Below are 58,614 nucleotides of genomic sequence, written 5' to 3' on the forward strand. Positions count from 1 at the left end.
AAGTGCTTGTTTTGAAACATTCGCGGTCACATAGTGCTTCTCACTGCGATCTGTTAGTGGTGCTTTTCGAAACAATGTAGCACCCATCTCAAACAAGCATTGGGAGGATGGGAGGGAGGGAAGGGGAGGGAGGGAGGAGAGAGGTGTGGAGGGAGGGGGGAAGGGGAGGGGGGAACGGGGGAAGGGGGAGGGAGAGGGGAGGGAGGGGGGATGGGATGGGGGAAGGGGGAGGGAGGGGGACCTCCCCTTTTCCCAGTACCCCTCTTTCCCCGTTGGGCCCGTCCTCGTAGGGTTTCCATTGTAACCGGGAGGAGGGGAGGGAGGGAGGAGGGAGGTGTGGAGGGAGGAGGGGAGGGGGGGAGGGGAGGGGGGAAGGGGGAGGGAGAGGGTTAGGGGGGAGGGGGAGGGGGGAAGGGGAGGGAGGGGGACCTCCCCTTTTCCCAGTACCCCTCTTTCCCCGTTGGGCCCGTCCCCGTAGGGTTTCCTTTGTAACCAGAAGGGGGGGAGGGAGGGTGGAAGGAGGGGGGAGGGGGAGAGGGATGGAAGGGTGGAGGGAGGGGGGGGAGGATGGAGGGAAGGAGGGAGGGGGGGGAGTTAGGGGAGGAGGGGTGAGGGAGGTGGGGAGGGAGTTGGGGAGGAGGGGGGAGGGAGTGGGGATGGAGGTGGGAAGGAGTGGGGAGGAAGGGGTTGAGGGGGGAAGGGGGGGAGGGAGGGAATAGGGGCCCCATGCTGACCTGTGTATGTTAAGTGACTTGCACAACTTTAAAAAACTGGCAGTTGCTTTTCGCAACAATGTTGCAACAATCTCACACAAGCATTGTGACGTCACAAGCTGAAGATGTAAATTTAAAACCGAGCTGATCTCTCATTGGTGCACGGGTGCCATTGTGACATCACGCGCTGAAGCCCCTTCAAGAAAAGGGTTAGAAATGAAAATTTAAACTTTAATATCTCTCTAGCTTTAAAAAGGTAGCTTCAATTTGAACGAAAGTACTTACAATAGTTGCCCACGTTAATGGTGAATATGGCGGTACAAAAATCGTAGCGCTTTGGTGTAACTTCAGGGAGGAGTAGGGTTTGTAAGTTATGGACAGAAATTCTTCGGAATCTTCCGTACATATACATACATACATACGGAATGTTGGACCGCAGAGTTTTAGTAGTATATAGACTAGACCGAGTGGGCCCGTTGGGCCCGTCCTCGTAGGGTTTCCATTGTAACCGGGAGGATGGGAGGGAGGGAAGTGGGAGGGAGGGGGGGAGGGGAGGGTGGAGTGGAGGGGGGAGGGGAGGGGGAAGGAGGGGAGGGGGATGGGGAGGGAGAGGGGAGGGAGGGGGGTGGGGGGAGGGTCTATTTTACTTTAAAATAAACAGCGTTCTTTGTTGAAAAGGAAATAAACTTATCTATAGAGCATCAGCTTTTTTAAAATAAATAAAATCAAACTTAATGAAAATCACATTCCTCATTTTAAATAAATGTCTTTGTTATAAATGAAATCAAACAGCGGGAGAGGCGACGGCGACTACACCTCCCGGCGGTCAGCGCTGCTGGGACGGGAGGGAGGGAGGGATGAGGGAGGGAGGAGAGTGGGGAGGGAGGGGTACCTCCCCTTTTCCCAGTACTCTTCTTTCCCAAACCACCAAGCCCCCTGTTGTCCCCCTCCCCAGTCCCCATTCTCAGACCCCCCCATTCTCTCTCCCCCAGATACACTCTTACTCTCCCCCCCCCTTTCCCCAGCACACCCCTTTCCCCGTTGGGCCCGTCCTCGTAGGGTTTCCATTGTAACCATGAGGCAGGGAGGGAGGGGGGAGGGAGGGAAGAGGGAGGTGTGGAGGGAGGAGGGGAGGGGGAGGGAGGGGGAGGGGGGAAGGGGGGGAGGTGGAGGGAGGGGGGAGGGGTGGGGGGAAGGGGTGAGGGTGGAAGGGGGAGGGAGGGGGACCTCCCCTTTTCCCAGTACCCCTCTTTCCCCGTTGTGCCCGTCCTCGTAAGGTTTCCATTGTAACCGGGAGGGGAGTGGGGGGGAGGGAAGGGAGGAGGGAGGTGTGGAGGGGGGAGGGGAGGGGGAGGGGGGAAGGGGCAAGGGGGAGGGAGAGGGGAGGGAGGGGGTAGGGAGGGGGAAGGGGGGAGGGAGGGGGACCACCCGTTTTCCCAGTACCCCTCTTTCCCCGTTGGGCCCGTCGTCGTAGGGTTTCCATTGTAACCGGGAGGAGGGGAGGTAGGGAAGGGGGAGGGAGGGAGGAGGGAGGTGTGGAGGGAGGAGGGGAGGGGGAGGGAGGAGGGGAGGGGGAGGGAGGGGGAAGGGGGAGGAGGGAGAGGGGAGGGAGGGGGGTAGGGGGGAGGGAGGAGGGAGGTGTGGAGGGAGGAGGGGAGGGGGAGGGAGGGGGGAGGGGAGGGGGGAGGGAGAGGGGGAGGGGGAGGGAGGGAGCGTGTAAGGGGGAGGGAGGGGGACCTCCCCTTTTCCCAGTACCCCTCTTTCCCCGTTGGGCCCGTCCTCGTAGGGTTTCCATTGTAACCGGGAGGAGGGGAGGGAGGGAGGAGGGAGGTGTGGAGGGAGGAGGGGAGGGGGGAAGGGGGAGGGAGAGGGTTAGGGGGGAGGGGGAGGGGGGAGGGGAGGGGAGGGAGGGGGACCTCCCCTTTTCCCAGTACCCCTCTTTCCCCGTTGGGCCCGTCCCCGTAGGGTTTCCTTTGTAACCAGAAGGGGGGGAGGGAGGGTGGAAGGAGGGGGTAGGGGGAGAGGGATGGAAGGGTGGAGGGAGGGGGGGAGGATGGAGGGAAGGAGGGAGGGGGGGGAGTTAGGGGAGGAGGGGTGAGGGAGGTGGGGAGGGAGTTGGGGAGGAGGGGGGGAGGGAGTGGGGATGGAGGTGGGAAGGAGTGGGGAGGAAGGGGTTGAGGGGGGAAGGGGGGGAGCGAGGGAATAGGGGCCCCATGCTGATCTGTGTATGTTAAGTGACTTGCACAACTTTAAAAAACTGGCAGTTGCTTTTCGCAACAATGTTGCAACAATCTCACACAAGCATTGTGACGTCACAAGCTGAAGATGTAAATTTAAAACCGAGCTGATCTCTCATTGGTGCACGGGTGCCATTGTGACATCACGCACTGAAGCCCCTTCAAGAAAAGGGTTAGAAATGAAAATTTATACTTTAATATCTCTCTAGCTTTAAAAAGGTAGCTTCAATTTGAACGAAAGTACTTACAATAGTTGCCCATGTTAATGGTGAATACGGCGGTACAAAAATCGTAGCGCTTTGGTGTACCGTCTGGGAGGAGTAGGGTTTGGACCCTTCAAGAAAAGTGTTAGAAATGAAAATTTAAACTTTAATATCTCTCTAGCTTTAAAAAGGTAGCTTCAATTTGAACGAAAGTACTTACAACAGTTGCCCACGTCAATGGTGAATACGGCGGTACAAAAATCGTAGCGCTTTGGTGTACCGTCTGGGAGGAGCAGGGTTTGTAAGTTATGGACAGAAATCTTCGGAATCTTCCGTATATACATACGGAATCTTCCGTATATACATACGGAATGTTGGACCGCAGAGTTTTAGTATTATACTAGACCGAGTGGGCCCGTTGGGCCCGTCCTCGTAGGGTTTCCATTGTAACCGGGAGGGGAAGAAAGGGGGAGGGTTGGGGGAGGGAAGGGGGAGGGAGGGGGAGGGGAGGGGGGAGGGAGAGGGGGAGGGAGGGGGTTAGGGGGAGGGAGGGGGGAGAGGGGGGGATGGGAGGGGGGAGGGGAGGGGGGAAGGGAGGAGGGAAGGGGGGGAGGGAGAGGGGAGGGAGGGAGGGGGACCTCCCCTTTTCCCAGTACCCCTCTTTCCCCGTTGGGCCCGTCCTCGTAGGGTTTCCATTGTAACCGGGAGGAGGGGAGGGAGGGAAGGGGGAGGGAGGGAGGAGTTAGGGGAGGAGGGGTGAGGGAGGTGGGGAGGGAGTTGGGGAGGAGGGGGGGAGGGAGTGGGGATGGAGGTGGGAAGGAGTGGGGAGGAAGGGGTTGAGGGGGAAGGGGGGAGGGAGGGAATAGGGGGGGAGGGAGTGGGGATGGAGGTGGGAAGGAGTGGGGAGGAAGGGGTTGAGGGGGGAAGGGGGGGAGAGAGGGAATAGGGGCCCCATGCTGATCTGTGTATGTTAAGTGACTTGCACAACTTTAAAAAACTGGCAGTTGCCTTTCGCAACAATGTTGCAACAATCTCACACAAGCATTGTGACGTCACAAGCTGAAGATGTAAATTTAAAACCGAGCTGATCTCTCATTGGTGCACGGGTGCCATTGTGACATCACGCGCTGAAGCCCCTTCAAGAAAAGGGTTAGAAATGAAAATTTAAACTTTAATATCTCTCTAGCTTTAAAAAGGTAGCTTCAATTTGAACGAAAGTACTTACAATAGTTGCCCATGTTAATGGTGAATATGGCGGTACAAAAATCGTAGCGCTTTGGTGTACCGTCAGGGAGGAGTAGGGTTTGTAAGTTATATGGACAGAAACTCTTCGGAATCTTCCGTACATACACATATACATACATACATACGGAATGTTGGACCGCAGAGTTTTAGTATTATATAGAATAGATAGATAGATAGATAGAAGATAGATGGGCCAAATGTGGGCATGTGGAATTATTGCTGTTCTTGATTGTGGGGAGGGGAAATAAAGACCAGCAAGTAATAGGTGGACAAAGATTGAGGGAGGTGGGTGTTGATAGGGAGATGGTTGGACAAAAGCCAGAGATCAAAAGACAAAAGGTGTAAGATAAGGATAGAAGAGGTAAGAATTGTGAAGCCAGAGGATGGAATATCAATGGGAAGAGGTGTTAAAATGGTTAGCCACAGGGAGATCCAGTGGACAGAGTGTAAATGTTTGGCGAAACGGTCGCCAAGTCTGCACACGGTCTCGCCAATGTAGAGGAGGCCACTTTGGGAACGCCAGATGCAGTAGATGAGATTGGGAAATGGGGTGTTGCCCAGATATCTGTTGAGTTGGTGGGTTTCTAGTAGACATCAGTCAATAGTCTATCCCCTGTGATGGAGATGATGCGATCAGGAAAGGGGAGCGAGGTGTCGGAGATGGTCCAGGTGAATTTGAGGGCAGGGTGGAAGTTAGTGTTGAAGTTGTAGTAGAATTATATTGATTACCTTTCTGTCGGGAGCTGGAACAAAGGACATGAACTCATCGACATGACCAACAGTCAACCAGTCTGAGTATAGTATTATAGGAGACTGCACAGACTGAGCCATCAAAAGGTCCTTGATGACCTTTGCCATCTTTCTCCCATCGGGGTGGCTGGAAAATAAGTTTAAAAATGTAAATTCCACTTCCTTCTGCCTTTAAGGTCACAAATTTAGTTTAGTGTAGAAACACAGCCACGAGTCCACGCCAACCAGCGATCACCCCGCAAACAAGCACCATCCTACTTACTAGGCACAATTTACAATTTTTACCAACACCAATTAACCGACAAATCCGCACGTCTTTGGAGCGTGGGAGAAAAAATGAGCATCCGGAGACTACCCATACAGGTCACAGGGAGAACATACAAACTCCATACAGACAGCATCCGTAGGCAGGATTTAGACAGCACCAGTAGGCTGAAGCTTTATAAGGCGCTGGTAAGGCTGCATTTGGAATATTGTGAGCAATTTTGGGCACCATATCTGAGGATGTGCTGGCTCCAGAGAGGGTCCAGAGGAGGTTTACAAGAATGATCCCAGGAATGAGTAGGTTAACAAATGATGAGTGTTTGTCGGCACTGGGCCTGTACTCGCTGGAGTTTAGAAGAATGAGGGGGGACCTCATTGAAACGTACAGAATAGTGAAAGGCGCGGCTAGAGCGGATGTGGAGAGGATGATTCCATTAGTGGGAGAGTCTAGGACTAGAGCCTCAGAAATAAATGATGTTATTTTCGGAAGGAGATGAGGAATTTCTATAGTCAGAGGGTGGTGAATCTGCAGAATTCTTTGCCACAGAAGGCTGTGGAGGCCACGTCAGTGGATATATTTAAGGCAGAGATAGATAGATTCTCAATTAGTTCGGGCGTCAGAGGTTATGGGGAGAAGGCAGGAAAATGGGGTTGAGAGCGGAAAGATAAATCAGCCATGATTGAATGGTGGAGTAGACTTGATGGGCTGAAAGACCTATTTCTGCTCCTATCACTATTGATCCTATGATAGAACCTAGGTCTCTGGTGCTGTGAGGCAGTAGCTCTACCTGCTGCGCCGCCGTGGCGCCCCGCTGTACTTTTGAAAGATTATTGTAATTTAGTAATTAGAGTAAAGCTCTAAGCAGACAGTTAACACCTGAGAAAGGTTTCTGGAGAGATGAAGCAAGAAGACTTCACCTCCGCCTCCCAGCAAAACAGATGCAGTAACATTACATGGGTAGGTGGCTTCCGATGACAATCCTGCCCAGCGGATATTCCTTGCCATTCACTGTCACAGGAGGGCTGACCTCCAGATTTCCAAAGGAGTTCAGAGAGCTGTGAGTGTTACTTGTCAGGTCGATACGTCCAAAATCTGGGCCCTGACAATTATACAATAAAGGCAGCAATGTCAAATATTTGTAGATGTTAGCTTTTGATGAGGTGCAGTGTACGTCAAGCAGAGAAATAAAAAAAATTCCCTTAACTTTTGCCTCGGTGCTAACATAATTAAGAGCCCAAACATTGGCTGATGTTTGTGTATAGCCGTTTTGCAGATGGCATGGTGGCACAGCTGGTAGAGCTGTTGCCTCATGCTTCCAGAGTCCTGGGTTCGATCCTGACCACAGGACCTGGACTTTGCATGCCTGCACAGACCATCAATAGGGCTACCAGAACTAAATGGCTGTTAGTACCTGGCTGACAAATCATGGGCATTTTGAAAACAATGTTTTTCATTTACATGCTCTACTTCTGTTATAAAATATGGAATATGAAGAAAAGAAAATTATTAAAAGTTATATAGCGCAGAAACAAGCACTTCGGCCCACCGTGAACACACCCAGCAGCAATTCCCGCATATTAACACTATCCTACACACACTAGGGACAATTTACATTTGTACCAAGCCAATTAACCTACAAACCTCTGTAGTGTGGGAGAAAACCAAAGATCTCGGAGAAAGCCCACGCAGGTCATGGGGAGAATGTACAAACTCCACACAGTCAGCACCCGTAGTCAGGATCGAATCCCATGATCTTCAGCAACTTCATCCATATCCATTAGGGTGGCACGGTGGCGCAGCGGTAAAGTCGCTTTACAGCTCCAGAGATCCGGGTTCGATCCTGATTACGGGCGCTGTCTGTACTGGGTTTGTACGTTCTCCACGTGACCTGCGTGGGTTCTCTCCGGGTGCTCTGGTTTCCTCCCACACTCCAAAGACACACAGTAGCTTAATTGGCTTGGTAAAATTGTTTTTAAAAATTGTGCCTGGTGTGTATAGGATAGTGTTAGTGAGCGGCCGATCGCAGGTTGGTGCGGACTCGGAGGGATGTAGGGCCTGTTTCCGCGCTGTATCTCTAAACTAAACTAAACTCTGGTTTTGGATCTAAACAAAGCTCATGCAAGGAACTGAATTCTCTTTACAGTCTGAATCAGGTACTAAAGCAGACAAATGAAATTGAAGTATCATGCATAATTCCAACAAAAATTAGTACTTTCGGAGAGTGAGCATATTGAAGTAATAAATTGGCAAGTCACAGAAATATTATCCCTTACCAAGAGAAAATTGTAGGCAAAATTCTTAAGGCCCCTATTTCGAGGAGAATCCAGCACTATATTCATGAACTTGTGTGGAGCATCTGTGTAACCAAACTCGATTTCATCCTGAGAGAGAGAGAGAATACATTCAGCATGACTATTCCACAGAAAGGTGAAGCAGAATAACACAACGCGCAGTGAAAGGGAAGCCTAACAGTGACACTCCATGTGCAGGCAACAAAGATAGATTCCACTGATGGAGTGAAGGATGAATGTGTCACACAAGTTAGTGGGTAAAGAGACAGGGCACACTTGGACAGATGCCACCGACATCTGGAGAATGGAGTGTGTGCACAATCCCACACACTCGGGACAATTTACAATCTTTACTAAAGTCAATTAATCTACAAATCTGTACGTCTTTGGAATGTGGGAGGAAACCGGAGCACCCGGCGAAAGCCCACAAGGTCATTGGGAGAATATACATTTACTCGCCTAATGATGGCTCTTTCATTACTAAATTGAAAGCTAATTTAGCTTGTATTGAAAGCATAATTGAAATGGAAAGCTTAATTATGCATTGCCTTGTACAGATGAGGATTGCAGTCACTTTGTGGGTGCTGCTTATTGTATAGACTGAAAATCATTGTTTTACCTGCATCCAGACATCATCTAAATTCACGTCTTCTGGGCAGATTGTTAACTTGCAATGTGCTTTGTTCACAAACTTCTTGAATTCTATCAGGAACTTCTTATTGTCGGTCACGCTAAGAGAGGGGGGCAAAAGAGATTCTGTAGAGGGGAACTGCCAAATTAGGTTACCCTGAAACCAACCATGCTAAAGTGGAAACAAGGGAATAGAAACCATTTCATTGCAACCAGTTCATGTGTTAACCTTTCCAATCAAAGTATCATCCTGATTATTCAAAGGCTGAAGAGAGACAAAATGCTGGAGTAACTCAGCGGGGAAGGAATGGGTGACGTTTCGGGTCGAGACCCTTCTTTTGTCTGAGAGTCAGGGAAGAGGGTCTGTAGATCTGTGGAGTGGATAGCCATTCAATGCAAACCCAATATCTCAGGTTATGGGAAGTTTTGTGGGCTGAAGGACCAGTTCCTGTACAGCACTGCACTGTTCTATGTTTAGATGAGGTGCTCAAAAAGACCACAATACTTCAGAACAGATCCGATCAAGGGTGGCACGGTGGCGCAGCAGTAGAGTCCCTAGTGTGTGTAGGATAGTGTTAGTGTATGGGGGTTGCTGGACGGCACGGATTCAATCGTGCCGTATTTCAAAACTAAATTAAACTAAGCTGGTGAAAAATTGCACTCCAGCTTTTTATTCAGAAAAGAGTTTGTAACCTTTCTGAAGCCTTATAGTGACGGCTAAACATAGATTATTTAAATGTTCAGCTCTCCAGCTACCAATGTCTATCAACCTGTGGCCACAAATTCTCAAACAACTCCATCTCACTCATTTATTCTACATCACTCTATATTTCTCTGGCGCAGCCGTAGGGTTGCTGTTTACAGGGCCAGAGAACCGGCTTTGATCCTGACTACGGTTGCTGTTTGTACGGAGTTTATACGCTCTCCCTTTTTCTCCGGGTGTTCCGGTTTCCTCCCACTCTCCAAAGATGTGCAGGTTTGTCGGCTATGTGGCTTGGTAAAATTGTAATTTGTCTCTAGTGTGTGTAGGATAATGTTAGTGTGCGGGGATCACTGATCGTGGGACACAGTGGGCCGAAAGACCTGTTTCCATGCTGTATCTCCAACCTCAGCCACAGAATAAAAGGATGTTCCTTCAGGAAGGAGATGTGTAGGAATTTCTTTAGTCAGTGGGTGGTGAATCTGCGGAATTCTATGTCACAGAAGGCTGTGGAGGCCGTCAATGGGTATTTTTAAGGCAGAGATAGATTCTTGATTAGTACGGGTGTCAGGGGTTATGGGGGGGGGGGGGGGGAGGCAGGAGAATGGGATGAGGAGGGAGAGATAGATCAGCCATGATTGAATGGCAGAGTAGACTTGATGGGCCGAATGGCCTAATTCTGCGCTGATCATGAACTTCTGAATAAACTAAAAGAAATATTGTGGCGATGTTGGTGCAGTGCTTGGAAAATCAGTTCATACTTTAAACGATATCCCCTTACCTACAAACAAACACCTCCTCGGGAGCCTGAGTATTAGGAGTCATAATCCATGGAGCAAAATGAAATACAACTTGATCAGCGAAAATAGGAAGCTCTTGGTGAACCTGAAATGAAAGAAGTAATGTGATGTGCTGAATGAAATGTATCTTTATTGAGATTTCAATTTCCATGTAATTCCTGTTGCTTTTTTCTGTCCATGTCCCTTCCAAAAGCTTTACAAATGCCACAATCGTATCTGCCTCACCTCCCCAGTGGTTCCAGGACCTTGCCACCCTCTGTGCAAAATAAAAACTCGCCCCACACATCTCCTTTAAATGTTGCCTCTCTCAACTTAAAGCTATGCCCGTATAAGAAAATAACTGCAGATGCTGGTACAAATCGATTTATTCACAAAATGCTGGAGTAACTCAGCAGGTCAGGCAGCATCTCGGGAGAGAAGGAATGGGTGACGTTTCGGGTCGAGACCCTTCTTCAGACTGATGTCACTGGGACGGGACAAAGGAAGGATATAGGTGGAGACAGGAAGATAGAGGGAGATCTGGGAAGGAGGAGGGGAAGGGAGGGACAGAGGAGCTATCTGAAGTTGGAGAAGTCGACGTTCATACCACCGGGCTGCAAACTGCCCAGGCGAAATATGAGGTGCTGATCCTCCAATTTCCGGCGGGCCTCACTATGGCACTGGAGGGGGCCCATGACAGAAAGGTCAGACTGGGAATGGGAGGGGGAGTTAAAGTGCTCGGCCACCGGGAGATCAGTTTTGTTAATGCGGACCGAGCGCAGGTGTTCAGCGAAGCAATCGCCGAGCCTGCGCTTGGTTTCGCCGATATAAATAAGTTGATATCTAGAGCAGCGGATGCAATAGATGAGGTTGGAGGAGGTGCAGGTGAACCTTTGTCTCACCTGGAAAGACTGTTTGGGTCCTTGGATGGAGTTGAGGGGGGAGGTAAAGGGACAGTTGTTGCATCTCGTGCGGTTGCAGGGGAAAGTGCCCGGGGTTGGGGTGGTTTGGGTAGGAAGGGACGAGTGGACCAGGGAGTTACGGAGGGAACGGTCTCTGCGGAATGCAGAGAGGGGAGGGGATGGGAAGATATGGCCAGAGGTGGGGTCCCGTTGTAGGTAACGGAAATGTTGGTGGATGATATGTTGGATCCGTTGGCTGGTGGGGTGGAAGGTGAGAACGAGGGGGATTCTGTCCTTGTTGCGAGTGGGGGGAGGGGGAGCAAGAGCGGAGCTGCGGGATGTAGAAGAGACCCTAGTGAGAGCCTCATCTATAATGGAGGAGGGGAAGCCCCGTTTTCTGAAGAACGAGGACATCTCGGAAGCCCTAGTGTGAAACACCTTATCCCGGGCGCAGATGCGGTGTAGACGGAGGAATTGGGAGTAGGGGATAGACTTTTTGCAGGGGACCGGGTGGGAAGAAGTGTAGTCCAGATAGCTGTGCGAGTCGGTGGGTTTGTAGTAAATGTCCGTCACTAGTCTGTCTCCTGTAATGGAGATGGTGAGGTCCAGAAACGGGAGGGAGATGTCAGAGATAGTCCAGGTATATTTAAGGGCAGGATGGAAATTGGAGGAGAAGTGTATGAAGTCAGTGAGTTCTGCACGGGTGCAAGAGGTAGCACCAATGCAGTCATCGATGTAGCGGAGGTAGAGTTCGGGGATGGGGCCAGTGTACGTTTGGAACAGGGATTGTTCGACGTACCCGACAAAGAGGCAGGCGTAGCTAGGGCCCATGCGAGTGCCCATAGCTACGCCTCTGGTTTGGAGGAAGTGGGAGGAGTCAAAGGAGAAGTTGTTGAGGGTAAGAACCAGCTCTGCTAGGCGGAGGAGAGTGTTGGTCGATGGGGATTGGCTGGTTCTACGGTCGAGGAAGAAACGGAGGGCTTCGAGACCATCCTTGTGGGGGATGGAAGTGTGGAGTGACTGGACATCCATGGTGAAGATGAGGGAGTGGGGGCCTGGGAACTGGAAGTTATCCAGGAGATGGAGGGCGTGTGAGGTGTCTTGGACGTAGGTGGGGAGGGATTTAACCAGGGGGGATAGGATGGAGTCGAGGTAGGTAGAGATAAGTTCGGTGGGGCATGAGCAGGCAGAGACAGTGGGTCTGCCGGGACAGTTGTGTTTGTGGATTTTGGGTAGGAGGTAGAATCGGGCCGTGCGGGGCTGGGGAACTATGAGATTGGAGGCACTGGGGGGTAGATCGCCGGAGATGATGAGGTCAGTGATGGTGCTGCTGATAAAGGTCTGGTGTTTATCGGTGGGGTCATGGTCCAGGGATAGGTAGGAAGAGGTGTCTGATAGTTGTCGTCTGGCCTCGGTCCGGTAGAGGTCAGCACGCCAGACTACCACAGCCCCTCCCTTGTCAGCGGGTTTAATGATTAAGTCCGGGTTGTTGCGGAGTGAGTTGAGGGCTGCACGTTCACGAGGGGAGAGGTTGGAGTTAGTCAGGGGGGTGGAAAATTTGAGGCGGCTGATGTCACGCCGGCAGTTTGAGATAAAAAGTTCTAGTGAGGGTAGTTGGCCACAAGGGGGGGTCCAAGAGGAGGGGGTCCATTGGAGACGGGAGAAGGGGTCATCAGTGGGGGGTCGGGACTCCTTACCATGGTAAAAGGCTCGGAGGCGGAGGCGGCGGAAGAAGAGCTCCACGTCATGGCGGACGCGGAACTCGTTGATGTGGGGGCGGAGGGGAACAAAGGTAAGGCCTCTGCTGAGGACCGACCGTTCGGTGTCTGAAAGGGGGAGGTCAGGGGGGGTGGTGAACACCCGGCAATGGTGGGGGTTGGGGTCGGATGGAGGCAGGGGGGCAGGTGGAGGGGATGTATGGTGGGGGGGTGGTGGGTTAGCTGGGCAGAGGGGGGCATGAGGACCGATGTGGGGAGTACTGGGGGTCACCTGGCTGGAGGGGGAAGTGGGAGACCCAGTGGAACCCCTGCTGCAGTTACCTGTAGTAGAGGGTGGGCAGTAGGACGCAGCAGTGCTGAAGGGCTCTGCCTGGTGGGGGCTGTGGGCCCAGCGCGGTGTGCGTGGGCCGGGTGGAGCTGCAGCCTGTTGTTGGTCCCGGGGGTCGGGTACAGCGACGGCTCTCCATCTCCTGGATAACTTCCAGTTCCCAGGCCCCCACTCCCTCATTTTCACCATGGATGTCCAGTCACTCTACACTTCCATCCCCCACAAGGATGGTCTCGAAGCCCTCCGTTTCTTCCTCGACCGTAGAACCAGCCAATCCCCATCGACCAACACTCTCCTCCGCCTAGCAGAGCTGGTTCTTACCATCAACAACTTCTCCTTTGACTCCTCCCACTTCCTCCAAACCAGAGGCGTAGCTATGGGCACTCGCATGGGCCCTAGCTACGCCTGCCTCTTTGTCGGGTACGTCGAACAATCCCTGTTCCAGACGTACACTGGCCCCATCCCCGAACTCTACCTCCGCTACATCGACGACTGCATTGGTGCTACCTCTTGCACCCATGCAGAACTCACTGACTTCATACACTTCACCTCCAATTTCCATCCTGCCCTTAAATATACCTGGACTATCTCTGACATCTCCCTCCCGTTTCTGGACCTCACCATCTCCATCACAGGAGACAGACTAGTGACGGACATTTACTATAAACCCACTGACTCGCACAGCTATTTGGACTACACTTCTTCCCACCCGGTCCCCTGCAAAAAGTCTATCCCCTGCTCCCAATTCCTCCGTCTACGCCGCCCGCATCTGCGCCCGGGATGAGGTGTTTCACACTAGGGCTTCCGAGATGTCCTCGTTCTTCAGAAAACGGGGCTTCCCCTCCTCCATTATAGATGAGGCTCTCACTAGGGTCTCTTCTACATCCCGCAGCTCCGCTCTTGCTCCCCCTCCCCCCACTTGCAATAAGGACAGAATCCCCCTCGTTCTCACCTTCCACCCCACCAACCAGCGGATCCAACATATCATCCACCAACATTTCCGTCACCTACAACGGGACCCCACCACTGGCCATATCTTCCCATCCCCTCCCCTCTCTGCGTTCCGCAGAGACCGTTCCCTCCGTAACTCCCTGGTCCACTCGTCCCTTCCTACCCAAACCACCCCAACCCCGGGCACTTTACCCTGCAACCGCACGAGATGCAACACCTGTCCCTTTACCTCCCCCCTCAACTCCATCCAAGGACCCAAACAGTCTTTCCAGGTGAGACAAAGGTTCACCTGCACCTCCTCCAACCTCATCTATTGCATCCGCTGCTCTAGATGTCAACTTATTTATATCGGCGAAACCAAGCGCAGGCTCGGCGATCGCTTCGCTGAACACCTGCGCTCGGTCCGCATTAACAAAACTGATCTCCCGGTGGCCGAGCACTTTAACTCCCCCTCCCATTCCCAGTCTGACCTTTCTGTCATGGGCCTCCTCCAGTGCCATAGTGAGGCCCGCCGGAAATTGGAGGAGCAGCACCTCATATTTCGCCTGGGCAGTTTGCAGCCCGGTGGTATGAACGTCGACTTCTCCAACTTCAGATAGCTCCTCTGTCCCTCCCTTCCCCTCCTCCTTCCCAGATCTCCCTCTATCTTCCTGTCTCCACCTATATCCTTCCTTTGTCCCGCCCCCGACATCAGTCTGAAGAAGGGTCTCGACCCGAAACGTCACCCATTCCTTCTCTCCCGAGATGCTGCCTGACCTGCTGAGTTACTCCAGCATTTTGTGATTAAAGCTATGCCCTCTAGTATGTGAGTTTTTAATGCTGGGGAAAAGGTTCTGTCTACTCTCTCCATACCTCTCACAATTTTATGTACTTCTACCAGGTCTTCTCGCAACCTTCGGCATTCCAGAGAAAACAATTCAGGTCTTGGAGCTAATACCCCCTAATTTAGGCATCTGGTAAACCATCTTTGCACCCTCTCCAAAACCTCCACATCCTTCTTATAATGGGGTGACCAGAACTGCACACGATAATTCAAATGTGGCTTAACCAAAGTCCTATAAAGCTGCATGACTTCCTGACTCTTATCCTCAAAGCCCCAACCTCTGAAAGCAAGCATTATGGACATTAATCCCAAGTGTAAAGTTGCAACATAATGTTCAAACTGTTGTATTCTATTCCCCAACTTACGAAGGAAAGCATGCCACATGCTTCCTTCAAGTCAAGGCAGCGAGAAAATAACAGTCTGCACTGGATTCACTGTTTTGTGTTAATGACTCTTTTGTGTTTATGTCTGTTGGCAGATCAATTTCCTCCTGGGATGAATAAACTTCTATCGTATCGTATCGTATAGTAAACCTCCACATACGACATTGATTCAAAACTTGTTTCCAATTATGTGTAAGAACTGCAGGTGCTTGTTTACACCGAAGATAGACGCTTCTTCACACAATTACATTTTTCACCGGACACATTTTAAATTGGATCAAAATTTATCAATTTCTCCTACCACGCTGAGGTTGAAGGTCACCAAAGTAGCATTCTTATTATCAGGAAACGCAAGCCCTTCAGCAGAGAAATTAATCTCTTTGCTGCCTTTGGTAAAATCCATAACAGTTGATTCCTTGGTTCTGCCCAACACACAGGTCATCTTTGCTGCAAATGAAAAAATAAAGGAAAGTAAATCAAATGATATCTTAAATACAAATAAAGTCAAAACTGAGAGAGTGGATTGAACTTCAACTTAGACTTGAAGTTCAAAAGATTTTCTTGTGTAAGATTTTTATAAATCTGAGAAGCCTGAATGAAAGATTTAGTTTTGTTTAAAGATACAGTATGGAAACAGGCCCTTCAGCCCACTGACTCCATGCCAACCGCCAATCACCTGTTCACATTAGTTCTGCGTTATCCCACTTCCTAATCCACATCCTACACACTAGGGACAATTTACAGAGGCCAATTAACTTACAAATCCACACAACTTTGGGATGCGGGAGAAATCGGACCAACCAGAGGAAATTCACTCAGTCACAAAGAGAACGTGCAAACTCCATATAGAAAACAGCTAAGGGCAGATTCAAACCAGGGTCTCTGGCGCTGTGAGGCAGCGGCCCTACCCGCTGCACCACTGCATTGCCCTTGTGATAGCCGATTAGAACTAGAGTGACCAGAAAAAGAAGCAAATATAAAAAGTAGGTCAGTTGCTCAACTTGAATGTTAACATTTGGAAATTTGATAGAAGCAATCAAGGAAATTATTGAAATCCAACTACTCGTGATGAAAAACACAAGGTGCTGGAGGAAGTCAGCAGGACATGCAGCATCTGGGGAGGGAATGGACAGGTGATGTTTCGGGTCGGGAACCTTCTTCAAAGTCCCCCTTTTAATCTCCATTCCTTCCACAGATGCTCCCTGACCTGCTGAGTTCCTCCAGCACTTTGTGATTGGCTCAAGATTCCAGCATCTACACCATTAATTTTACACACTTCTACCAGGTCTCCGCTTGCAACCTCTGGCGCTCCAGACAAAACAATCCCAGTCTATCCAACCTCTCAATGTAGCTAATACTCCCTAATCTAGGCATCCAGGATTGGGTAAATCTCTGCATCCTCTCCAAAACCTCCACATCCTTCCTATAATGGTGTGATCAGAACTGTAGGCAACACTCCAACACTTGGGCAGCACGGTGGCGCAGCGGTAGAGTTGCTGCCTTACAGCGCCAGAGACCCGGGTTCAATCCTGACTGGGTGCTGTCTGTACAGAGTACATTCTCACTGCAAGCTGCATTGGTTTTCTCCGGGATCTTAGGTTTCCTCCCACACTCCAAGTACGTACAGGTTTGTAGGTTAATTGGCTTGGTATAATAGTAAATTGTCCCTAGTTTGTAGGATAGTGTTAGTGTGCGGGGATCGCTGTTTGGCGAGAACTCAGTGGGCAGAAGGGCCTGTTTCCACACTGTTTCTCCAAACTAAACTACAAAACTAAACTTGTGTCTCTGCTCAGGGAGAATGTCAACCAAACATACTCACCAACATCATGCCGAAAGAGTTGGACTTTCTCTTTATCAGAAGGTGAAATGTGCAGATTCAGTGTGTACCCAGCTGGCATACTTTTTGGTCCTTCAGTTCTTATGATGACACGTGACATGTCAGCTAGGTCTGAAAGAAAGAAGTATTCACATTTGTTCATAAGTTCTAGGAGCAGAATAAGGCCATTCAGCCCATCAAGCCAGCCTGTTAGTTTGAGTAACATTTAACTTTGAGTGAAAATCTGTCAACCTCCGCATTATAAATATCCATTAACTTGGCCTCCACAGCCTTCTGGGGCAATGAATTCTGCAGATTCACCACCTTCTGACTAAAGAAATTCCTCCTCAACTTTCTAAAGGTACGTCTTTTTATTCTGTGGCTATGACATTGTATTATCTTATTATTCATTAGAAATTATTTTACCTTAATATTGTTGTCCTTGCAGCTGTGGATCAAAGGCCTCATGATTTACAGGTTCCTCTAAGTTCCTCCAGTTATGTTCCCAAGCACCTATTTGTTTTTCTAAGTGAGCATCCTTGTTTGCCATGTGTTGCTGTTAACAGACACCTCCACCTTAGCTGCAGAATCTGTTTAACTCTTACATTGTACTGTAGGGGGATGGGGGGGAGAACCTGGTGCTTTGTAACTTTTTAAGCGCCGTTTATGGATGACTATTTGCATACCTTGGGAATGCAAGCAAATAATTTGCAACGAATGGCAATAAAGTATTCATATTTATATCCACACTTAAAAATGTCACAAGCTGATGTGCTCTACCAACATATTTCCATCAAGACACAACTTGCGGCAGTGTAACTACACCTTGACACTGCCAAGACATCGTCTATGGTGATAAACATCGCCTGTTACCTGCAAATGAGTGAACTTTATCATCCATGTTGTCATCCAATTCTCTGGATGGTTTCAAGAGAGAGTTAGATAGAGCTCTTAATGATAGCGGACTCAGGGGGTATGGGGAGAGGGCAGGAACGGGGTACTGATTGTGGATGATCGGCCATGATCACATTGAATAGCGGTGCTAGCTCAAAGGGCCAAATGGCCTCCTCCTGCACCAATTGTCTATCAAGACACAACTTGCGGCAGTGTAACTACACCTTGACACTTCCAAGACATCGTCTATGGTGATAAACATCGCCTGTTACCTGCAAATGAGTGAACTTTATCATCCATGTTGTCAGTTCCAGAACGAGTTGACCGTTCCTTGTCGCAGTTCACAAGAAGAACAGCTCCGTGTCCTTTCGGACCCCACATCCAAGAACTCTGGCAAAGCAATGAAAACAAGAGGCATTCTTGTATATATCTTTAGCATATTTGTGTATAAAAATCAAACTCCAAGAATCAAAAGGGCACGATGGCGTAAATTAAAATAAAAACTGCAGATGCTGAAAATCTGAGGCTGGAAACACTCAGAGGCAGGAAACACTCAAAACATCAGGCAGCATCAATTGTGAGAGAAACAGAGTTATTGGGGTGGCAAGAAACAAGTTTGGAATGGTGACATAAGAGTGAGGGGCCAATGGTCCATTTCTGCTTCAAGTTCTTGCATTCTTTTAATGCAAATTATTGTAGTTTTTAGTATTTATGCACCAAAAATAAAACAGTACATTGCAATCTGTCTCATCAAAGGACCTTTCAGCCATCATAAAGAAGTAGAAATGACTGCCGATGATTGTACAATGTTTAGTTACATTGGCAACTCCTCAAAGAATGAAGCAGTCCAGGCCTGCACACAATGAAACCTAGAGCCGTGGGCTGATTAAAAGCAAGTGACATTCATGTTACAAAGGTTCCAGGAATTGCTATCTCTATGAACATTACACTAATAATCTACCCTCGACTTTCAATGCATTGACAGGTCCTCACCATCAACATCCTGGGGTCATCATTGACCAGAAACTCATCCTGAACGGCCACATACATGATAAGCTACAAGATTAGATCAATGTCTGGGTGTCCTACAACTAGTGAATGACTTCCCAACATCCCAAGGTCTCCCCATCATCTACAATGAGCAAATCGAGTTTGATGGAAAACACTCAGTTTGCTCAGGTGAGTTCAGCAAATGATCCTGCCGAAAGTAACTTTCTAGTCTAAGGCGGCACAGTGGCACAGCAGTAGAGTTGCTGCCTTACAGTACCAGAGACCTGGGTTTGATCCTGACTACCGGTGCCGTCTGTATGGAGTTTGCACGTTCTCCCCATGACCACATGGTATTTTTCCAGGTGCTCCGGTTTCCTCCCACACACCAAAAATGTACAGGTTTGTAGGTTAATTGGCCACTGTAAATTGTAAATTGTCCCTAGTGTGTAGGATGGTGCTCGTGTACAGAGTGATTATCAGTCAGTGCTTTGGGAGGAGACAGGTGAATGGGGTTGGGAGGGAAATATAGATCAGCCATGATTGAATGGCGGAGTAGATTTGATGGGCCGAATGGCCTATTTCTGCTCCAATGACTTATGAACGTATGGTGAATCTAGGGAGATGGGCAAAAATGACCACCTTCCCCCCAAAATGAATACAATGTTTAAAAAAAAGTGGGAAAAATTCACCTCAGACGTGTTATAAAACATGAATTATAGTCATAGAATCATACAGTGTGGAAACAGGCCCTTCGGACCAACTTGCCCACACCGGCCAACGTGTCCCAGCTACACTAGTCCCACCTGCCTGCGTTTGACCCATATCCCTCCAAATCTGTCCTATCCATGTACATGTTTAGATACGACTATCTAAACATTGGGATAGTCCCTGGCTCAACTACCTCCTCTGGCAGCTCATTCCATTCACCCACCACCCTTCTTTCCAGCGCTGTGTTACCACCACAATTCTTAAGTTTCCATTTCTAATCACCTTATTAGGATTATTCTGTTCAACTACTCCATCGCGATCGGCATCCACATCCAGAGACACATCTGCAAATGAAGAGAAATGATGAGAACCAGCAGTTAGGGAGTGTATGTTCAGTGAAGTGGGAAAATAAACCAAGTGATTATCACCTTGTCATTGTGATAAAAAGTGGCTTGAAATTGCTAATATTGTATGCATTAGATGAATTCACTTCTGGGAAGAAATTCGATAAACATTTTTTTTCCCCCTGGAGCAAAATATGTGGATGTGTAATATGATAGAGATATATGTAAAATTATAACATGCTACGTAGGGTATAGAGTCATAATCCTATTCCCATGATAGGAGTGTCAAAAACATGAGGATTTAATGGTTTAATGCTTCAATGGGGCATTATTTGTCACATGTGCAACTGCACTATGAAATTCCTTTTGCATATTTACACATGGGCGCCGCCATGTTTTGGCGCCATTTCCAAATTCCAGTCCACCCATGTGCTCGATCTACTGGAGCAGCTCCTGATCCAGGTAAGCCCCAGGCTCCTGTAGGGCCTTCCTCCGTTGCCTCCACCAGATCGGCTTAAGATTTAAGATCAGCTTTAGGTTTAAGATGAGAACAAAGAATTTTTATATATATATATATCCTGCTTAACCTTAGACAATCTTCATTGTTATCCACAGTACCACCAACTTTATTGGTCATACCTTCTACACGCACATACATGTTTTTAAATATTGGGTCAATCTGTCCATGCTGACCAAGTTGTCCCATCTAGGCGACTTTGCCTGCGTTTGGCGCACAAGAATGTAATAAACAAGGATTCTAGCAACAATCCCAGCGAGATACAGCTCATGTAAGATTTCCAATCAGTAGACCACCCTTCCACCACCACTCTTTGCCTCAAATCATCGAGACAATTTTGGATCCAAGTAATCAGCTCGGCTCAGATCCCATGTGTTTTTAGATTGTTGGACCAGCGCTGTGTTACCATACCTGTCCTGGTTCAACAAATATACCTTTTGTAATGTTGAACAACAGGTCTTGTATGTGAAATAGTGGCATTCATTTCTAGTCTCACTTGTATCCAAGTTGCATGACTGATCTGTTTAATTTTTCTCTCAACAATGAAGAAGGCTATGCCAGCACACAAAACATCTCATCAATCCCATTCCCCTACTTGTTTCCCTCATCAACTGAGAACGATTGGTGGCACGATGGCACAGCGGAAGAGCTACTGCCTTACAGCGCCAGAGACCTGGGTTTGATCATGACTACGGATGCTGTCTGTACGGAGTTTGTACATTTTCCCCGTGACCTGCGTAAGTTTTCTCTGAGATCTTCGGTTTCCTCCCACACTCTAAAGACATACAGATTTGTAGGTTAATTGGCTTGATATAAATGTTAAATTGTCTCTAGCGTATGTAGGGTAGTGTTAATGTGTGGGGATCGCTGGTCGGTGTGGACTCGGTGGTCCAAAGGGCCAGTTTCCGCGCTGTATCTCAAAACTAAACTAAACCACTCACTACATGAAGCCTGTTCTCAAGATTCCACATACTCAAATAATATTCCCATTTACCATGATACGGAGGTATCCTGACTGACTCAATTCTGATGTTAGGATGTCCCCAGAAACAGAGCCTAGCACCACTCTAGTGAAAGCACTGAATCTCACCAGATGGAAAGACTGGACCTATCTGGTTTTATCAGAGTGCAATTTACTCACAGACTGCCGTCAGCTCCAGGGTCATCTTGTCAACCGGTTTATCCAAATCGTCTCCATAAAATGTAACCTTAACCTAGAAAAGAATGCAGAATAAAACAGTCACAACAATACTGGGGCTGAGATGGTCTTGGCTCTTTCTAATTTTCAGCAGTTGGGTCAAACTGAACTTTTCAATCAGTCACATAATGTATATTGGCCTCCGTTTTTAGTTGGGAGATGCAGCACGGAAACAGGCCCCTGAAAGTGAGTCCCCGCTGACCATCAATCACCTGTTCACACTGGTTCTATATTATCCCAACTTCTCACCCACTCCTTACACGTCTGGGGCAATTTTAGAGGCCAATTAACCTACAAACCCACATATCTTTGGGATGTCGGAAGAAACTAGAGCACCCACTGGAGAACCTAAACTAAACTAAACTACCTGCACTGTGCCGCCCTAAACAATTCTAACAACTTTTGTCTTCCACATAAAGATCCATTTTGATATAATTCTACTGTGTTTATTATGATAACATTAATAATGCATGAAAGCAGAGGCGTTATGATATTACCTTTCCATCATTGGCAGCGGAGCTCACTTTGTCCACTGTGACCAGAAGCAAGCTGTCTTCAGTGAGAGCCCAGCGGGTTGCGTGGTGAGCAACAATACTGACATTCTGTTTGTCTGAGAAGGAACAATTGACACCAGGGCTTGAGGTGACTTCAAAGGATCGACATCCTGGAGGAGATGGTCTGGAGGAAGAGGAAATATTTGTCATTGTAAGTTGTGTAAGAAGAAACTGCAGCTGCTGGTTTAAGTCGACGATAGACACAAAAGGTTGGAGGAACTCAGCAGGACTGACCAGCAGAGTTACTCCAGCTTTTTGTTTCAATGTAGGTTGTTGCTTCATCCAAACCTGATTTTCTAGTTTTTGTGATGGGTATAAGGGATGTATAATAAAGGAGCTCAGGCAGTCTTCACTCAATTCCTAATCAATGTAAATCATGTTGTTGGAGGAGTGGATTACAATTTTTACCACAACCAATTAACCTACAAACCTGTACGTTTTTAGAGTGTGGGAGGAATCTGGAGCACCAGGAGAGACCCCACATGGTTACGGGGAGAATGTGCAAACTCCAATAGTCAGGATTGAACCTGGGTCTGTGGCATTTTGAGGCATCAACTCTACCGCTATGCTACCCCATGCAGTGACAATCAAATTACCCAACTGGGGTCCATGTCCATAACTTCCTGAAAGTGGCAACACAACTAGATAGAGTGGTTAAGAAGGCATACGGTTTGCTTGCTTTCATAGGTCAGGGCATTGAGCATTAGAGGCAGGAAGTCATGATGCAGCGATATAGGACTTTGGTTTGGCTGCATTTGGAGTATTGCGTTCAGATCTGATCGCCCCAAGGATGTGGAGGCTTTGGAAATGGTGCAGAGGTGGTCTACCAGAATGTATCGGGATTAGGGCCAATTAGCTATAGGGTGAGGTTGGACAGAGTTGGGATTGTTTTCTCTAGAAAGCCGGAAGATTTGAGAGTCCTGATATAGGTACATAGAATTATGAGAGACATAAATAGGATAGTCAAACCCCAGGAGGGAAAAATCAAATACTTGAGGGCACAGCCTTAAGGTGAGAGGGGTAAAGTTTAAAGGACATGTATGGGGCAACGTTGTTTTTACCCAGAGAGTGGTGTGTGCTTGGAACGTGTCATGGGGAGGTGGTTGAGGCAGATAGGATAGGGGCATTTAAGAGACTTTTGGATAGGCACAAGGATATGCAGGGATATGGATGATGTGCAGGTGGGAAAGATATGGGCCTGGCATCATGTTCGGCACAGACATCGTGGGCCGAAGGGCCTGTTATTGTGCTGTAGTTCGATGTTCTCTGTGGCCTTGCAGTTTGTGCTCTTTCAAGTATCTGTTCAGCTGACTGTTGAAAACAATGGACTCTGCTCCAGGGCTGACATATTTCAATGAAGGAAATGTTAACCTGTCATCACCGGCTCAGTTTCCACCGTGTCTTGCAACCATCTCCTCAAACTCCTGTTTCTGTTACTGTGGACATGCATCCACTCACTGAAGCACATGGTGAAAAGCTGATACCGCTGTAAACCCCAGAGTCTACCTTTTAAACATAACTTATGAATTTATATCTATTCACTTTATTCTCAGACAAGCCTGTGTAATTACTTCGTTAGAACAATTTTCGATTAGCAAGTATTCATCGAGTCATACAGCATGGAAACAGCCCCTTCGGCCCAACTTATCCTCAACGGCCAGCATGTCCCATCTACACTAATCCCACCCAGCCTGCGTTTGGCCCATATCCCACTACACCTGTCCTATCCATGTACCTGTCCAAATGTTTCTTAGATGTTGCGATAGTACCTGTCTCAACTACCTCCTCCAGCAGCTCGTTTCTACACCCACCACCCTTTGTGTGAAAAAGTTACTCCTCTGGTTCCTGTTCAATCATTCCCCCCTATTAAATCACTCTCCCCATTCCTTGTGTAGTTTTGTGTAATGAAAGTAGGCTGATCTCCAATAACGCTGGTCAAGGAGGATGTCCTATCTCACAACCTGAGTTATACTGTGTAATTTCAATGATGAGGATACAATAAAAAAGAGTGCTTTAAGCAACTTAAAGATGCTGCCAGGACTTGAGGGGCTTAGCAATAGGGAGAGATAGGCCAGACTAGGACTTTATTCCTTGGAGCAAAGAGGCTGAGGTGTGATTTAGTAGATGTGTACAATATTACGAGGGGAATAGATAGAGTTTTTTGCAGTCTTTTACCCAGGCTTGGGGAATCGAAAACCAGAGGGCGTAGGTTTAAGGTGAAAGGGAAAGACCTAATAGGGAATCTGAGGTGTAACCTTTTTCACAGCCAGACGGTGGTGGCTATATGGAACGAGCTGCCTGGGGAGATAGTTGAGTCAAGTGTTATAATAGCATTTAAAAGACATTTAGACACGCACATCGATAGGAGAGGTTTAAAGGGATGTGGACCAAGTGCGGACAACTGGGACATGTTGGTCAGCATGGACCTGTTCTGTCAAAGGGCCTGATTTCATGCTGTATAATGGTCACTCATTACCAAGGGTTCCTTGTATAGTAATTCCTGTGAAACCAAGGTTAATCTCTAGGATGAATGCTAATACAGGAGGATGTGCTCTGCAACCTGAGTTCATTACGGTATGATTTCATTGCTGAGCGGGTTGGTTAGGGAGAGGATTCTGACACAGCTTCATGTCCAGTATGTAGGAATGAACTGCACATGCTCGTTTACACTGAAGACAGACACAAAATACTGGAGTAACTCAGTGGAACAGGCAGTATCTCTGGAGAAAGGTCTGAAGAAGGGTCTCGACCCAAAGCGCCACCCATTCCTTCTCTCCAGAGATGCTGCCTGTCCCACTGAGTTACTCCATTATTTTGTGTCTATCTTCATGTCCAATTACCTTGTTACTTGCATGCCTGAAACCGGACTCCAAAACTTCTATTCCAAGCTCAGTTACAGGAAAAGTTTGTCAGTTGGACATTGTTAAACAGGCTGATGACTTACTTGTAAATGTCAATTTTGATTACAGTTCCGAGCACATAAAGTACTTGGGTTGGTTTCCCACAATCCAGTCGCACAGTTCTTTGCTTGGACATGATGAAGCTTTAGTCTTCTGCAATGTAAGAAAGTGTATTTCAGCAGAGGTAAAGGTTTAGACTTTACTTTTACACTCATCCTATCCTACACACACTAGGGACGCACGGTAGCGCAGCGGTAGAGTTGCTGCTTTACAGCGAATGCAGCGCCGGAGACTCAGGTTCGATCCTGACTACGGGTGCTGCACTGTAAGGAGTTTGTACGTTCTCCCCGTGACCTGCGTGGGTTTTCTCCGAGATCTTCGGTTTCCTCCCACACTCCAAAGACGTACAGGTATGTAGGTTAATTGGCTGGGTAAATGTAAAAATTGTCCCTAGTGGGTGTAGGATAGTGTTAATGTACGGGGATTGTTGGGCGGCACGGACTTGGAGGGGCCGAAAAGGCCTGTTTCCGGCTGTATATATATGATATGATATGATATGATATGATAAGAAGCCATTTAACGTACAAACTGGCATGTCTTTGGGATGCTTTTAAGGCAGAGATAGATAGATTCTTGATTAGTACAGGTGTCAGAGGTTATGAGGAAAGGCAGAAGAATAGGGTTAGGACGGAGAGATAGATCAGCCACGATTGAATGGTGGAGAAGACTTGATGGGCCGAATGACCTAATTCTACTCCTATCACATGAACTTGTGTGGAAGAAAACCCGTGCGCTCACAGTGAGAACGTACAAACTTCATACAGAAAGCACCCGAGGTCTGGATCGAACCTGGGTCTCTGGCGCTGTAAGGCAGCAATTCTAACGCTGCGCCACTGTGCCAATGGACTATTGGCTGCTCACTAATAACCATTTGTTCCCTGGTGGAAATCCCTTGAAGACCAAAACAGTGTTAACCCTTGTCCACGGAGGGCTGCAGCTTACTGCAAAATGATGAGATACCATTTATAGAGTCACCCAGCATGGAACCAGGCCCTTCGGCAGAACAAGTCCATGCTGACCACACTGGAAATCAACTAGACTGTTAATAGAGTTTGAGTAACTAATGGTCAGAAAGCAAAACCTATTCCTGTAATACTCACTTGTGTTCCATCTGCCGTTGCAGAGTTCATTAGTTCATAAGTTCTAGGAGCAGAATTAGGCCATTTGGCCCATTGTTTACTCTGCCATGCAATCATGGCTGATCTATATTTTCCCTATTAACTCATTCGCTTGCCTTCTCCTCACAACCCCTGACACCTGTACCATCAATCTCTGCCTTAAATATATCCATGGACGTGGCCTCCACAGCTGTCTGTGGCAATGAATTCCACAGATTCACCACCCTCTGACTAAATAAATTCATTTTCATCTCCATTCTAAAGGTACGTCCTTTTATTCTGAGGCTATGGGCTCTGGTCCTAGACTCTCCCACTTGTGGAAGCATCCTCTCCACATTCACTCTATCCAAGCCTTTCAGTATTCAGTAAGTTTCAATGAGATCCCCCCCTCGTCCTTCTAAACTCCAGCGAGTACAGGTTCAGTGCCGTAGAACATAATTAGTTTTGCAATGATGATTACAGAAACAGTCAATATAGAGAAAATTCATCTACTGATCCCTTACCATGATTGAAGTTTCCAATACTGAATAAGATCCATCAGCAATCAATCTCCTTCAGGTAAAAAGTCCCTAAAATTCCATCATTCTCCAAGCTTTTCTTAGAAACATAGAAATGTAGAAAAATAGGTGCAGCAGTAGGCCAATCGGCCCTTTGAGCCAGCACCGCCATTCAATATGATCATGGCTGATCAGGCAAAATCAGTACCCCATTCCTGCTTTTTCCCCATATCCCTTGATTTCTGTTAAATCTAACTCCCTCTTAAAAACATCCAGTGAATTGGCCGCCACTGCCTTCTGTGGCAGAGAATTCCACAGATTCACAACTCTCTGGGTGAAAAGGTTTTTCCTCATCTCAGTCCTAAATGGCCTACTCCTTATTCTTAAACTCTGACCCCTGGTTCTGGACTCCCCCAACATCAGAAACATTTTTTCTGCATCTAGCCTATCCAATTCTTTAAGAATTTTATATGTTTCTACAAGATCTCCTCTCATTCTAAATTCCAGTGAATACAAGCCCAGTCAACCCATTCTTTCACCAGTTGTCAATCCCATCATCCCAGGAATTAACCTAGTGAACCTACGCTGCACTCCCTCAATAGCAATAATGTCCTTCCTCAAATTAGGAGACCAAAATTGCACACAATAAATACTCCAGGTGAGGTCTCACCAGGGCCCTGTACAACTGCAGTAGCACCTCCTTGCTCCTAAACGCAAATCCTCTTGCAATGAAGGCCAACATGCTATTAGCTTTCTTCACTGCCTGCTCTACCTGCATGCTTACTTTCAGTGACTGATGTACAAGCACACCCAGGTCGCGATGCACCTCCCCTTTTCCTAATCTGACACCATTCAGATAACAATCTGCCTTCCTGTTCTTGCCACCAAAGTGGATAACCTCACATTGATCCACATTATACTGCATCTGCCATGCATCTGCCCCACTCACCCAACCTATCCAAGTCACCTTGCATTCTCATAGCATCCTCCTCGCTGCTCACACTGCCACCCAGCTTTGTGTCATCCGCAAACTTGGAGAAGTCACACTTAATTCCCTCGTCTAAATCGTTAATATATATTGTAAATGACTGGGGTCCCAGCATCGAGCCTTGCGGCACCCTACTAGTCACTGCCTGCCATTATGAAAATGACTTGTTAATTCCTACTCTTTGCTTCCTGTCTGCCAACCAGTTCTCTATCCATGTCAACACCCTACCCCCAATACCATGTGCTTGAATTTTGCACACTATAATTATATAATTACATAGAAACATAGAAAATAGGTGCAGGAGGAGGCCATTCGGCCCTTCGAGCCAGCCCACAATCAATAACCCGTGCCTGCATTCCCCCATATCCCTTGATTCCATTAGCCACTAGAGCGCTCCAGAATTAATTAAGTTTCCACATGAGAACAGGCTTCCTTATCTATGTGCATGCCTTATTTATCAATGCTACGCATTCTCAGACAAGAATTAAAGTGTCTGAAACTTGTTTTGACAAATTCCCATGATCTTCTTCTGCACCTGGTTAACAAGAGATGCCAATTGCCACGCTCGCACACCCTTTCGTTACCAAGTTTAATTCTGATCAAAATTAAGTAAATGAAGATTTTAATTTTTTCTTCTACGTTTCCCTCCTTGTCAATTTTCATGATCAACACATATTATAGTTTCATTAATTAGGCGCACAAATAGAGGCATACGTGTCCGATTATAATCTGGTTGAAACCAGTCCTTTTTATTTTTGCCTTCATCTTGTTTCTCATAACTGTGCCAGCTTTACTTTTTCATACATTTTGCTAGCTGTTTCACAAATGGCTTGAGCATATCTTAAAAGACTTTTCATCATTCCATATCAATGTTACCTTTTCAGGAGTCATCAGGGGCCGGGTTCCTGTTGTCATTTGTCGCCCCATGAATATCTCGTGAGGTGTTAGGCTCGTGTTTCTATTTTTCTGATTTCTATGGGCATACATTACTATGGGCATGGCGTCTGGCCACCGCAACCTATTTTGCTGGCATACTTTGGCCAAAGTAGCTTTTATTTCCCCATTTACTCTCTCCACCTGAGAGGACTGTTGTTGATATGGTATGTGTAATTTCCACTGGAACCCAAGAGCCTCAGTCAGGCTATGAATTAATTTACTGGTGAAATGAGTTCCTCTGTCACTTTTTATTCCCGTGGGTATTCCGAATCTAGGTATTATTTCTTTCATTAAAATATTTACCACTGTCCTTGCATCATCCTTCTAAGTGGGGTGCGCTTCCACCCATCTGGAGAACATATCAACTGTGACCAGAATGTACTTAAAACCCTTTGCTTTAGATTTCACCATCACCCTATATAACTGAAACCTGGTCTTCCCATTTTGTATGCAATTGACCAAGCAACAAAGAGGATTTGGCTTTGTTAATTCTTTGCTTTTTGGCACACAATATCCTAATGTAAATCGCACACAAGGACTCGCTGACCTGATGGATATTTTTAAGGCGGAGATTGACAGATTCTTGATTATCTTTAACCCTTTTTGTTCACCGTGATGGTAGAGCTTCTTGGAATTATTTCTTATGAAAATGAATCTTTTCTCTATATTCAAAGAAATCTCAAATGCCTATCACTGCATCTTGAATGAAAATTTCCCTTACTCTAATTTGCCTTTAGCTAGTTTTGCTTTCTTGTTCTCAGAATACCTTGATTTGAGTTTCAAATCCTGGTTTGGGATCTATTATCTCTCTTTCAACTTTAATGTAAATTTCAGTTTAAATAATGTGCTCACTGCTACTTTGGTGTGCATTTACAGTAAGATCACCATTTTGTATTCAATTGAACGAGCAACAAATAAGATTTGGCTATTGTGCAATCTTATCTCATTGTACAATACCGATACCAGTATAGTCTGCCAACTGTTTTGGCATTAAAGGTGCTGACTTAAAAATCTATCCCGAAAACACCCAAGTCAAGTTGTCAAGTTGAGTTTACTGTCTTGTCCCAAGTATAGTCAGCTACAGTTCAATAAAAAATCCTGCTTGCAGTTGCATCACAAGCACACACACTCAGACATGCAAGAACTAAGTACACATACATTAAACATGACATTTTAAACTCAGGAAGACTGTGTGCAAAAATCAAGACATTAGTGTAAAAACATAATGATTTAAAAAAACATACAACAGGTGACCATAGTTCATAAGTTATATGGGCAGAATTATTCGTCCCATCGTGTCTATTCCGCCATTCAATCATGGCTGATCTATCCCTCTGAACCCCATTCTCCTGCCTTCTCCCTATAACCCCTGTAAGGGGTTTCTGCGCCAAGCTTTCGCCCGACCTAAGGTCCCCGTGCCTTGCTCTGATCCCTTGACCAGGCCGCGCACACTGGTTCCCCGTGAGTGGTTCGACCCACTCACCCCCTACGGTTCTAGACACTGGACTTAGATGCAGGAGCGTTTATAGTGCAGAAAAATTCAACCAGACCAGATTTGAAAACCAGGGTTTAAATGGAAAAGGCTTTTATTTAGCGCTTGGGACTATTGTCCATGAATACTTATACAGTTCTATAAGACATGTCTATAAAACACATACCGAATCACATGAATACTTATAACTATGAATCATAAAACACACACAGTTCTACAAGACATATACACGACTGTAAGATGGGGAACGTACGACACATCGCAAAATTGACCAACACACATTCCTTTACACACCCATGTTTATTCAAACCACCCTCCCCTCTACACTAAACTATGTCCAGGATATGCAGAATTGGGGTATCTGCTCACCATGGGGCTATTACTGGGGTTACTGGCTGTTCGTCTTGCAGTACTTCTTCTCGAGTTGCGTGCCGGTCGGTTCCTCTTTCTTGCACTTCGCTTCTTCTTGCCTGTCTTTTCTTCCTCCTGCATCCGTTTGACTTGCTTCCTTGCATCCGTTTTCTTGCCTGCTTGCGTTCCTTGCAGGTTTTCTTCTTGAGTTTAAAACCCAAAAGTCGTGGCCAGTTATACTATTCTGACCCGTCCTATCTCCCGCCAGATCTTGGAATCTCTTTGTTTAAAAAGATATGTATGAGTTTTCTCTCTGATCTGCGCTTATGTCCGGGGATGGCCAGACGGTGTTAATTGGTATTTCGTTGCGAGGTGATGGGTTTAACTGGTTTCCCATCACCTACCAGGTAGTTTTCTATGGGCTATTGTGCCCCCTTAACGAGATGAACTGTTTAGGTCGGCTTGGGGCATTGTGAGAATGCTGATGTCAGAGCCCCAGTGTCTGGACTTCGACCTGGTTTCGCAGGTTTCTGCATGGCCAATACCCATCCATTGTTCTGGCCGTGGCTTTGCAGAAACCTAGAGACTGGGTTGTAAGGTTTTTACTTTTTGTGGCTGGTCACGAGGTCCTGCGGCCATTTTAGGACCCACAGATTGTGACATCCCTTGGTAAACGGACCGCAGCCTTTCTCCGCTATCAGCCCCAGTCTCCCGTTTAAAATGTCCAAACTGCAGCTCTGTGGTTTTGGTGTTGCTTTAGATTTGGCTATTGTGCAATCTTATTTCATTGTACAATACCGATACCAACTGCCAACTGTTTTGGCACTAAATGTGCTGACTTAAAAATCTATCCCGAAAACACGCAAGTCAAGTTGTCAAGTTGAGTTTACTGTCTTGTCCCAAGTATAGTCAGCTACAGTTCAATAAAAAATCCTGCTTGCAGTTGCATCACAAGCACACACACTCAGACATGCAAGAACTAAGTACACATACATTAAACATGACATTTTAAACTCAGGAAGACTGTGTGCAAAAATCAAGACATTAGTGTAAAAACATAATGATTTAAAAAAACATACAACAGGTGACCATAGTTCATAAGTTATATGGGCAGAATTATTCGTCCCATCGTGTCTATTCCGCCATTCAATCATGGCTGATCTATCCCTCTGAACCCCATTCTCCTGCCTTCTCCCTATAACTCCTGACACCCATATTAATCAAGAATGTGTCAATCTCCACCTTAAAAATATCCATTGATGGCCTCCAGCCTTCTGTGGCAATGAATTCCATAGATTCACCACCCTCTGACTAAAGAAATTCCTCCTCATCTCCTTTCTAAAGGTGCATCCTTCTATGCTGAGGCTGTGATCTCTGTTCCTAGACTCCTCCACTAGTGGAAACATCCTCTCCACGTTCACTCTATCCAGGCCTTTCACTATTCGTGTTGTGTAGTGTTTAGGCACACAGTCACTGGTGTGAAACGCACAGCATTGAGATACGCCTGTGTTGATGATCATCGAGGAGGAGATGTTGTTACAGATCTGCACTGTTTGAGGTCTGCCGATGAGGAAGCCAAGGGTCCACTACAAAGATTCTCCAAAGAGATCAACATTACCCATCTTTTAATCAGAGCAACTCGTCCTTGATTATGCTGGTGGCCTTGCCAAGGCAGCAAGGTGTAAATGGAATCAATGGAAGGGGGGTTGGTTTGTCTGATGGCCTGGGCTGCGTCCACAATTTGCTGCAATTTCTTGCAGTCTTGGATGGAGCTGTTCCTAAACCATGCTGTGATGCATCCTTATAAAAGGTAGAAGGGTTGTGTGGGTTGGTTCAAGAACCTGATGGTCTTGGGAAAGTAACTGTTCCTTATCCTGTCGTTGTGGGTCTCCAGGGTTCTGTACTTCCTGCCCAATGGTAGCAGTGAGAGGGATGGCATGGGCTGTATGGTGGTGGGGTAGGTGATAGATGTCTAGCTCTTGGGGCAGAGCCTCATCTAGATGCTACTGATGGTTTGGAAGGCAGTGCCCACAATGGACCGGCCTGAGACCTCCAATCTTTGCCTCTTGCATTTATGTGCGTATAAAAGCCATACCAGGCTATGATGCAACCAGTCAGAATACTTTTACAGTGCATCTGTAGTTACTTGTCAGAAACCTCTTTAAATCTCTTTAAACCTCTAAGGAAATAAAGGTGCTGGCACACCTTATATCTATATGACATTTTCTCAATTTCCCATTGTTAATTGTCAGTCTAACCCTCTGTAGGAGCAGTCTTAACATTAGCTACTCTCTTCCTTATTTATATACCTCCTATTTCTGTTTCATACTTTATGAATAGTTCATAAGATTTTAGGAGCAAAATTAAGCCATTCAGTCCATTTGTCTACTCTGCCATTCGATCATAGCTGATCTATCACTCCCTCCTAACTCCATTCTCCTGCCTTCTCCCCATAACCCCTGACACCCGCACTAATCAAGAATCTATCTGTCTCTGCCATAACAATATCCAGTGACTTAACCTCTACAGCCTTTTGTGGTAATGAATTCCATTTTGGCCTTCCCTTAGTAAACTTTTTTTTTCCAATTTGATTCCATCTACAGGGTTGTAGTGGGTGACTTTAGCTTCCCCAATATTGACAGGGACTTATTCAGTGCATGAGGATCAGATGAAGCAGAATGTGTTAGGTGTATCCAAGAAGTTTTCGTTAAACAGTCTGACCCGAGCAGGGACCATACTGGGCCTTTTATTGGGAAACAAGTCTGGCCAGGTGACTGGTGTTACAGTGGAAAAGCATTTTGGAGATAGTAATCCCAACTCCAATAAGTTTTTAAGATTGTTTTGAATAGGGATAGGTCTAGGGAGGGTAAGTTGGGAGAAGTTGTCATTGATTAGGTTTACAGTCGACATGTGGGAGTCATGTAAAGGCCAGCTGATCAAAGTGATGTTCCAGAATGTTCCAGTAAGGAGGAGGGATAAGGATGCCAAGATAAGGGAACTGTGGATGACGAAGGAGGTTGTAAATTTGGTCAGGAAGAAACAAAAACTGTGTGTCAGGTTTAAAAAGGTGGCATCAGACAGGGTTTGAGAGAAATATAAAGTGAGTAGGAAAGAACTCAAGTGGGTGATTTGAAGGGCTGAAAGAGGCCAGGACATGTCGTTGGTGAGTCCGATTAAGGAAAATCGCAAGCTTTTTCTACGTATGTTAAAAATAAGAGAGTGACCAGGGAGAATGTAAGGATGAACAAAGGTATTCACTAAGGAAGACACAATCTCCCAGAAATACTACGGGACCGAGGATCTAGTGGGAGGGAGAAACTGAAGGGAATCCACATTAGTCAGGAAAGTGTTGGTACTGAAGGCAGATAAACCCCCATGATAAATCATGGCTGATCAGGCAAAATCAGTACCCCATTCCTGCTTTTTCCCCATATACCTTGATTTCTGTTAAATCTAACTCCCTCTTAAAAACATCCAGTGAATTGGCCGCCACTGCCTTCTGTGGCAGAGAATTCCACAGATTCACAACTCTCTGGGTGAAAAGGTTTTTCCTCATCTCAGTCCTAAATGGCCTACTCCTTATTCTTAAACTCTGACCCCTGGTTCTGGACTCCCCCAACATCAGAAACATTTTTTCTGCATCTAGCCTATCCAATTCTTTAAGAATTTTATATGTTTCTACAAGATCTCCTCTCATTCTAAATTCCAGTGAATACAAGCCCAGTCAACCCATTCTTTCACCAGTTGTCAATCCCATCATCCCAGGAATTAACCTAGTGAACCTACGCTGCACTCCCTCAATAGCAATAATGTCCTTCCTCAAATTAGGAGACCAAAATTGCACACAATAAATACTCCAGGTGAGGTCTCACCAGGGCCCTGTACAACTGCAGTAGCACCTCCTTGCTCCTAAACGCAAATCCTCTTGCAATGAAGGCCAACATGCTATTAGCTTTCTTCACTGCCTGCTCTACCTGCATGCTTACTTTCAGTGACTGATGTACAAGCACACCCAGGTCACGATGCACCTCCCCTTTTCCTAATCTGACACCATTCAGATAACAATCTGCCTTCCTGTTCTTGCCACCAAAGTGGATAACCTCACATTGATCCACATTATACTGCATCTGCCATGCATCTGCCCCACTCACCCAACCTATCCAATAGTCAATAGTCGTTTATTTGTCACATACACATAAATGTGTAGTGAAATGAAACATTACCCGCAGTTAAACAATAAGACCAATAAGAATAATCAATAAAAATGCAATAACACATACAATCACAACTAACACCAAACAAAAAGAAACATCCATCACAGTGAGTCTCCTCCAGTCCCTCCTCACTGTGATGGAAGGCCAAAATGTCTTTTTCTCTTCCCTGCCGTCTTCTCCCGCGGTCAGGCTGTTGGATTTGCCACGTCGGGGCGGTCGGGGCTCCCGATATTGAAGCCGCCGCTGGGCGGTGAAAGGTCAACGGCCTATTTCAGGCCGCGCCGGACGGTGAAAGGTCCGCGGCGGGCCGACCCAAGCCCCGCGATTCGGGGCGGGCGAACACGTTGCCTCTGCCGCTGCCGGAGCTCCCGATGTCGGCCCCCATCCAGGGGCCTGCGGGCTTCCGACGTCCACGCGGCCCGCGCCGGAGCCTCCGGAGACGAATCGCAGCCGCTCCCGTAGCATCCGCAGGCAGCCAGCGCCGCAGGTGGTGAGTCCAGGCCGCGGGCTCTGCGAACCAGAGCCCCAGGTGGTCCCAGGTGCATGGCCGGTGGTAGGTGGAGCCCGCCGGTCCCAGGTGCATGGCCGGTGGTAGGCCGCAGCGGAAACGGAGGCACGACACAGAAACAAAGGTCGCGTCTCCGTTCGGGAGAGAGAATTTTACAGTTCCCGTTCCCTCCCACCCCCCCCCCCCCCAAACATAACATACAAACACTACACCATATTAAAACTACAATTCATACAAAAACAACAAAAAACACAAAAGACAGACGGACTGCAGGCAAGCCGCAGCTGCGACGGCAGCGCTGCATTCTCATAGCATCCTCCTCGCTGCTCACACTGCCACCCAGCTTTGTGTCATCCGCAAACTTGGAGAAGTCACACTTAATTCCCTCGTCTAAATCGTTAATATATATTGTAAATGACTGGGGTCCCAGCATCGAGCCTTGCGGCACCCCACTAGTCACTGCCTGCCATTATGAAAATGACTTGTTAATTCCTACTCTTTGCTTCCTGTCTGCCAACCAGTTCTCTATCCATGTCAACACCCTACCCCCAATACCATGTGCTTGAATTTTGCACACTATAATTATATAATTACATAGAAACATAGAAAATAGGTGCAGGAGGAGGCCATTCGGCCCTTCGAGCCAGCACCACCTTTCATTGTGATCATGGCTGATCGCCCACAATCAATAACCCGTGCCTGCATTCCCCCATATCCCTTGATTCCATTAGCCACTAGAGCGCTCCAGAATTAATTAAGTTTCCACATGAGAACAGGCTTCCTTATCTATGTGCATGCCTTATTTATCAATGCTACGCATTCTCAGACAAGAATTAACGTGTCTGAAACTTGTTTTGACAAATTCCCATGATCTTCTTCTGCACCTGGTTAACAAGAGATGCCAATTGCCACGCTCGCACACCCTTTCGTTACCAAGTTTAATTCTGATCAAAATTAAGTAAATGAAGATTTTAATTTTTTCTTCTACGTTTCCCTCCTTGTCAATTTTTATGATCAACACATATTATAGTTTCATTAATTAGGCGCACAAATAGAGGCATACGTGTCCGATTATAATCTGGTTGAAACCAGTCCTTTTTATTTTTGCCTTCATCTTGTTTCTCATAACTGTGCCAGCTTTACTTTTTCATACATTTTGCTAGCTGTTTCACAAATGGCTTGAGCATATCTTAGACTTTTCATCATTCCATATCAATGTTACCTTTTCAGGAGTCATGAGGGGCCGGGTTCCTGTTGTCATTTGTCGCCCCATGAATATCTCGTGAGGTGTTAGGCTCGTGTTTCTATTTTTCTGATTTCTATGGGCATACATTACTATGGGCATGGCGTCTGGCCACCGCAACCTATTTTGCTGGCATACTTTGGCCAAAGTAGCTTTTATTTCCCCATTTACTCTCTCCACCTGAGAGGACTGTTGTTGATATGGTATGTGTAATTTCCACTGGAACCCAAGAGCCTCAGTCAGGCTATGAATTAATTTACTGGTGAAATGAGTTCCTCTGTCACTTTTTATTCCCGTGGGTATTCCGAATCTAGGTATTATTTCTTTCATTAAAATATTTACCACTGTCCTTGCATCATCCTTCTAAGTGGGGTGCGCTTCCACCCATCTGGAGAACATATCAACTGTGACCAGAATGTACTTAAAACCCTTTGCTTTAGATTTCACCATCACCCTATATAACTGAAACCTGGTCTTCCCATTTTGTATGCAATTGACCAAGCAACAAAGAGGATTTGGCTTTGTTAATTCTTTGCTTTTTGGCACACAATATCCTAATGTAAATCGCACACAAGGACTCGCTGACCTGATGGATATTTTTAAGGCGGAGATTGACAGATTCTTGATTATCTTTAACCCTTTTTGTTCACCGTGATGGTAGAGCTTCTTGGAATTATTTCTTATGAAAATGAATCTTTTCTCTATATTCAAAGAAATCTCAAATGCCTATCACTGCATCTTGAATGAAAATTTCCCTTACTCTAATTTGCCTTTAGCTAGTTTTGCTTTCTTGTTCTCAGAATACCTTGATTTGAGTTTCAAATCCTGGTTTGGGATCTATTATCTCTCTTTCAACTTTAATGTAAATTTCAGTTTAAATAATGTGCTCACTGCTACTTTGGTGTGCATTTACAGTAAGATCAGCATTTTGTATTCAATTGAACGAGCAACAAATAAGATTTGGCTATTGTGCAATCTTATCTCATTGTACAATACCGATACCAGTATAGTCTGCCAACTGTTTTGGCATTAAAGGTGCTGACTTAAAAATCTATCCCGAAAACACGCAAGTCAAGTTGTCAAGTTGAGTTTACTGTCTTGTCCCAAGTATAGTCAGCTACAGTTCAATAAAAAATCCTGCTTGCAGTTGCATCACAAGCACACACACTCAGACATGCAAGAACTAAGTACACATACATTAAACATGACATTTTAAACTCAGGAAGACTGTGTGCAAAAATCAAGACATTAGTGTAAAAACATAATGATTTAAAAAAACATACAACAGGTGACCATAGTTCATAAGTTATATGGGCAGAATTATTCGTCCCATCGTGTCTATTCCGCCATTCAATCATGGCTGATCTATCCCTCTGAACCCCATTCTCCTGCCTTCTCCCTATAACTCCTGACACCCATATTAATCAAGAATGTGTCAATCTCCACCTTAAAAATATCCATTGATGGCCTCCAGCCTTCTGTGGCAATGAATTCCATAGATTCACCACCCTCTGACTAAAGAAATTCCTCCTCATCTCCTTTCTAAAGGTGCATCCTTCTATGCTGAGGCTGTGATCTCTGTTCCTAGACTCCTCCACTAGTGGAAACATCCTCTCCACTTTCACTCTATCCAGGCCTTTCACTATTCGTGTTGTGTAGTGTTTAGGCACACAGTCACTGGTGTGAAACGCACAGCATTGAGATACGCCTGTGTTGATGATTGTCGAGGAGGAGATGTTGTTACAGATCTGCACTGTTTGCGGTCTGCCGATGAGGAAGCCAAGGGTCCACTACAAAGATTCTCCAAAGAGATCAACATTACCCATCTTTTAATCAGAGCAACTCGTCCTTGATTATGCTGGTGGCCTTGCCAAGGCAGCAAGGTGTAAATGGAATCAATGGAAGGGGGGTTGGTTTGTCTGATGGCCTGGGCTGCGTCCACAATTTGCTGCAATTTCTTGCAGTCTTGGATGGAGCTGTTCCTAAACCATGCTGTGATGCATCCTTATAAAAGGTAGAAGGGTTGTGTGGGTTGGTTCAAGAACCTGATGGTCTTGGGAAAGTAACTGTTCCTTATCCTGTCGTTGTGGGTCTCCAGGGTTCTGTACTTCCTGCCCAATGGTAGCAGTGAGAGGGATGGCATGGGCTGTATGGTGGTGGGGTAGGTGATAGATGTCTAGCTCTTGGGGCAGAGCCTCATCTAGATGCTACTGATGGTTTGGAAGGCAGTGCCCACAATGGACCGGCCTGAGACCTCCAATCTTTGCCTCTTGCATTTATGTGCGTATAAAAGCCATACCAGGCTATGATGCAACCAGTCAGAATACTTTTACAGTGCATCTGTAGTTACTTGTCAGAATACTCAGCCAAATGCTGAATCTCTTTAAACCTCTAAGGAAATAAAGGTGCTGGCACACCTTATATCTATATGACATTTTCTCAATTTCCCATTGTTAATTGTCAGTCTAACCCTCTGTAGGAGCAGTCTTAACATTAGCTAATCTCTTCCTTATTTATATACCTCCTATTTCTGTTTCATACTTTATGAATAGTTCATAAGATTTTAGGAGCAAAATTAAGCCATTCAGTCCATTTGTCTACTCTGCCATTCGATCATAGCTGATCTATCGCTCCCTCCTAACTCCATTCTCCTGCCTTCTCCCCATAACCCCTGACACCCGCACTAATCAAGAATCTATCTGTCTCTGCCATAACAATATCCAGTGTCTTAACCTCTACAGCCTTATGTGGTAATGAATTCCATTTTGGCCTTCCCTTAGTAAACTTTTTTTTTCCAATTTGATTCCATCTACAGGGTTGTAGTGGGTGACTTTAGCTTCCCCAATATTGACAGGGACTTATTCAGTGCATGAGGATCAGATGAAGCAGAATGTGTTAGGTGTATCCAAGAAGTTTTCGTTAAACAGTCCGACCCGAGCAGGGACCATACTGGGCCTTTTATTGGGAAACAAGTCTGGCCAGGTGACTGGTGTTACAGTGGAAAAGCATTTTGGAGATAGTAATCCCAACTCCAATAAGTTTTTAAGATTGTTTTGAATAGGGATAGGTCTAGGGAGGGTAAGTTGGGAGAAGTTGTCATTGATTAGGTTTACAGTCGACATGTGGGAGTCATGTAAAGGCCAGCTGATCAAAGTGCAGGATCAGAATGTTCCAGTAAGGAGGAGGGATAAGGATGCCAAGATAAGGGAACTGTGGATGACGAAGGAGGTTGTAAATTTGGTCAGGAAGAAACAAAAACTGTGTGTCAGGTTTAAAAAGGTGGCATCAGACAGGGTTTGAGAGAAATATAAAGTGAGTAGGAAAGAACTCGGAAGTGGGTGATTTGAAGGGCTGAAAGAGGCCAGGACATGTCGTTGGTGAGTCCGATTAAGGAAAATCGCAAGCTTTTTCTACGTATGTTAAAAATAAGAGAGTGACCAGGGAGAATGTAAGGATGAACAAAGGCATTCACTAAGGAAGACACAATCTCCCAGAAATACTACGGGACCGAGGATCTAGTGGGAGGGAGAAACTGAAGGGAATCCACATTAGTCAGGAAAGTGTTGGTACTGAAGGCAGATAAATCCCCATGATAAATCATGGCTGATCAGGCAAAATCAGTACCCCATTCCTGCTTTTTCCCCATATACCTTGATTTCTGTTAAATCTAACTCCCTCTTAAAAACATCCAGTGAATTGGCCGCCACTGCCTTCTGTGGCAGAGAATTCCACAGATTCACAACTCTCTGGGTGAAAAGGTTTTTCCTCATCTCAGTCCTAAATGGCCTACTCCTTATTCTTAAACTCTGACCCCTGGTTCTGGACTCCCCCAACATCAGAAACATTTTTTCTGCATCTAGCCTATCCAATTCTTTAAGAATTTTATATGTTTCTACAAGATCTCCTCTCATTCTAAATTCCAGTGAATACAAGCCCAGTCAACCCATTCTTTCACCAGTTGTCAATCCCATCATCCCAGGAATTAACCTAGTGAACCTACGCTGCACTCCCTCAATAGCAATAATGTCCTTCCTCAAATTAGGAGACCAAAATTGCACACAATAAATACTCCAGGTGAGGTCTCACCAGGGCCCTGTACAACTGCAGTAGCACCTCCTTGCTCCTAAACGCAAATCCTCTTGCAATGAAGGCCAACATGCTATTAGCTTTCTTCACTGCCTGCTCTACCTGCATGCTTACTTTCAGTGACTGATGTACAAGCACACCCAGGTCACGATGCACCTCCCCTTTTCCTAATCTGACACCATTCAGATAACAATCTGCCTTCCTGTTCTTGCCACCAAAGTGGATAACCTCACATTGATCCACATTATACTGCATCTGCCATGCATCTGCCCCACTCACCCAACCTATCCAATAGTCAATAGTCGTTTATTTGTCACATACACATAAATGTGTAGTGAAATGAAACATTACCCGCAGTTAAACAATAAGACCAATAAGAATAATCAATAAAAATGCAATAACACATACAATCACAACTAACACCAAACAAAAAGAAACATCCATCACAGTGAGTCTCCTCCAGTCCCTCCTCACTGTGATGGAAGGCCAAAATGTCTTTTTCTCTTCCCTGCCGTCTTCTCCCGCGGTCAGGCTGTTGGATTTGCCACGTCGGGGCGGTCGGGGCTCCCGATATTGAAGCCGCCGCTGGGCGGTGAAAGGTCAACGGCCTATTTCAGGCCGCGCCGGACGGTGAAAGGTCCGCGGCGGGCCGACCCAAGCCCCGCGATTCGGGGCGGGCGAACACGTTGCCTCTGCCGCTGCCGGAGCTCCCGATGTCGGCCCCCATCCAGGGGCCTGCGGGCTTCCGACGTCCACGCGGCCCGCGCCGGAGCCTCCGGAGACGAATCGCAGCCGCTCCCGTAGCATCCGCAGGCAGCCAGCGCCGCAGGTGGTGAGTCCAGGCCGCGGGCTCTGCGAACCAGAGCCCCAGGTGGTCCCAGGTGCATGGCCGGTGGTAGGTGGAGCCCGCCGGTCCCAGGTGCATGGCCGGTGGTAGGCCGCAGCGGAAACGGAGGCACGACACAGAAACAAAGGTCGCGTCTCCGTTCGGGAGAGAGAATTTTACAGTTCCCGTTCCCTCCCACCCCCCCCCCCCCCCAAACATAACATACAAACACTACACCATATTAAAACTACAATTCATACAAAAACAACAAAAAACACAAAAGACAGACGGACTGCAGGCAAGCCGCAGCTGCGACGGCAGCGCTGCATTCTCATAGCATCCTCCTCGCTGCTCACACTGCCACCCAGCTTTGTGTCATCCGCAAACTTGGAGAAGTCACACTTAATTCCCTCGTCTAAATCGTTAATATATATTGTAAATGACTGGGGTCCCAGCATCGAGCCTTGCGGCACCCCACTAGTCACTGCCTGCCATTATGAAAATGACTTGTTAATTCCTACTCTTTGCTTCCTGTCTGCCAACCAGTTCTCTATCCATGTCAACACCCTACCCCCAATACCATGTGCTTGAATTTTGCACACTATAATTATATAATTACATAGAAACATAGAAAATAGGTGCAGGAGGAGGCCATTCGGCCCTTCGAGCCAGCACCACCTTTCATTGTGATCATGGCTGATCGCCCACAATCAATAACCCGTGCCTGCATTCCCCCATATCCCTTGATTCCATTAGCCACTAGAGCGCTCCAGAATTAATTAAGTTTCCACATGAGAACAGGCTTCCTTATCTATGTGCATGCCTTATTTATCAATGCTACGCATTCTCAGACAAGAATTAACGTGTCTGAAACTTGTTTTGACAAATTCCCATGATCTTCTTCTGCACCTGGTTAACAAGAGATGCCAATTGCCACGCTCGCACACCCTTTCGTTACCAAGTTTAATTCTGATCAAAATTAAGTAAATGAAGATTTTAATTTTTTCTTCTACGTTTCCCTCCTTGTCAATTTTTATGATCAACACATATTATAGTTTCATTAATTAGGCGCACAAATAGAGGCATACGTGTCCGATTATAATCTGGTTGAAACCAGTCCTTTTTATTTTTGCCTTCATCTTGTTTCTCATAACTGTGCCAGCTTTACTTTTTCATACATTTTGCTAGCTGTTTCACAAATGGCTTGAGCATATCTTAGACTTTTCATCATTCCATATCAATGTTACCTTTTCAGGAGTCATGAGGGGCCGGGTTCCTGTTGTCATTTGTCGCCCCATGAATATCTCGTGAGGTGTTAGGCTCGTGTTTCTATTTTTCTGATTTCTATGGGCATACATTACTATGGGCATGGCGTCTGGCCACCGCAACCTATTTTGCTGGCATACTTTGGCCAAAGTAGCTTTTATTTCCCCATTTACTCTCTCCACCTGAGAGGACTGTTGTTGATATGGTATGTGTAATTTCCACTGGAACCCAAGAGCCTCAGTCAGGCTATGAATTAATTTACTGGTGAAATGAGTTCCTCTGTCACTTTTTATTCCCGTGGGTATTCCGAATCTAGGTATTATTTCTTTCATTAAAATATTTACCACTGTCCTTGCATCATCCTTCTAAGTGGGGTGCGCTTCCACCCATCTGGAGAACATATCAACTGTGACCAGAATGTACTTAAAACCCTTTGCTTTAGATTTCACCATCACCCTATATAACTGAAACCTGGTCTTCCCATTTTGTATGCAATTGACCAAGCAACAAAGAGGATTTGGCTTTGTTAATTCTTTGCTTTTTGGCACACAATATCCTAATGTAAATCGCACACAAGGACTCGCTGACCTGATGGATATTTTTAAGGCGGAGATTGACAGATTCTTGATTATCTTTAACCCTTTTTGTTCACCGTGATGGTAGAGCTTCTTGGAATTATTTCTTATGAAAATGAATCTTTTCTCTATATTCAAAGAAATCTCAAATGCCTATCACTGCATCTTGAATGAAAATTTCCCTTACTCTAATTTGCCTTTAGCTAGTTTTGCTTTCTTGTTCTCAGAATACCTTGATTTGAGTTTCAAATCCTGGTTTGGGATCTATTATCTCTCTTTCAACTTTAATGTAAATTTCAGTTTAAATAATGTGCTCACTGCTACTTTGGTGTGCATTTACAGTAAGATCAGCATTTTGTATTCAATTGAACGAGCAACAAATAAGATTTGGCTATTGTGCAATCTTATCTCATTGTACAATACCGATACCAGTATAGTCTGCCAACTGTTTTGGCATTAAAGGTGCTGACTTAAAAATCTATCCCGAAAACACGCAAGTCAAGTTGTCAAGTTGAGTTTACTGTCTTGTCCCAAGTATAGTCAGCTACAGTTCAATAAAAAATCCTGCTTGCAGTTGCATCACAAGCACACACACTCAGACATGCAAGAACTAAGTACACATACATTAAACATGACATTTTAAACTCAGGAAGACTGTGTGCAAAAATCAAGACATTAGTGTAAAAACATAATGATTTAAAAAAACATACAACAGGTGACCATAGTTCATAAGTTATATGGGCAGAATTATTCGTCCCATCGTGTCTATTCCGCCATTCAATCATGGCTGATCTATCCCTCTGAACCCCATTCTCCTGCCTTCTCCCTATAACTCCTGACACCCATATTAATCAAGAATGTGTCAATCTCCACCTTAAAAATATCCATTGATGGCCTCCAGCCTTCTGTGGCAATGAATTCCATAGATTCACCACCCTCTGACTAAAGAAATTCCTCCTCATCTCCTTTCTAAAGGTGCATCCTTCTATGCTGAGGCTGTGATCTCTGTTCCTAGACTCCTCCACTAGTGGAAACATCCTCTCCACTTTCACTCTATCCAGGCCTTTCACTATTCGTGTTGTGTAGTGTTTAGGCACACAGTCACTGGTGTGAAACGCACAGCATTGAGATACGCCTGTGTTGATGATTGTCGAGGAGGAGATGTTGTTACAGATCTGCACTGTTTGCGGTCTGCCGATGAGGAAGCCAAGGGTCCACTACAAAGATTCTCCAAAGAGATCAACATTACCCATCTTTTAATCAGAGCAACTCGTCCTTGATTATGCTGGTGGCCTTGCCAAGGCAGCAAGGTGTAAATGGAATCAATGGAAGGGGGGTTGGTTTGTCTGATGGCCTGGGCTGCGTCCACAATTTGCTGCAATTTCTTGCAGTCTTGGATGGAGCTGTTCCTAAACCATGCTGTGATGCATCCTTATAAAAGGTAGAAGGGTTGTGTGGGTTGGTTCAAGAACCTGATGGTCTTGGGAAAGTAACTGTTCCTTATCCTGTCGTTGTGGGTCTTCAGGGTTCTGTACTTCCTGCCCAATGGTAGCAGTGAGAGGGATGGCATGGGCTGTATGGTGGTGGGGTAGGTGATAGATGTCTAGCTCTTGGGGCAGAGCCTCATCTAGATGCTACTGATGGTTTGGAAGGCAGTGCCCACAATGGACCGGCCTGAGACCTCCAATCTTTGCCTCTTGCATTTATGTGCGTATAAAAGCCATACCAGGCTATGATGCAACCAGTCAGAATACTTTTACAGTGCATCTGTAGTTACTTGTCAGAATACTCAGCCAAATGCTGAATCTCTTTAAACCTCTAAGGAAATAAAGGTGCTGGCACACCTTATATCTATATGACATTTTCTCAATTTCCCATTGTTAATTGTCAGTCTAACCCTCTGTAGGAGCAGTCTTAACATTAGCTAATCTCTTCCTTATTTATATACCTCCTATTTCTGTTTCATACTTTATGAATAGTTCATAAGATTTTAGGAGCAAAATTAAGCCATTCAGTCCATTTGTCTACTCTGCCATTCGATCATAGCTGATCTATCGCTCCCTCCTAACTCCATTCTCCTGCCTTCTCCCCATAACCCCTGACACCCGCACTAATCAAGAATCTATCTGTCTCTGCCATAACAATATCCAGTGTCTTAACCTCTACAGCCTTATGTGGTAATGAATTCCATTTTGGCCTTCCCTTAGTAAACTTTTTTTTTCCAATTTGATTCCATCTACAGGGTTGTAGTGGGTGACTTTAGCTTCCCCAATATTGACAGGGACTTATTCAGTGCATGAGGATCAGATGAAGCAGAATGTGTTAGGTGTATCCAAGAAGTTTTCGTTAAACAGTCCGACCCGAGCAGGGACCATACTGGGCCTTTTATTGGGAAACAAGTCTGGCCAGGTGACTGGTGTTACAGTGGAAAAGCATTTTGGAGATAGTAATCCCAACTCCAATAAGTTTTTAAGATTGTTTTGAATAGGGATAGGTCTAGGGAGGGTAAGTTGGGAGAAGTTGTCATTGATTAGGTTTACAGTCGACATGTGGGAGTCATGTAAAGGCCAGCTGATCAAAGTGATGTTCCAGAATGTTCCAGTAAGGAGGAGGGATAAGGATGCCAAGATAAGGGAACTGTGGATGACGAAGGAGGTTGTAAATTTGGTCAGGAAGAAGAAAAAAAACTGTGTGTCAGGTTTAAAAAGGTGGCATCAGACAGGGTTTGAGAGAAATATAAAGTGAGTAGGAAAGAACTCAAGTGGGTGATTTGAAGGGCTGAAAGAGGCCAGGACATGTCGTTGGTGAGTCCGATTAAGGAAAATCGCAAGCATTTTCTACGTATGTTAAAAATAAGAGCGTGACCAGGGAGAATGTAAGGATGAACAAAGGTATTCACTAAGGAAGACACAATCTCCCAGAAATACTACGGGACCGAGGATCTAGTGGGAGGGAGAAACTGAAGGGAATCCACATTAGTCAGGAAAGTATTGGTACTGAAGGCAGATAAATCCCCAGGGACTGATGGTCTGCATCCCAGAGTACTCAAGGAGGTGGCCCTAGAAATCGTGGATGCATCGGTGATGATTTTCCATTGTTCTCTCGACTCTGGATCAGTTCTTCTTGGTTCTTGGTCCTCCAAAATATTCCAAATGGAATTTAAACTGGAGGTGGTGGAGTATGGACTTAAGCAAGAAGTTCCTGTGGACTGGAGAGTAGCCAATGTAACTCCACGTTTTAAAAAAGGAGGGAGAGAGAAAACGGGGAATTATAGACCAGTTAACCTTATATCGGTAGTGGGGAAGATGCTTCAGCCATTGTTAAAGATGTTATGGCAGAGCATTTGGAAAACAGTGATAGAATCGGTCAAAGTCAGCATGGATTTATTAAGGGGAAATCATGCTTGAGAATGTAACAAGTAGAATGGATAAGGGAGAGCCAGTGGATGTGGTGTATCTGGACTTTCAAAAAGCCTTTGACAAGGTCCCACACAACAGATTAGTGAACAAAATTAGAGCACATGGTATTGGGGGGTGGGTATTGACATGGATAGAGAACTGGTTGGCAGACAGGAAACAAAGGGTAAGAATTAACGGGTTCTTTTCAGAATGGCAGGCAGTGACTAGTGGGGTGCCGCAAGGCTCTGTGCTGGGACCCCAGTTATTTACCATATATATTATGATTTAAATGAGGGAATTAAATGTGACATCTCCACGTTTGTGGGTGACACAACGCTGGGTGGCAGTGTGTGCTTTGAGGAGGATGCTATGAGACTGCAGGGTGACTTAGATAGGTTGGGTGAGTGGGCAGATGCATGGTCGATGCAGTATCATGTGGATAAATGTGAGGTTACCCACTTTGGTGGCAAGAACAGGAAGGCAGATTATTATTTGAATGATGTCAGATTAGGAAAAGGGGAGGTGCAACGAGATCTGGGTGTGCTTGTAAATCAGTCACTGAAAGTAAGCATGCAGGTAGAGCAGGCAGTGAAGAAAGCTAATGGCATGTTGGCCTTCATTGCGAGAGAATTTGAGTTTAGGAGCAAGGAGTCCTGCTGCAGTTGTACAGGGCCCTGTTTAGACCGCACCTGGAGTATTGTGTGCAATTTTGGTCTCCTAATTTGAGGAAGGACATTATTGCTATTGAGGGAGTGCAGCGTAGGTTCACCAGGTTAATTCCCAGGATGGCGGAACTGACATATGATGAAAGAATGGGTCGACTGGGCTTGTATTCACTGAAATTTGGAAGGATGAGAGGAGATCTTAGAAAAATATATAAAATTCTTAAAGGATTGGACAGGCTAAATGCAGGAAAAATGTTCCCGATGTTAAACGTAGAAAATAGGTGCAAGAGGATGCCATTAGGCCCTTCAAGCCAGCACCGCCATTCATTGTGATCATGGCTGATCGTCCACAATCAGTAACCTGTTGGGGGAGTCCAGACCAGATTTAGACAGAAATATGAACGGATTTTCAACAGTGTGTTAAAGGAGACTGATTTCTAATAAGCAATCCAGCACTATGATTAAATGTAAATTGATATATATATATATAAATATGATACTGGGACATAGAAACGTGACATAGACACCCAAAAATTATTGTTGCAAAAACCAACGCAAACACATTTATTTACAAGTTTGACAACCGTCTGACTCTATCAAAAAGAAAGAAGATAGTTCCACAACCGCAAGTAGTCTTTTCAGGTAATGTAAAATTTACCACACAATTGTTAACATATGTAACATGGTGTCTCAATGGCATTTGATTGCAAAGGTAGAACTTCTTTTTTCTAATTCATTAAAGTGTAGTTATACATCCTATCCGTGACGGTCCACAATGAAATTGGACAGTAAACTTCTAACCTAATTATGGCTGTGTAATACTAGATTGATTAGAGGACACCATTACGTACTTTATCTACGCAAGGAAAGATTAAGTTTAGTTCCATTTCTGCATGCAGTACATCAAATAACCATTTAATATTCACTTTAGAGCAATGTTCTCCTCTCAACTGTTGGCTTTTTAAATAGTAATACTTTCCAGTTTTAGGATAACAGTTTGTTTGATTGCAATACCACGTACGTAACGAGACACCAAAATGTGGCATACAATGGAGTGTGTAAAATTCAATTCATAATATGGAAGAATGAATTTATGTAATATAAAATGGAGTTGTCTACTGATTAACCTTCTTAATATTACAGTGAATGAGTGGCAAGAACTTACTATTGCTTGTCTTTGGATTGTATTACTGGTCATATTGAACTACCCGCTACTTCACATAGATTGGCCACTAGGGTAAAACAGGCTATCATCTGCAGGGCATCGGCACGCTTATTTACAACCGCGGCATTGTTTGCCCAATGTATGACCCGGCACAAACATTGCCGCGGCAGTAACTAGGCGTGCCGAAGCCCTGCCGATGATGGGCAGTTTTACCCTAGATCTATTGACAAATACATTTAAACAAGAATTTAATGTGACTTTGGTCATACACCCGATACCTCACGTACAAATATTACTTAATTGTTTCACTACTTATTTTACGAATTAAAGTGGATGAGTGCATACACCGACACGTCAAGCGATCTAGAATCGCTTTAGATATGTACAACACCAAAATCAATATGTGGGACTACATGTCGAACGAAACATCAAAATTCATCCTGGTATATCCCCCAAAATACATTTAAAATACAAACAAAATCTTACCTTTCAATACGCCGACAGGATTGTGTCCGATGGGCTGCGTAAATGCTTTAATTAGGAAGATTACGCTGGACAATTGAACGTCTCCTGTACGTAACCAGCAGACGTTCCGAAGACACGAAGGGTCATCAGGCTGCAGCACCGTCAGCAGAAAATTGATACACTACACTTTCCCGCGGTTTCGTTCCAGACAGCAATGTTATTGTTTTTATAAGTTGACAGTTCCACCAGACATGAAAACAGCGGGTGAACGATGCCTGCTTATGCGCGTAACGATTTGGACACGGAGAATAAAGTAATGTCTCCTTCGCTTTAAAGTATGTTGAGTTAAGAATTTTGGAACATGTATTTTTTTTACTTGGCTTGGGCATCATAGAAACAAATGAATATCGATCCGATATATATTCATTTTTCATAATTGCCAACGGCATCTTACGTACGTAACTCTCAGGACACGATGAATTACGTACATGAGCATAATATGTTTTGCTCTCCCACATGAATATGTGCAACTACTTTCTCCAAGCAAAGTCGGGCTTGGAAAGGCATATCAAACGTCCTCAAAAATATTTGGTCTAGACAAATGTAGGCCATTACGATAGGTATATATTTTCACTTGAATTATGATGTGTAAAAAAATGTCACATTTTCGTGTCCAATTATGGGTAAAAATCAAATACAAATTTGAATTTTACAACACTTGAAGAAAGTCTGGAACCATAAGTTTATATTATGCATTACATGGCTATATGAAGTACCACACACAAGTAAAACTTTCCCATCAAGTAAACAGAATACACTTTTGCATACAAATAAAAATAATGTTAAGAAATCTCTCCAGTATCATAGTTTTATACATATACAACTGAAAAAAATATTATCACTGTATATTTTATTAATTTTGTTATTGTATTTTATTTTGTGCTTTATTAAATATATCATATTCTTACAGGTACTTACACAAAAACATTTTTTCTTACCTCTCAGTGTCTTTGCAAATGCAAACTGATCCCTCTTGCAAATAGATTGCATTACAAATGGGTTTCAGGAATGTTACTCGTTGGTAGGTAGGAGGTGTCCTGTTATTATTTGGTTGGGTCTGAAAATTGTTTGAAACAATTTATTTAATAGTGAATGCATTTTAAAAAGAGACCCAGACAATGAAATCTATACAAACAAAGACAAGCTACTTTGTACATGACAGATAGTACAAGCAGTGAGGGGTCAAAATACTTCTGATTCTATCTGGTTATTTGCAAAAGGTGGAATAGTCCACCTCACTACAAGCCACTAACATTTGGTAATTGGACAAGGCTCACTTTATCTGCCACAGTGGCACCTAATGGTTGAATGCCATATGTATATTCCAATTCTTTTGTATTTCCTCTAACAATTTATTCATTTCTGATCAGTTTCGAAATATTCCCAGTGTTGCCAGTTTCGACCAATGAAACTCGTGTTCACAATGATCCCGTCCACTCCATGGACTGCAAGGTCATTCTGTCCTAGGTCTCCTCCATTGTCAGAGTGAGGCTAAACGCAAATTGGAGGAACAGCATCTCATATTTCGCTTGGGCAGCTTACAGCCCAGGGATATGAATATTGATTTCTCTAACTTCAGGTAACCCCGGCATTCCCTCTCTCTATCCCGCCCCCACCTAAGTCGCACTCGCTTCTCTTTTTCACTCAACAGCTAACAATGGCCTGTTTCCTTTATCATCTTCACTTTTTTGCTCTTTCAATCATTGTTCTTGATCTCTCTACATCATCGTCTATATCTCTCGTTTCCCTTATCCTTAACCAGTCTGAATGGTCTCGACCCGAAACATCCTTATCTCCAGAGATGCTGCCTGTCCCAGTGAGTTACTCCAGCTTTTTGTGACTATCTATGGTTTAAAACAGCATCTGCAGTTTCTTCCTCCACACAGGTCAATATTGTTGCCTTTTTATCAATACAAAGCTGTTTTAGATTATGTATTATGGTATACTGTTTCTTAATCCAAGACTGTATAGTAATTGAATTATATCTAAATTCTACATTGATTCATTGTAAATTCTGTCTTGATGATCCAAGACTCAGACTAACTGCTGTTGTCTCAACAGTTCTGGCAATGTTTTGGCATGTCTGTTGAAGTACTGGCTTCCTTCAGTTTGAGCATCAGTCAGTGGTTGTCGTACTTCCTCCTGGTCTTGTGGAAGGTGTATTTTGCTTGGCTGGGTTATTTTGTTCTTTCTGCCATTCAGTAGCTCAGCAGGTGATTTCATGTCAGCTCAGGATGTTTTGGTCTGTATTGTATATAGACCTTCACTGCATCCACTCTCCTGCCTATAAGAGACATTTGTCTCTTTGTAGCTTCATGCCCTTGTGCAAAGTCAATGGCATCTTGGTGGGTCAACTTCTTTAGTTAAGTTTAGTTTATTGTCACGTGTACCAAGGTACAGAGAAAAGCTTTTGTTGTGTGTGGAAAGACAATACATGATTACCATTGAGTCATCCACAGATACATAAATAACGTTTAATGCAAGGTAAAGCCAGTAAAGTCCAATCAAAGATAAACCGAGGGTCTCCAATGAAGTAGATAGCAGTTCAGGACTGCTCTCTTGTTGTAGTAGGATAGGTCAGTCGCCTGATAACCGGATCCCTTCTGTCCCTTTCGATGAGACCTCTGGACGTCTTTGTAGATTGTTCCCCATATGAATTGGTCAAGGACAATGTCATACACCTCTTGTGTATCTCCGAACTTACATTTCAATGCAATGTTCTTCAGCTTTGTGAGGTAGTCATCCACAGATTCATCATTAACCCAAGAAAAGAGTAGTGATGTATGCGATCGCGGGTCTTCGGTTCAAGGTTGTAGTGGCAATTTCAGTCCTTACGATAAAGTCCTCTCCGCTTGCCACCACTTCACGAAGGCTGGAATGATCGATCTTCACGCAAACCAACATCAGAGATCTTAAAGATGTTTCAGTTTAATTAGTCATTTATTGAAGTAGTAATACAAACAGATTTGTATTTATCCAAGCTTATCTCTCATCATAGGTCTGAGGAACTATATCTTGCCACGCTCCTCCTTCTCTGAAGCATCCCGTCTCTGCATTCCCAGATAGTACCTAGTTCTGGCGCCTCCCTGTACGTTACGCCATATGTATTCATCTCATGGCAACCCCCAAGTGTCCAAAAATAATACAGCAAGCTACAAAATAATAAAATATGCTAAAACAGCTAGTAAACACAAATGGCTCCTACACATATATCATGAAATAATTACTAATAAACATTAAAAGGAGTCATAAAAACTTCACACATAATCAAAATAAAGCATGGACTATATGTTGGCATCTAATCTACTTTAGTGTTTCTTCAATCTTTAAGGCCACCAGTCTTTGCTGTACTCAGATATCAGCTTCTAGGAGCAGACATATTTTCGTTATCGGTCTTTCCAAGATGTTGCTCTTAGTCTGAAGTCGAACTGTGCGCACAAGACCTTGTGCATATGGTACGGTCTCCAATTTTCTGCCCATTAGCCAGGAGCCTCGCGGGGCAGTGGAATCAGCCACCAGAACGATGTCACCTTTAGCAAAGCCTTTTTTCACCTTTGACCATCATTGTCGCTCTTGGATCTGAGGCAAGTATTCTTGTATCCACCGTTTCCAAATATTGTAATATTGTACCTGTCTCCATCTTTACAAAGAGCCCAGGTGGTAGTATAGGCTTGCCTTTCAACTGAAGAAGATGGTTTGGCGTGAGTGCTTCCAGGTCCATTGGATCATCAGAATTCTTGGTAATGGGTCGATCATTTAAAATTGCTTCAACTTCATAAATTAAAGGATGCAGATACACTTGACATAGACTCCTGCATCAATGCATTACAAAGATTAATTTGTTGACCAGGTCAAGTTTCATCTTTAAGATCAGACAATGGCACAAATTTCATCGCAGCGGAAAGAGAACTTGTTGGCTAAGAACAGAGTGCAGCACATTACGAACCATGCAGATTAATCGTTCCCAAACACTGCCGTGATGGGATCCTGATGGAGTGTTAAAGTGCCACCTTATCCCTTGCTGAAGCATAGCATCCTGGATCTTGTTCTGATTCAAGGTATTTAATGCTTCTCTCAATTCTCTTTCCGCTGCGATGAAATTTGTGCCATTGTCTGATCTTAAAGATGAAACTTGACCTCGTCGACAAATGAATGTTCGTAATGCATTGATGCAGGAGTCTGTGTCAAGTGTATATATATCCTCAAGATGTCCTGCCCTGCTTGCCATGCAGGTGAAGATTACACCATACCTTTTAACAAAACTTCGTCCTCTTTTGACTTTATAGGACCGAAGTAGTCTACTCCTACATCTGTAAATGGGGGCTTGTCTGGTAGAATTCTCACCAGGGGCAAATCTGCCATCTTTTGTTCCCCAACTCTTCCCCGCTGTCATTTACATACAACACATTCTGTATTGATTTTCCTTGCAGCGGAATTAGCTTTGATAATCCAGTATCTTTTACAGAGGAGAGACAGCATATGATTTCTTCCTCCATGACCGAGCTGTTCAAGGATGTGTCATAACAGTAGTGTTGATATGTGAAGGTCCTTCGAGAGAATAATAGGATGTTTAGCCTCTTCAGGCATCGCTAGTCTATTCAGGCGGCCGCCTACTTTCAGAAGTCCATCATTCCGCACTGGATCCAGTTTATATAAATGACTGCTTCTTTTGATGGTATACCACCGCCTTCTAGTGCTGATAGTTCTTCTTGAATCTTTGTCTTTGACTGAAAGAGGTGATTGCGCTTTCTGCTTGAGAAAGATCTTCTGGATGTAAACATTGACAGCGGAGTGTTGCTTTAAAGGCTTGCATCACCTTTTCAACCTTCTCTTTCAGTTTGCCAGGATCCTTTTCAAGGCTACTCACAGCAGTCTGAATTTCATATCATATACATACAGCCGGAAACAGGCCTTTTCGGCCCTCCAAGTCCGTGCCGCCCAGTGATCCCCGTACATTAACACTATCCTACACCCACTAGGGACAATTTTTTTAATTTTTTTTTACATTTACCCAGCCAATTAACCTACATACCTGTACGTCTTTGGAGTGTGGGAGGAAACCGAAGATCTCGGAGTAAACCCACGCAGGTCACGGGGAGAACGTACAAACTCCTTACAGTGCAGCACCCGTAGTCAGGATCGAACCTGAGTCTCCGGCGCTGCATTCGCTGTAAAGCAGCAACTCTACCGCTGCGCTACCGTGCCGCCCATTTCCTTTCTCTTTCAAGTCAGCTGCAAGAGTATTGTTTTTACTTTAAGAAGCCAAGCTCCGGCAGTCTTCAGTTTCCTCCATGATGAGAAATAGGTGATCAGAGAGCTTGTGGAGTTCAATGGATCGTTGACAATGACGTTCATTGTAATGTCTTGCTTGATTTCTGGATCATTGGCAGGGATTGCAGATTCCAAGTGAGGTTTTGACCATTCTCTGTCTGACTTAGAGAAATTCTGGTCCTTTGATCCATCTATTACAGCTTAAGAAGCAGTCTGCTGTAAGTCCTCTAGATGCTTCATCTGCAGAATTCTCCTTTGTGCTAACATATCTCCGAGGTGATACATCAGTAGCATCCCTTATAAAAGAGATTCTGTTTGCTACAAATGTTTGAAAGCGTTTAGTTTCGTTGTTGATGTACTTAAGCACCATTGTGCTCTCGGTCCAGATGGATTTGTCCAGTTGAGGCTGTAATTCTTTTTGCAACCTTGTATCAACTCTGACAGCTAGGACTGCAGCTGTAAGCTCCATTCGTCATCTGTTATAATGGTGCCACTCTGGATTTTCCCATTATGAATGCAATATGCACTTCTTTGCTATCGTTTTCCAGTCTTAGATATAAAACAGTACCGTAGCTCAGTACATTATGCCCAGATATGTATTCATCTCATGACAACCCCCAAGTGTCCAAAAATAATAAAGCAAGATACAAAATAATATAATATGCTAAAACAACTAGTAAACACAAATGGCTCCTACAAAGATGTTGCTCAAACATATCTAAGAGAGATTTTGTCTTCTCTCTATCCTCCTCTTGCTCAAATGTCCAGCTGTTGTACAACTCTAGTCCCTTCACTCCTGTCCAGAGAAGTATCTCTCACTAGTATCCTTTAACACTGTTTATATTTCTGTCTAAATCTAGCAAAGGCATTCACTATATCAGAGGCCTCCCAGTCCATGAGTGCTGCTGGAACCAATGTATTCATTGCAGCCATGTCTGATGTGATGCGTGTAGGGTTGCATTTCCAAATGTACCTGACTGGAAAAAGCAGACTCAATCGGTTACATGCATTTTAATCTAGTGTGGTTACTCACTCGTTTTCACTGGCATATAGCTGTGCAGGTTTATTAGTAGATTAATTGGCCTCTAAATTGCCCCTTGTGTGAAGGATAGAACTAGTGTAGGGTGATCGCTGTACTTCTGAACTAAAACTAAATTTAAACTTTAGCAACAAAACAAAGTCAGTCTTTTGTTGAACATTTGAGTCCTCAGTCTTGAGTCTGAAGAAGGGTCTCGACCTGAAATGTCATCTATTCCTTTTCTCCAGAGGGGCTGCTGGCCCGTTGAGTTGCTCCAGCCTTTTGTCTCTTTCCTGAGTCCTCAGTAACTGATTAAAGAATGTTTAGGACTTGTTGGTTATCATAAGAATTATAACTGCTGTTATGTTTTGTAGTTGCAAAGTCCAAAATGAAAAAAGAACAAAGTCACCACTTTGTGTCATGGTTCAGTTTAATAACTTTCAACTTAATGGCTTTTAATCTGCGTCTGTACTGCAGACTGCTCCTGGTCACACAATGTCAGTAGTTCCTGTTCTCAACTGGCATGTCACATGCGCAGCAGCTGCGGCTTACCTGCAGTCCGTTTGTCTTTTATGTTTTTTGTTGTTTTATGTCTTAATTGTAGTGTTTAGATGTGATGTAGTGTTTTTTGTGGTTGTGTACTATGTGGGGTGGGGGGGAACTGAAAAATTGTCTCTTCCGAACGGAGATCCGATCTTTTTTTTCTGGGTCGTGTCTCCGTTCCCGCTGCGGCCTACCATCGGCCAAACACCTGGAGCTGGTGATCTCCAGCTGGGACCACCTTGGGCTCTGGTTCGCAGACCCCGCGGACTGTACTCACCACCAGCGGAGCTGGCTGCCTTCCGAGGCTGTGGTGGCGCTGCGAGTGCAGCTGCGACTCGTCTTCGGAGGCTCTGGAGACTTCGGCCGAGGGCCGCGTGGACATCGGAAGTTCGCTGGCCCCTGAGTGGGGGCCGACATCGGGAGCTCCGGCAGCGGCTACACCCGCCCCGAATCGCGGGCTTGGGTCAGCCGCTGTAGACCTTTCACCGTCCGACGCGGCCTGGAATAGGCCACGGGATTTTCTCTGCCCGGCGGGGGCTTCAATGTCGGGAGCCACGACCTCCCTGACGTGCAGCCGCAGTGTCTTCTCCCGCCCCAAATCGCGGGGCTTGGGTCCGCCCGCTGCGGACCTTTCACCGTCCGGCGCGGCCTGTAACCGGCCGCGGGACTTTCTCCGACCGGCGGGGGCTTCAATGTCGAGAACACCGACCGCCCGAGGTGGCAGGTTCCACAGCCTGACCGCGGGAGAAGATGGCAGGGGAAGAGAAAAGACATTCTGGCCTTCCATCACAGTGAGGAGGTGACTGGAGGAGACTCACTGTGAAGGATGTTTCTTTTTTTTTGTTTTGTGTTGGTTTGTGATTGTGTTTGTTATTGCTTATTTTTATTGCTCTTATTGGTGGACTGTGGGTAACAGAATTTCGTCCAAAAGATTTGTTTTTTTGGATGACGATAAAGGTTATTCTGATTCTGACATAGTTTCAAAAGATGTCACAAGGTTATGGATAGGAAAGGTCATATGGGGAAAGATGGGCAGGTGGGACTAGACGAGGGATCTTGGTTGGCATGGACAAGTTGGGCCGAAGGGTCTGTTTCTATGCTCTGTAACTCTATGAAAGTGAGAAAGAGAGCGAGAGATGGTGGGATTCAGAATTTTCTCTATCTCCCAGTTCTGATGGAGAATCTGTGTTGGAAGGAACTGCAGGTGCTGGTTTACACCGAAGACAGGCACAAAATGCTGGAGTAACTCAGTGGACCAGGCAGCGTCTCAGGAGAAAGAGAATGGAAAATTATAACAATATCCTTTTCTCCAGAGATGATGTTGTTTGCCTGACCTTGCTGAGTTACTGCAGCATTTTGTGTTGATCTGATGATGTCTCCCAGCCGACGCCCGAGACGCTTCTAGACGTTTCCAGCCCTGCTGCTCAAGATGGCGGCGGCGGCGGTGAGCCTGGGTTTATTTGGTTTAGTTTATATCGATTCTTTCGTTTAGTTTTACTCGGTTCTTTAGTTTAATTTCTAGAGATGCTGCCAAACCTGCAGTATCTCCAGCTTTATATTGTACTTTAAATAGACAACAATGCACGTCTGTTGCAATGTATTTGTGAGTCGTGGTTCTTGGTAGGTTTTTCCCCTCCATTAGGACAAGCTATTGGCATCCAGCCACCAGATACAGTAATAAGAAGTGGGTGGTGCGCGCACACACACACACACACACACAGCCAGGACCCTGCCCCTTGGACTACCCCGACAAGTTTAACGGATACCTGAGGCGGCCTGGGTTTGGGTTTGGGCCGGAGTTGCTCCACACACACGCGGCCCCGCCGGCTGATGACTAACTGACGCCGAAGCTTCTCCTCATACATCCCCGCCGGCTGCTGACTGACTAACTGACGCCGGAGCTGCTCCACACACACACGGCCCCGCCGGCTGCTGACTGACTGCGAGGCCGGAGCTGACTGGCGCCCGAGACGCTTCTAGACGTTTCCAGCTTAAGATGGCGGCGGCGAGCCTGAGGAGAAGCGGCGCCTTGCTGCCCTGGCGGGCGGCCTGCCGACAGGTGAGAGGCCCGGCTCTTTCCAATAATAAGTTCCTCTCCATCGCAGCGATGATTCGTGAGGCGCCCGGTGTTGTTGTCCCGGGCTTCAGGCCTCGGCCCAAGGGCAGCTCAGCCTCCAAGCCTGGCTGCGTGAAGGTCATGAAGACAGACACGAAATGCTGGAGTAACTCAGCGGGACAGGCAACATCTCTGGAGTGAAGGGATGGGTGATGTTTCAGGTCCAGACCCTTCTTCAGACTCTTGAAGTCGGGTTTGCGGTGAGACACAGAATTTTAATTCATCTGCAACAACCAAAAACACCTTCCTTTGGACAAGTTATGATTCAGCTTGGCTTCTGCCCGAAACCTCCACCATTCCTTTCCCTCCACAGATGAAGTTCGACCCACTGAGTTCTTTGTTCCTGATTGCAGCAGCAGCAGCTGTTCTCCATTAATGTCATTCTTGGTCTAATGTCGCATTGATGTTAAGGATGTGATGAGATCTGAAGGCAGTGAGTGGTCCCAACAAAACCCCTCTCCATCCCATATCCTCTCTCCATCCCCTCCCTCGTCCTCTCTCTCCATCCCTCCCCCATCCTCTCTCTCCGTCCCTCCCCCATCCTCTCCCTCCATCCCCTCCCTCCATCCCCTCCCTCCATCCCCTCTCTCCATCCCCTCTCTCCATCCCCTCTCTCCATCCCCTCCCTCATCCCCTCTCTCCATCCCCTCTCTCCATCCCCTCTCTCCATCCCCTCTCTCCATCCCCTCCCTCATCCTCTCTCTCCATCCCCTCTCTCCATCCCTCCCTCATCCTCTCTCTCCATCCCTCCCCATCCTCTCTCTCCATCCCTCCCTGAACCCTTTGCTGCAGCCCGGCTTTCCCCGGACCCTCCGGCTGGTCTTCTCCCATCAGCGCGTCTCCGACTCCCTCCCGGTGCTCCGAGCGTCCCGACACCTCTCCTCGTTCATGCGCTCCACACTCCTCCCTACACT

At 45.7% G+C, this 58,614-nt stretch overlaps 1 protein-coding gene across 1 annotated transcript; it reads right to left on the reverse strand.

Moving 5' to 3' along the window:
* Positions 1-5,091: 5,091 nt before the first annotated feature.
* On the reverse strand, positions 5,092-48,792 carry LOC144608094 (protein-arginine deiminase type-2-like). The gene is made up of 13 exons (XM_078425420.1): positions 48,714-48,792; positions 24,884-24,992; positions 21,883-22,063; positions 21,329-21,401; positions 19,609-19,670; positions 17,901-18,018; positions 16,738-16,866; positions 15,220-15,365; positions 9,816-9,919; positions 8,324-8,435; positions 7,687-7,794; positions 6,367-6,512; positions 5,092-5,275 (listed from the first exon to the last, which is right to left on the reverse strand). The coding sequence occupies exons 2-13, from the start codon at positions 24,973-24,975 to the stop codon at positions 5,092-5,094; spliced, it is 1,455 nt and encodes a 484-aa protein (XP_078281546.1). The 5' UTR covers positions 24,976-24,992; positions 48,714-48,792.
* Between the last annotated feature and the right edge of the window lie 9,822 nt (positions 48,793-58,614).

The sequence above is a fragment of the Rhinoraja longicauda genome, chromosome 30 (assembly GCF_053455715.1).
Source record: "Rhinoraja longicauda isolate Sanriku21f chromosome 30, sRhiLon1.1, whole genome shotgun sequence".
Classification (NCBI taxonomy): Eukaryota; Metazoa; Chordata; class Chondrichthyes; order Rajiformes; family Arhynchobatidae; genus Rhinoraja; species Rhinoraja longicauda.

Bases quoted from the DNA above. Each gene is read 5' to 3' on its own strand.
- LOC144608094 (XM_078425420.1), bottom strand. From the start codon at position 24,975: ATGTCCAAGCAAAGAACTGTGCGACTGGATTGTGGGAAACCAACCCAA. The intron at 9,920-15,219 runs GTAGGAGAAATT...CTTTCATTTCAG, and splicing joins TGACCTTCAACCTCAGCGTG to GTTCACCAAGAGCTTCCTAT. The intron at 5,276-6,366 runs GTAATGTTACTG...CTTATTTTCCAG, and splicing joins ATCGGAAGCCACCTACCCAT to CCACCCCGATGGGAGAAAGA.